General features: G+C 42.1%; 3 protein-coding genes and 1 non-coding gene across 4 annotated transcripts; 1 reads left to right on the top strand and 3 right to left on the bottom strand.

Moving 5' to 3' along the window:
- Window positions 1-35,629: 35,629 nt before the first annotated feature.
- On the bottom strand, window positions 35,630-38,134 carry LOC127321987 (uncharacterized). The gene is made up of 3 exons (XM_051350938.1): window positions 37,102-38,134; window positions 36,716-37,010; window positions 35,630-35,857 (listed from the first exon to the last, which is right to left on the bottom strand). Exons 1-3 carry the CDS (start codon window positions 37,777-37,779, stop codon window positions 35,838-35,840), a joined length of 993 nt encoding a protein of 330 aa, XP_051206898.1. The 5' UTR covers window positions 37,780-38,134; the 3' UTR covers window positions 35,630-35,837.
- On the top strand, window positions 36,336-36,407 carry TRNAC-GCA (transfer RNA cysteine (anticodon GCA)). The gene has a single exon. It is a non-coding gene; the product is annotated as a tRNA-Cys (tRNA).
- Window positions 38,135-41,362: 3,228 nt separating the features above from the next.
- LOC127322079 (IAA-amino acid hydrolase ILR1-like 7) lies at window positions 41,363-44,815 on the bottom strand. Its single transcript, XM_051351029.1, has 5 exons — window positions 44,370-44,815; window positions 43,066-43,191; window positions 42,553-42,867; window positions 42,286-42,414; window positions 41,363-42,138 (listed from the first exon to the last, which is right to left on the bottom strand). The coding sequence occupies exons 1-5, from the start codon at window positions 44,712-44,714 to the stop codon at window positions 41,758-41,760; spliced, it is 1,296 nt and encodes a 431-aa protein (XP_051206989.1). The 5' UTR covers window positions 44,715-44,815; the 3' UTR covers window positions 41,363-41,757.
- Window positions 44,816-45,814: 999 nt separating this feature from the next.
- LOC127321885 (transcription initiation factor TFIID subunit 10) lies at window positions 45,815-49,596 on the bottom strand. The gene is made up of 6 exons (XM_051350842.2): window positions 49,388-49,596; window positions 49,249-49,313; window positions 48,889-48,951; window positions 47,132-47,189; window positions 46,997-47,047; window positions 45,815-46,091 (listed from the first exon to the last, which is right to left on the bottom strand). The coding sequence occupies exons 1-6, from the start codon at window positions 49,559-49,561 to the stop codon at window positions 46,011-46,013; spliced, it is 492 nt and encodes a 163-aa protein (XP_051206802.1). The 5' UTR covers window positions 49,562-49,596; the 3' UTR covers window positions 45,815-46,010.
- Window positions 49,597-72,089: the final 22,493 nt, after the last annotated feature.

Raw genomic sequence — 72,089 nt, forward strand, 5'->3', positions numbered from 1 at the left:
AGTAAAGAGAATTGGACCGGGGTCCACAGTTCACTAGAGGTGTCTCTCCCATAAGACGAACAGCATGTTGGGTGAACAAATTACAGTTGGGCAATTGACAAATAAAGAGAGCATGACCATGCACATACATATCATGATGAGTATAGTGAGATTTAATTGGGCATTACGACAAAGTACATAGACCGTCATCCAACTGCATCTATGCCTAAAAAGTCCACCTTCAGGTTATCATCCGAACCCCTTCCAGTATTAAGTTGCAAACAACAGACAATTGCATTAAGTATGGTGCGTAATGTAACTAGTGACTACATCCTTGAACATAGCACTAATGTTTTATCCCTAGTGGCAACAGCACAACACAACCTTAGAACTTTACATCCTTTGTCCCAGGTGTCAGTGCAGGCATGAACCCACTATCGAGCATAAGTACTCCCTCTTGGAGTTAATAGCAAAAACTTGGCCAGAGTATCTACTAGTAACGGAGAGCATGCAAGATCATAAACAGCACATAGATATAACTTTGATAATCAACATAACAAGTATTCTCTATTCATCGGATCCCAACAAACGCAACATATAGAATTACAGATAGATGATCTTGATCATGTTAGGCATCTCACAAGATCCGACAATGATAGCACAATGGGGAGAAGACAACCATCTAGCTACTGCTATGGACCCATAGTCCAGGGGTAGACTACTCACACATCACACCGGAGGCGATCATGGCGGCGTAGAGTCCTCCGGGAGATGATTCCCCTCTCCGGCAGGGTGCCGGAGGCGATCTCCTGGATCCCCCGAGATGGGATCGGCGGCGGCGGCGTCTCTGGAAGGTTTTCCGTATCGTGGTTCTCGGTACTGGGGTTTCGTCACGGAGACTTTTTATAGGCGGAAGGGCAGGTCAAGAGGCGGCACGGGGCCCCACACCACGTGGCCGCGCGGCCAAGGGGGCCGCGCCGCCTAGGGTGTGGCCCTCCGTGGCCCCTCTTCGTCTCTCCTTCGGACTTCCGGAAGCTTCGTGAGAAAATAGGCCCTGGGCTTTGATTTCGTCCAATTCCGAGAATATTTCCTTACTAGGATTTCTGAAACCAAAAAGCAATGACAAAGAATCGGCACTTCGGCATCTTGTTAATAGGTTAGTTCCAGAAAATGCACGAATATGACATAAAGTGTGCATAAAACATGTAGATAACATCAATAATGTGGCATGGAACATAAGAAATTATCGATACGTCGGAGACGTATCAGCATCCCCAAGCTTAGTTCTGCTCGTCCGAGCGGTAAAACGATAACACGTATAATTTCTGAGTGACATGCCATCATAATCTTGATCATACTATTTGTAAAGCATATGTAGTGAATGCAGCGATCGAAACAATGTATATGACATGAGTAAACAAGTGAATCATATAGCAAAGACTTTTCATGAATAGCACTTCAAGACAAGCATCAATAAGTCTTGCATAAGAGTTAACTCATAAAGCAATAATTCAAAGTAGAGATATTGAAACAACACAAAAGAAGATTAAGTTTCAGCGGTTGCTTTCAACTTGTAACATGTATATCTCATGGATATTGTCAACATAGAGTAATATAATAAGTGCAATAAGCAAGTATGTAGGAATCAATGCACAATTCACACAAGTGTTTGCTTCTTGAGGTGGAGAGAAATAGGTGAACTGACTCAACATTGAAAGTAAAAGAATGGTCCTCCATAGAGGAAAAGCATCGATTGCTATATTTGTGCTAGAGCTTTGATTTTGAAAACATGAAACAATTTTGTCAACGGTAGTAATAAAGCATATGCGTCATGTAAATTATATCTTATAAGTTGCAAGCCTCATGCATAGTGTACTAATAGTGCCCGCACCTTGTCCTAATTAGCTTGGACTACCGGGTCATCACAATGCATTGTTTTTACCAAGTGTCACAAAGGGGTACCTCTATGCCGCCTGTACAAAGGTCTAAGGAGAAAGCTCGCATTGGATTTCTCGCTATTGATTATTCTTCAACTTAGACATCCATACCGGGACAACATAGACAACAGATAATGGACTCCTCTTTTATGCATAAGCATATAACAACAATTAATAATTTTCTCATTTGAGATTTGAGGAATGTTGTCCAAAACTGAAACTTCCACCATGGATCATGGCTTTAGTTAGCGGCCCAATGTTCTTCTCTAACATATGCATGCTTAACCATATGGTGGTAGATCTCTCTTACTTCAGACAAGACGGACATGCATAGCAACTCACATGAAATTCAACAATGAATAGTTGATGGCGTCCCCAGTGAACATGGTTATCGCACAACAAGCAACTTAATAAGAGATAAAGTGCATAATTACATATTCAATACCACAATAGTTTTTAAGCTATTTGTCCCATGAGCTATATATTGCAAAGGTGAATGATGGAATTTTAAAGGTAGCACTCAAGCAATTTACTTTGGAATGGCGGAGAAATACCATGTAGTGGGTAGGTATGGTGGACACAAATGGCATAGTGGTTGGCTCAAGTATTTTGGATGCATGAGAAGTATTCCCTCTCGATACAAGGTTTAGGCTAGCAAGGCTTATTTGAAACAAACACAAGGATGAACCGGTGCAGCAAAACTCACATAAAAGACATATTGAAAACATTATAAGACTCTACACCGTCTTCCTTGTTGTTCAAACTCAATACTAGAAATTATCTAGACCTTAGAGAAACCAAATATGCAAACCAAATTTTAGCATGCTCTATGTATTTCTTCATTAATGGGTGCAAAGCATATGATGCAAGAGCTTAAACATGAGCACAACAATTGCCAAGTATCACATTACCCAAGACATTTATAGCAATTACTACATGTATCATTTTCCAATTCCAACCATATAACAATTTAACGAAGGAGAAACTTCGCCATGAATACTATGAGTAGAAACCAAGGACATACTTGTCCATATGCTACAGCGGAGCGTGTCTCTCTCCCATAAAGTGAATGCTAGGATCCATTTTATTCAAACAAAACAAAAAACAAAAACAAACCGACGCTCCAAGAAAAAGCACATAAGATGTGATGGAATAAAAATATAGTTTCAGGGGAGGAACCTGATAATGTTGTCGATGAAGAAGGGGATGCCTTGGGCATCCCCAAGCTTAGACGCTTGAGTCTTCTTGATATATGCAGGGGTGAACCACCGGGTGCATCCCCAAGCTTAGAGCTTTCACTCTCCTTGATCATGTTGCATCATACTCCTCTCTTGATCCTTGAAAACTTCCTCCACATCAAACTCGAAACAACTCATTAGAGGGTTAGTGCACAATATAAATTGATATATTCAGAGGTGACACAATCATTCTTAACACTTCTGGACATTGCATAATGCTACTGGACATTAGTGGATCAAAGAAATTCATCCAACATAGCGAAAGAGGCAATGCGAAATAAAAGGCAGAATCTGTCAAAACAGAACAGTTCGTATTGACGAATTTTAAAATGGCACCAAACTTGCTCAAATGAAAATGCTCAAATTGAATGAAAGTTGCGTACATATCTGAGGATCATGCACGTAAATTGGCTTAATTTTCTGAGCTACCTACAGGGAGGTGGACTCAGATTCGTGACAGCAAAGAAATCTGGAACTGTGCAGTAATCCAAATCTAGTACTTACTTTTCTATCAACGGCTTAACTTGGCACAACAAAACACAAAACTAAGATAAGGAGAGGTTGCTACAGTAGTAAACAACTTCCAAGACACAAAATAAAAACAAAGTACTGTAGGTAAAAACATGGGTTGTCTCCCATAAGCGCTTTTCTTTAACGCCTTTCAGCTAGGCGCAGAAAGTGTGTATCAAGTATTATCGAAGGGTGATGCATTCTCAGCGGGGTGTGGAGTTTTCTCAACTAGGCATAGTATATTGGATACATAAGTTTCAGCATCTCCCTTTTCATTAGTCTTAGGCGTGCTACTCTCATCAAACAAATTTTCAGGAACTAGCCAAGCATAGTTATTTTCTAATGCATCATTCATAGCTAAGAGCTTACATGGTATTGGTGCTTTTATCTCCCCTCCATCATCAATATTATTAGTGTATCTTATTCTATCCATATCCATCCTTTCAAGGAGACTAACAAAATTAGTAGGAGAACCAAGCATATTAAATTTAGCAAACACCTTTCTAGCTTCTCTTGCTAGACCACCAAATTCTCTAAGAAGGGTTTCTAATACAAAATCTTTCTTTTCCCCCTCTTCCATATCACCAAGTGTGAAAAACATGTGTTGGATTATAGGATTAAGATTAACAAATTTAGTTTCCAACAGGCGAACTAAATGCGCAGCAGCAATTTCATAAGTAGGCGCAAGGTCTACCAAGTGTCTATCTTCAAAATTTTCAATAGTACTAACATGATTGAAAAATTCTTCTATATTATTTCTCCCAACTATAGACCCACGTCCTACCGGTATGTTTTTTGTGGTAAAATTAAAAGGAAACATGATGAATAAAGTAAATGCAAGTAAACTAATTTTTTTGTGTTTTTGATATAGCAAACAAGATAGCAAATAAAGTAAAACTAGCAACTAATTTTTTTGTATTTTGATTTAGTGCAGCAAACAAAGTAATAAATAAAACTAAGCAAGACAAAAACAAAGTAAAGAGATTGAGAAGTGGAGACTCCCCTTGCAGCGTGTCTTGATCTCCCGGCAACGGCGCCAGAAATTTGCTTGATGCGTGTGGTTGGCACGTCCGTTGGGAACCCCAAGAGGAAGGTGTGATGCGCACAGCGGCAAGTTTCCTCGCAAGAAACCAAGGTTTAATCGGACCAGTAGGAGTCAAGAAGCATGTTGAAGGTTGATGGCGGCGAGATGTAGTGCGGCGCAACACCAGTGATTCCGGCGCCAACGTGGAACCTGCACAACACAACCAAAGTACTTTGCCCCAACGAAACAGTGAGGTTGTCAATCTCACCGGCTTGCTGTAACAAAGAGTTAACCGTATTGTGTGGAAGATGATTGTTTGCAGAAAGCAGTAGAACAAGTATTGCAGTAGATTGTATTTCAAGAAAGAGAATTGGACCGGGGTCCACAGTTCACTAGAGGTGTCTCTCCCATAAGACGAACAGCATGTTGGGTGAACAAATTACAGTTGGGCAATTGACAAATAAAGAGAGCATGACCATGCACATACATATCATGATGAGTATAGTGAGATTTAATTGGGCATTACGACAAAGTACATAGACCGTCATCCAACTGCATCTATGCCTAAAAAGTCCACCTTCAGGTTATCATCCGAACCCCTTCCAGTATTAAGTTGCAAACAACAGACAATTGCATTAAGTATGGTGCGTAATGTAACTAGTGACTACATCCTTGAACATAGCACTAATGTTTTATCCCTAGTGGCAACAGCACAACACAACCTTAGAACTTTCTGTCACTGTCCCAGGTGTCAATGCAGGCATGAACCCACTATCGAGCATAAGTACTCCCTCTTGGAGTTAATAGCAAAAACTTGGCCAGAGTATCTACTAGTAACGGAGAGCATGCAAGATCATAAACAACACATAGATATAACTTTGATAATCAACATAACAAGTATTCTCTATTCATCGGATCCCAACAAACGCAACATATAGAATTACAGATAGATGATCTTGATCATGTTAGGCAGCTCACAAGATCCGACAATGATAGCACAATGGGGAGAAGACAACCATCTAGCTACTGCTATGGACCCATAGTCCAGGGGTAGACTACTCACACATCACACCGGAGGCGACCATGGCGGCGTAGAGTCCTCCGGGAGATGATTCCCCTCTCCGGCAGGGTGCCGGAGGCGATCTCCTGGATCCCCCGAGATGGGATCGGCGTTGGCGGCGTCTCTGGAAGGTTTTCCGTATCGTGGTTCTCGGTACTGGGGGTTTCGTCACGGAGACTTTTTATAGGCGGAAGGGCAGGTCAAGAGGCGGCACGGGGGCCCCACACCACAGGGCCGCGCGGCCAAGGGGGGCCGCGCCGCCCTAGGGTGTGGCCCCTCCGTGGCCCCTCTTCGTCTCTCCTTCGGACTTCTGGAAGCTTCGTGAGAAAATAGGCCCCTGGGCTTTGATTTCGTCCAATTCCGAGAATATTTCCTTACTAGGATTTCTGAAACCAAAAACAGCAGAAACAAAGAATCGGCACTTCGGCATCTTGTTAATAGGTTAGTTCCAGAAAATGCACGAATATGACATAAAGTGTGCATAAAACATGTAGATAACATCAATAATGTGGCATGGAACATAAGAAATTATCGATACGTCGGAGACGTATCACTGGGCTGCGTCGGCCAGGTGAGCCTGGTAAGTCCTTATCTCCTCTTTTCTTTTTCTGTTTTATTTTCTGTTTTCAATTCTGGTTTTATAATTCTGTTTTGAATTTCATATTTGAATTCCATAATGCTTTCAGGTGTTTGATAATTTTGCTTTCATGAGGACTAATAAGAAGATTATTGTATTACTGCATTGTTTTTGCATAAACATAATTATATGTGAGCATTGTTGCAACTTTAATTAGATAAGAATTTAAGTATTCATTTTAATTTCCTTTTCCATTTGGAATACCACTCCCTTTTGGAATGGGTAGAGTTAATAATTATACTCCAAGTATTTTAGAAGGTAACATTAGGATTTGACTTCCATTTGGGGAATTGGTCACTTGCACATGATTTTATGTGAGCTCAAATGTATTAGGGTTTTATAGTTTCTATCATAACCTCCCTTATTAAGGTTAATACTATCATTATTTTTGAAAGTATCTAAATAGGTATTGTTTCCATCATGGTTTATCTGGTTACAAAGATAATTGGTTGATCACTACACATATGGTTTAATTATAGGACTTAGCATTAGGTGGCTCTTATGTTTTATAATTGAAACATAAGATTTAATTAATGAACCATTAGGGTTCAATTGCTATTTACCTAATGACACATGAGTTGGATCTCAAATATGGTTTAGGGTTTTTAGTTATGATTACTTAAGTGATACACAAACTAGGGTTGAGATTTAATTCTAGGTTGTAGAGATGAGATGACACCATATTTCATGTGCTAGGGTTTAATCTTCCCTAACCATGATAAGGTGGTTGTGTACTTAACATTTTATGTTCTCCTCTAGTTACTATGATATTGAGAATTAGTTTTATCTTCTACCAATTGGCTTCTATTATTAACCTCAATTTATCATTTAAGTAACTGCATTGGTTATAGTTCTTTTTATAGTTAACTTTGGTCATATGGATATATGGTTTCTCACCATATAAAGTATAGGGTTTTACTCTAAGGTTTTCTTATGTTTCTTAAATGAAGAATAGGTGGAATGTAGATATGGTAGAATTCTACTTATGATCACCGATTGAATCACAAGTTAGGGTTGGAATATAAGCCTAGGGTTGCCTACTAGTTACCTCCCTATGATATCATGTTGTGAATGAGATCTACTTATCCTATTAGGGTTTATTCTCCATACCTCAAGTTCTTAGGGTTTATGATCATCACTTAATTAATAATGATCAAGGTTTGGCTTCCTAAGGTATCTCTCCTTGACTGGGTTTCTCACTCCCAAGATCAAGTGTTATCTTGATCAATTAAATATTTACTTTATTTTATAGTTTCTTGAGAGGGCATGGTTATGGTTGTCTCAATTATCTTGAGTATAACACCATAGGTTGAGCTTTCTCATTTAGGAATAGTTATTCTAGGGTGTTTGGTGTACTCATTATACTCCTTAGGTATCTAGGCTCAGGTTCCACTTGTCTAGCTTAATTGGGTTAGTCTCTTCCTCACCTTATCAATTCATGGGTATGGTATTATTCCATGTGATAATAGGTTGTTTCACCACTCCAAGATGAGATGGTTATTCTCCTAATACTTTAGTTCAAAGGTTGTCCTTTATTCTTAAATAGGTAAATCTTGGATTAGTATGAATGGTCTCACTCATTTGGGAAGGACTTTAATACTAACTTAAGGTTAGGCTCCATAGAGGTTGATGTGATCATCAATATCTATGTTTAACATAAATGGTTTCTCTCTCTAGGAAATATCTTGGATAAGATCCTAGGGTTCCTCTTAAAGATGATGATTTGAATACTTGGATGTATATCCAGGGTTTAACTCAAGGTTTGTTAATGCTTCTTTAATTATTAATATAGAACTCTCACCTCTCTAGGTTTGATGTATAATAACATGGAATAGAGAAGGATATATATTTCTAGAGTTGATCTCCTTATTATGTTCCCAAGATTGAAATAGAATGAATACCATGAGGTTCATGGTAGGATCATGGATTAGTTTAAGACATGGAAAAGATAAGTCAAGAATGGTTTCTCCAATTATTGTTACTTGATTTGCAATTAAATGGATGTTCATATGTTATGGCAAGGTTTACCATGTTGTGATCTTTTGTATGATCAAACAATTGATCATTGAGTAAAGTGTTGTTGTGTTGAATATCAGTTCCATTTGATCTAAACCCTTAGATCAAATCCTCTCTACCCAAAACAAGGTTTTAACAAAGTCACATTGAGGTTTATAGCGCTTGACTTGATGAGCTACTTCAATTCCACCAAAGTCAAGTGAAACTTCAGTTACTGTGACTGTTTACTTTAAAGCGCGAAAATTCCCCAGATTTTCTATGCATGAATGCAATGCACACATCTATTTCCTCTATTTTTGTAACCCCATTACCTGGGATATTACAGTCTCTACCCCTTAAACTAAACTTCATCCTCGAAGTTTGATCTCTCTCACGTTTCCGAAGTATGGATCTGACTTGTGCAGACTACATCTTTTCTCAAACTCCTTGGTGATCTCACTGGATATAATTGAATATATCCCTTGTCCAGATTCTTCCTGGAATCCATTAGGGTTTATCTTTGAACATTAGTTTCTTACTTCAGTTCTATGATTTTACTCTGGAATCTGATAATACCTATCTCTGAGCCATGGCTTCTAACTTTAATTATTTGATTTCTTTCAACTCTATAAGCTTGTTTCCTTTCTCATTGAAGATTCAATGATTGGGACTGATTCTGATGCTGCTAGTCTTAACTGAAGACAGATTTGGTAATACACTCCTAATTGATAAATAGGTCTTTGTTTTCCCTTACTTCCAAAACTGCAATAATGGTACTTAGTAAGGTACTTAGCATGGAGTGGTCGTGATGGTTTATTTTCCTAAGAATGGATTAGATTCATGTAGTCCAGTTCTTACTTCCTCGAGGTATAAACCTCGGCTTCTGGTCTGACATACTTCTGAAAGTAGTGTTCAACAATCTTATGAAAATAAGATTGAACTTCCTTTCAGTTCAGACCTTCATCATCTATTTTGCTCAAAATATTGAGTTTTTGTACTTCCAACTCAATCTTTACTCTACCCCTTTAGAGTTTTCTTATGGTCTTCAACTCCTTTTCTTCCACCCATTGTACTTATGGTTAGAATACTGGTCTAGGTGTAGCTTATGGTTTATATTCTTCTAAGGTCTTGTGAAGAATGTTTGTGGTATATCCACTCAATTGTGGACATCCAATGTGAATCCTTCGACTAAATAATTATAGGTCATTGTTATTTGGCTAACAAAGTTTTATTTGTTCACAATTTCTTGGTACAGATAATCCAATTATGGACTACTTAATACCAATTGTAGCTATTTGCTATCTAAAAATGGATTCTAATATAGGTTCTGATCAACTGGACGAGACATCTTCTACTTTATCTCGCAGTTCTGATCCTATACCACAACTGTGGTCTTCTGATACCAATTATGGTCTTCTTATACCTACTACGGTTTCATAGGTCATCTTCCTTCGTTCAGGGTTTATTTTGCAAGAGAACCACTAGCTGACACTATGATTATAGTATCCTAAGTGATTTCCCATGCATTCCCTCTTCTATGTTGACTATGGATCTGCTTCAGCTTCACCATAATCACCAGATTTCTCACCTTCATGCTTATTCCGTACTAAAGTACTCCTCTGTTGAGGTAAAGCATGAGTTTTGATTGGTACTATCTTCAGAGTATTGTGGTTACTTTCCACAACTTTGCTTCCTTTCTCTGATGAACCTTCATCTTGTCTTCGGAATCTTCCAGAATTCGTCGCTTCCTCACATGAATACTATTACCCTCTATATCTATAACATCAAGTAAGGACTTGATATTGCAACATGCATTTGCATATCAAGGTCAAACTTCATGTATGGATCTAGTCAAACAATGAAAATCCAATAAAATCCAAGAAGATTCAGCTTTGTGTTTATAATACACATCTTCATAAGCCTGAATATAATAGTTGAGTAAGACATTTCTAAACATCAGGCTCTGATGTGTAGTATATAACACCACATAATATAGGTTTATATTGTGATACTTAGCACGAATATATTGGATTCTATGATTTGTCTCAACTTTTACCTTAATTGCACAATTGCAATGAGATAAACTTGAAACAAAGTGGTCTAGGCTAGTTAGGGTTAACTTAGTTTTGTTCAGAAGTACTACTTAACTTTGTATTATACCATATATAAGTGCTATTGAGGACTACTTTGTATGATACCTCTAGTTCTAATATGGTTACCCTGAAGACATATTTATTGGGATATAGTTCCTATACTTCTAAGTGTTTCTACCATAAGCATATGGTCATGATGTGCTTGGCACACTTCCCATTGTTTTGAAGCACAATTCTTACACTATTGTTTTGCACTTGGCTTCTTATTGTACCCCTCTTAATTAACTATGAGGTTCTAGCCCATCACATAATGATTCTCAGGTGAATCATATATGATTTCTATCTCTACCATGTAAGTAGGCATATTTTATTCCTATCTCTCCTCCTTACCTCCCATGATTGACTCATCATGGTCTATACCACCTCATATAACTCATAGTTATCACTTACTAGCAACTGTTTCACAAGTTTGGATAGATTTTACTTACCCATTACTTGTCTGATCTACATCTTCTATTAGGATATCTTAATGATTTTCATCACTTGATATTACTTCTAGTACAGGTTTGAGTAATTCTTATTTAACTATAACATGTGTTGGTACACATCTTCCAATAGGATATCTTCCTTATGGTTGTATCCTCTCTTTGGACTACCATGTATTGTATACCAACTGTGATCTACTCATCTATTGTTTTAAGGACTTAATGGTATACTACATATTTGGGATTAGCTGACTAAATTTACTTTATCTTGGTAAGCTAGGTAAGAAATGTTGACTCAAGTGTGTCAGGATTATTCTCAAGTGAATATCCATCTCAAGTCAAAAGAAGTATTTGGTTTATCTAAAACCACTTCCTATAGACACTACCAATCCTATAGGTCTCATTTAAAGGGTTTTAATCCTAGGTCAAAGCATTTGCTCTGATACCAACTGTGGTGACCCGGCATACCACTGCATGGTGTAGTATGCAAGTCTGATATAACACCAATGAAACACAGTTCCACTCGTATTATATCGCTCAGAGTGGTACAACAGAAACATATGCGGGTCCAAGGCATGTCTATAGAATTACAACATCGACTTTATTACATAAGATCAGCACAGCCTCCTACTTTACAATGAGGTAAATCTGCAATAAACTTCAGAAGAACGACCCGTAGTCTAATTCTATCACGAACTCTATTTGTAGAGTATTTGACTAACTATAGAGGCTAAGAATAGATTCTAGCTAAATAGGAGCTAGGTTGAGGAAGCTAGTTCCTTTCTACTGCTAATCTAGGTTTTCTCCTTGTTGGATGACGTATCTGACTCCGCTGACAGGGTCCTGTATCTTGAAGTAGTTGTTGACTCCTCGGCCTTCGAGTTGCACTGTAGATCCTCCTTCGATGCCTCCAAATCTAAGCAGGGGATTTAAGAGTGGGATGAGTACGAGCGTACTCAACAAGTTCATTATAGGAAAGAGGTGTTTAATGCACTAGCTACGGCATTAGACCAGAAAGTCTAATACCAATGCAAGTTTTCATAACCATTTCTTCAAAAGGTTGCTTTTATTCAGAAGAACTATGTCCGTCAGCCTTCACCGGTTTACTAGAACTTCATGGAGCTCCTTTCCGGCCGCGTTCGCAGTTCCATATCCCGGAACAGGGAGTGACAGGTCACGGTTCTTTACACTCTGCAGAGGTGTGTTGCTTTACCCATAAGAGATCTTAACCTTGGTGCCAACCGGGCGCGCAACCCGTCCACACTTCCTATGGTGTGAGGCCCGGTATAAGGTCTAGCCAATCATGTTCCTCCGCTACCTCGAACAACCACCCTTTGTTGCATGCGCCGACCCTGGGTCCACGTCGGTCCCATTATTCCTGTAGATTTCAAGGTGGACCCCGACCACGACAACAGTGCTGGGCTCTACCATACACTCCTACGCCGGTGGCTGCAACCCATCATAGACCGCAATACCGTGGGGACTTAGGACTCCCCAGCCTCACCATCTTGCTCCTTCGGGCGACAAGTGTACTATGGACTATGCCGTGGGGACTTAGGACTCCCCAGCCTCACCAGCTTGCCCCCTTGGATTACAAGTGTACTACGGTAAAGCGCATCCGTTGATGAACGAGAGGTGGAAACACTTTTGACTACTCCGTCCCACTCCGGATCTTATGGTTAACACGGGTATTACGGCACAAGAATCACTGGCGACATTTGTTGTTTAATCCTAGATGGATATAAACCCGTGCAATGGAACCTCCACCATATCAACACATTCCATGGTTCCATTGCCCACCACATAGTCATATTCATAGTAATGAAAGTAGTGGTTTTGATTTTTATGCAATAGTGATAACCATAATACTTTGCAAGTAATTTGATAGAAATACTCAAATGACATGAGCAAGTGATGAACTTGCCTTTCTTGACTGCAAGATTATGCAGACAAGGTCTTCGATACGCAATAACTCCAAATTCTGAAATAGCATCATCGTCCGGTAAGGACGATGTTTAAAAGATTGGCATGGATGCAATAATGCATAAGAATGAGATGCAATCGCTCTAAGCGTGACCTAACCCCGATGATTTAGGATCAGTGAGTTGAAATGATTGGTTTAGGGTGTGTTGCACTTTTAGAGTGATTCACATACAAGGTTCTTATTCAGGTGTGATTTACTTGGTATTATGAACAGGTAGATAATAAAGTATAATAATCAATTGAGCATACAAAGAATGATAATTGGCATAATGTTAACAAGTAAAGAACAGTGGTCAGTTTTAGTACTATATGGCATGGTTAATGATTAATTATCATATACTTTAAAGAATAACTTTTGAAGAACATGTTCTTTAATGAAGAACAAGTATGATAATTAGGTTTGTGGGGTTCTATGGTTTTCTATGGTTTTAATTGGTTTCTGGAGTAAGTAGTAGATGGATCACAACCTAGTTGGATTCATCAGCAACTAGGCTTGATTGGTTTTACTTAAGTATGAGCAACTTAAGCAATTAGTTATACATGGTTGTTATCATGGTTGGTTCATCTTGCTAGTGATAGCTAGGTAGGGTTTATAGGTTCTTATAAGCAGGGTTGATGATGGTTCTCGGTTTACTTCAAAAGAATAACTTTTGAAGAACATACTTCTTAAGTAATAAGAAGTATATCAGGTAGGGTTGAGGTTGTCTAGGTTTTGCTATTTGATCCACTAAGTAAGGAATGTTGGTTTCCTAAATAGGATGATTAATAATTATCTCACACTGATAGGGTTTAGTGGAGTATGGTTATGTAATGGTAATTATTGGGCATAGATGCTAGTGGAGTTCATCACAATGGTGTGATGCTAATCATGGATAGTTAAGGATGATGGTGTTGGTAATAATAACTAGGGTTTGCACTTGTTTGACCCTACATTAACATTAAGGTTTTCTTAGGATGTGTTCATGGTATATACACTTATAGGTACTATGGCTTCTATTATTTTATGGGAATAAGAACAAATACTTAGCTGCTAATTGTGGGTCTATAATCCAAAAGGAAATAACATGATCACAAATTATAACCTAGGTTTAGGTTTATTAGCAATTTAAGGTTCACATAAAATAATAGGGCTAGGGTTCCTAATGGAATTAGGATTTTAGATTTCACATGTAATGATGGTTTGTAATATCATTCAATATGGAATTGGGGTTTGCTATTTACCATATAGTACTATGGTTAATAACTTCAATTTAAGGTTGAAGTTTTTAGTAACTTGTAAATAAAATAATATTGAATTTGACATTTTATTCTTTTTTTTAGAATCAATTAATAATTAGGACAATTAGGGTTTAAATCCTTTTAATAAGGATTTAATAAAATAACAAATAAAGAAAATTAGTTTTTAAGTTTTCTTTATTTATTTACTGGTTTTTATTTAATTTGTAAAGTTTTCCTAATTATTTAATTTTAATTCAATCAAGTATAAAAGAAAAGACTTAATTAATGAGTTTAAAATAATTAAATTTTTATTAAAAATAAAAATTTCATATTATATTTTTATTGGATAGAGTTTACTTTTTTTAAGAATTTTGATGTCTCATTTATATTTTTCTGAGCTATTTTGAATTTTACAATTTGTTGCAAAGTTTCTGGTAATTTCTGGAATTAAATTAAAATGACCAATACTAACTACACCCGGACTGATCCTACCCAGCTACTGACTAGTGGGCCACAGGCCATGTCACGCGCCACGGTGGCATCGACGTGGCATGGTTCACGGTGGTCTGCGAGGTGATCAGCGACGGCGCCGGCGTTCCCGGGTTCCCGCGGACGCGTGTGTGTGCTTGTTGAAAAGAGGACAACGAGGTGAGTCTACTGGTGGCCGCGCCGCTCGGGAATGGTCATCGGAGCACGGCGGACGGTGAGGTTCAGCGGCGGCGGATGATGGTCGACGGTGACAGAGGTGCTACGGCATGATTTAGAGCTTAATAAGATGCTAACGAGATGCGCAAGGTCACCTGGAGGCTTCCTGTAGTGTCGCCGGTGTCGATTGGAGACGGAATCAATGCGGCGGTCGCCATTTTCTCCGCAGAACCACGGAAGGGAACGGTCGAATTCGCTCTCCTCCGAGCTCCCTTTGACGCGCCAATTTACCAGATGGAAGAGGACATCGAGGCGCTCCTCCTGAGCTCTACGGCGGACCCTGGGGTGGTCGGAATCGCCGGGGCGAGATTGTCACCGGCGAGCTAGGGTTTCGGTGTTTTGGTCGATTGAGACGAAAGGAGGGAAAATGGTGGGCTTCGGCGCGTTTTATAGCTTCCTCCTCGTGTGCTGGCGGTCGATATTGGCGGCGACGACGCGGGACGTGGCCTCTCCATCGCGGTGTCGAGCTGCCGTGCGTCGACGCGAGCGAAGACGAAGACAGCGTCTCTGTTCTTATCCAGCGAAACGGTACGTGGACGGTTGTTGGGCTGAAATGCCGGGTTCCTGGGCTGGTTCGTGGGCTGCGGTGTTGGGCTGCTTTGCTGGGCTGCGTCGGCCAGGTGAGCCTGGTAAGTCCTTATCTCCTCTTTTCTTTTTCTGTTTTATTTTCTGTTTTCAATTCTGGTTTTATAATTCTGTTTTGAATTTCATATTTGAATTCCATAATGCTTTCAGGTGTTTGATAATTTTGCTTTCATGAGGACTAATAAGAAGATTATTGTATTACTGCATTGTTTTTGCATAAACATAATTATATGTGAGCATTGTTGCAACTTTAATTAGATAAGAATTTAAGTATTCATTTTAATTTCCTTTTCCATTTGGAATACCACTCCCTTTTGGAATGGGTAGAGTTAATAATTATACTCCAAGTATTTTAGAAGGTAACATTAGGATTTGACTTCCATTTGGGGAATTGGTCACTTGCACATGATTTTATGTGAGCTCAAATGTATTAGGGTTTTATAGTTTCTATCATAACCTCCCTTATTAAGGTTAATACTATCATTATTTTTGAAAGTATCTAAATAGGTATTGTTTCCATCATGGTTTATCTGGTTACAAAGATAATTGGTTGATCACTACACATATGGTTTAATTATAGGACTTAGCATTAGGTGGCTCTTATGTTTTATAATTGAAACATAAGATTTAATTAATGAACCATTAGGGTTCAATTGCTATTTACCTAATGACACATGAGTTGGATCTCAAATATGGTTTAGGGTTTTTAGTTATGATTACTTAAGTGATACACAAACTAGGGTTGAGATTTAATTCTAGGTTGTAGAGATGAGATGACACCATATTTCATGTGCTAGGGTTTAATCTTCCCTAACCATGATAAGGTGGTTGTGTACTTAACATTTTATGTTCTCCTCTAGTTACTATGATATTGAGAATTAGTTTTATCTTCTACCAATTGGCTTCTATTGTTAACCTCAATTTATCATTTAAGTAACTGCATTGGTTATAGTTCTTTTTATAGTTAACTTTGGTCATATGGATATATGGTTTCTCACCATATAAAGTATAGGGTTTTACTCTAAGGTTTTCTTATGTTTCTTAAATGAAGAATAGGTGGAATGTAGATATGGTAGAATTCTACTTATGATCACCGATTGAATCACAAGTTAGGGTTGGAATATAAGCCTAGGGTTGCCTACTAGTTACCTCCCTATGATATCATGTTGTGAATGAGATCTACTTATCCTATTAGGGTTTATTCTCCATACCTCAAGTTCTTAGGGTTTATGATCATCACTTAATTAATAATGATCAAGGTTTGGCTTCCTAAGGTATCTCTCCTTGACTGGGTTTCTCACTCCCAAGATCAAGTGTTATCTTGATCAATTAAATATTTACTTTATTTTATAGTTTCTTGAGTGGGCATGGTTATGGTTGTCTCAATTATCTTGAGTATAACACCATAGGTTGAGCTTTCTCATTTAGGAATAGTTATTCTAGGGTGTTTGGTGTACTCATTATACTCCTTAGGTATCTAGGCTCAGGTTCCACTTGTCTAGCTTAATTGGGCTAGTCTCTTCCTCACCTTATCAATTCATGGGTATGGTATTATTCCATGTGATAATAGGTTGTTTCACCACTCCAAGATGAGATGGTTATTCTCCTAATACTTTAGTTCAAAGGTTGTCCTTTATTCTTAAATAGGTAAATCTTGGATTAGTATGAATGGTCTCACTCATTTGGGAAGGACTTTAATACTAACTTAAGGTTAGGCTCCATAGAGGTTGATGTGATCATCAATATCTATGTTTAACATAAATGGTTTCTCTCTCTAGGAAATATCTTGGATAAGATCCTAGGGTTCCTCTTAAAGATGATGATTTGAATACTTGGATGTATATCCAGGGTTTAACTCAAGGTTTGTTAATGCTTCTTTAATTATTAATATAGAACTCTCACCTCTCTAGGTTTGATGTATAATAACATGGAATAGAGAAGGATATATATTTCTAGAGTTGATCTCCTTATTATGTTCCCAAGATTGAAATAGAATGAATACCATGAGGTTCATGGTAGGATCATGGATTAGTTTAAGACATGGAAAAGATAAGTCAAGAATGGTTTCTCCAATTATTGTTACTTGATTTGCAATTAAATGGATGTTCATATGTTATGGCAAGGTTTACCATGTTGTGATCTTTTGTATGATCAAACAATTGATCATTGAGTAAAGTGTTGTTGTGTTGAATATCAGTTCCATTTGATCTAAACCCTTAGATCAAATCCTCTCTACCCAAAACAAGGTTTTAACAAAGTCACATTGAGGTTTATAGCGCTTGACTTGATGAGCTACTTCAATTCCACCAAAGTCAAGTGAAACTTCAGTTACTGTGACTGTTTACTTTAAAGCGCGAAAATTCCCCAGATTTTCTATGCATGAATGCAATGCACACATCTATTTCCTCTATTTTTGTAACCCCATTACCTGGGATATTACAGTTCTCTCTCAATCATGGTAGGAAGGTTAAGTGGGTGCATATGTTGATTTGTGTACGCGATTGATTTCACCCACCTTCCAATGTGCAACCCCTTTGATAGTACAAATTTCCTACGACTCAAGTAAATATAAAAATTTGGAGACCGTCTTCTCTCTTTTCGCTTTTGAGGGGTCGACGACCGTCTTATGCAATTCATTGAATGTACCTAAAACTTTCAGCACACAGTGATAACATGATTATTTTGTCATTTAAACACCCAAAACTAGTTAGGGAGGGAAATGCCTTTTTAACACCCAAGTCTCATCATTTGACACTTTCCAAAAGGATCTTGAGATATATTAGAATTACTGTACTTGTTGGACTAGCCTTTCAGTGCTCAAGTTCGACGTTGGCCAATCCCTTTTTAGATAATGGTTGTGTTAGCGTCAAGATGATAGAAGATCTATCGGTGCATTCACATTGTTATTTAGACCCAATCTTCATGTTGTTCGAGAAAACATACCACGATTTCTAGATAAAGTACTAACACATGATATAAATCTATTGGAAATGTTACGGTTCAAATTTATTTCGGTTGAATCATGGCTTGCAGAGAATAGGATCAAATCACATCGACCACCATGTCTATGTGTGATAATTTGGGTGCAAATTATTTATCAGCTAACTTCGTCTTCCATGCTAGAACCAAGTACATAGAAATTGAATTTCACTCTATAAGAGAAATTGCAAACAAGAATATGGTTCTCCTTCATTCTTTCTCGGTTAGGTCGATAATGGCTGCACCCAAACTTTTCCAGTCTGACCATTTGAAGAATTCGCGTAATCTCAACCTGCCCGCGTTGTGATTTATGAGATGATTTTAAAAATAATTAACGTGAGGCTACGATGTTGTAACCAAACGTGATGTGAAATTAAGGATTGTAATCCATGTGCACATGCCAATGTTCCGTATAGCGGTATAGCACATTTATATAAGAGCATCTTCAACAGATGCCCTAAAAATCGGCGTGCTAAATCTCGCTTCCGTCGCGCTGTAAACGATAGCGCGCTGCGCTGAAATTTGCTCCGTCGGATGCTCCAGTTTGCAGCGCGCGTTGGCGCGGTAAAAAAGCTCCTCCGCCGGCCGCTCCATTTTGCAGCGCAGCGCGGCGCAACAACAAACACACACAAGTATGCATCAAAGAAGATCAAACAAACATATAAATTTACAAATAAAATGTACCATACAAATACAACAAATTATTCACAACAAATACAACAAGTACATGAAATTGTTCACACCAAGTACAACAAGTTTACGGACCAACATACAACAATACAACATAGTTTTTAGACAATACAACACATAGTTTTCAAACAAATACAACAAGTATGCAACTATTGTTGTTCATGCGGTCATGCCAATTCCACCATTCTTCCAAGCGATCTTTTTGGAGCTCATCACGTGTGTCGTTGGAGCGAATGGCATGGTACGAAGCAATGAACCGGGCAATCCTATGCGCTTCACACACAAGATAGAAGTGCTCTCTCCCATGGTCAAATGATCATCAACTAGATCCACCGGTATACCATATGCCAACATACGTAAGGCGGCGATCATCTTTTGATATGTGCTATGACCAAGTTCTCCGGCGGTATTTATCCTTTGCTCAAAGAACCGATCATACTTGGTTACCTCCGTTGCGATGTGCATGAACAAGTTGATGCTCATCCGAAAACGTCGCCGAAAATAGCTTTTGGGAAATTTCCAGTCGTTGGGCATTCGCGCGTGCGCCGAGCGATGCCGCGCGTTGTAGACGACATGTCACATTTGGCGCTCGGGATTGTGCAAAACGCCGCACTAAAAAAAATAGCGCCACGCCGTTTGCCGCGCCTACTGGAAGAGCGATTCCGCCTCCGCGTGTGATACATCTCCAACGTATCGATAATTTTTTATGTTCCATGCTTGTTTTATGATGATACACACATGTTTTATACACACTTTATGTCATATTTATGCATTTTCCGGCACTAACCTATTAACGAGATGCCGAAGAGCCAGTTGCTGTTTTCTGCTGTTTTTGGTTTCAGAAATCCTAGTAAGGAAATATTCTCGGAATTGGACGAAATCAACGCCCAGGGTCTTATTTTTCCACGAAGCTTCCAGAAGTCCGAAAGGGAAACGAAGTGGGGAGACGAGGCGGCGACACGCCAGGGCCGCGCGGCCAGGCCTGGGGCCGCGCCGCCCTGTTGTGTGGGTCCCTCGTGTCGCCCCTAAACCTACCCTTCCGCCTATAAGAAGCCTTCATCGATAATAACCCCAGTACCGAGAGCCACGATACGGAAAACCTTTCAGAGACGCCGCCGCCGCCAATCCCATCTCGGGGGATTCAGGAGATCGCCTCCGGCACCCTGCCGGAGAGGGGAATCATCTCCCGGAGGACTATTCACCGCCATGGTCGCCTCCGGAGTGATGTGTGAGTAGTTCACCCCTGGACTATGGGTCCATAGCAGTAGCTAGATGGTTGTCTTCTCCTCATTGTGCTATCATTGTTTGATCTTGTGAGCTGCCTAACATGATCAAGATCATCTATTTGTAATGCTACATGTTGCGTTTGTTGGGATCCGATGAATATGGAATACTATGTTATGTTGATTATCAATCTATCATCTATGTGTTGTTTATGATCTTGCATGCTCTCCGTTATTAGTAGAGGCTCTGGCCAAGTCGTTACTTGTAACTCCAAGAGGGAGTATTTATGCTCGATAATGGGTTCATGCCTCCATTAAATCTGGGACAGTGACAGAAAGTTCTAAGGTTGTGGATGTGCTGTTACCACTAGGGTCTATGTCTAAGGATATTTGTGTTGATTACATTACGCACCATACTTAATGCAATTGTCTGTTGTTTGCAACTTAATACTGGAAGGGGTGCGGACGCTAACCCGAAGGTGGACTTTTTAGGCATAGATGCATGCTGGATAGCGGTCTATGTACTTTGTCGTAATGCCCAATTGAATTTCACACTACTTATCATAATATGTATGTGCATTGTCATGCCATCTTTATTTGTCAATTGCCCAACTGTAACTTGTTCACCCAACATGCTATTTCTTATTGGAGAGACACCACTAGTGAACTGTGGACCCCGGTCCATTCTTTACATCGAATACAATCTACTGCAATACTCGTTCTTACTGTTCTCTGCAAACATCATCATCCACACTATACATCTAATCCTTTGTTACAGCAAGCCGGTGAGATTGACAACCTCACTGTTACGTTAGGGCAAAGTATCTTGGTTGTGTTGTGCAGGTTCGACGTTGGCGCCGGAATCCCTGGTGTTGCGCCGCACTACACTCCGCCACCATCAACCTTCAACGTGCTTCTTGGCTCCTACTGGTTCGATAAACCTTGGTTTCTTACTGAGGGAAAACTTGCTGCTGTACGCATCACACCTTCCTCTTGGGGTTCCCAACGGACGCGTGCTGTACGCGTATCAAGCACATTTTCTAGCGCCGTTGCCGGGGAGATCAAGACACGCTGCAAGGAGAGTCTCCACATCCAATCTCTTTACTTTGTTTTTGTCTTGCTTTACTTTATTTTATTTACTGCTTTGTTTGCTTTCTTATATCAAAAATACAAAAAAAAATAGTTACTTGTTTTACTTAATTCCATGCATGCTTTTATTTCACTAGTTAGGCTTAATGGAAAACAACAAAAATATTAGAGATCTTTATAGTATTTATCTTGAGTTAGGACATGAGGTGTTTGAAGAGAAAATTTAAAAACCTATGGAACTTTATATGCGTGCTAATGGCAATGATATTAGTATGAATGCTTTGAACACCATTGTTGCTAATGCTATGGAAAATTCTAAGCTTGGGGAAGCTGGTTTTGATGAGCATGATATTTCTAGTCCCCCAAGCATGGAGGAGAAAATTTATTTTGATGATACTTTACCTCCTATATATGATGATTATGGTGATGAGAATAATAATGATAGCTATTGTATTGAATTTGCTCCCACTACAATTAATAATAATGACTATGCTTATGTTGAGAGTAATAATTTTATGCATGTAGCTCATAATAAGAATGTTTCATGTGATAGTTATATTGTTGAGTTTGTTCATGATGCTACTGAAAATCTTTATGAGAGAGGACAATATGGTTGTAGGGATTTCCATGTTACTAAAACACCTCTCTTTTTGCCAAAAATTTTGAAGTTGCGCTTGTCTAGTTTTCCTATGCTTATTGCATTATGCTTACATGACTTGTTTATTTACAAGATTCCTTTTCATAGGAAGTGGGTTAGATTTAAAAGTGTTTCTTATTTGCTTTTGATGCTCTCTTTTGCTTCAACTCTTATTTTTTGCGAGAGCATCATTAAAATTACTGAGCCCATCTTAATGGCTATAAAGAAAGCACTTCTTGGGAGATAACCCATGTGTTTATTTTGCTACTGTTTTATTGAGTCTTGGAAGTTGTTACTACTGTAGCAACCTCTCCTTATCTTTATTTTGCTGCATTGTTGTGCCAAGTAAAGTCTTTGATAGTAAGGTTCATACTAGATTTGGATTACTACGCAGAAACAGATTTCTTGCTGTCACGAATTTGAGTAGTATTCTCTGTAGGTAACTCAGAAAAATCTGCCAATTTACGTGAGTAATTCTCAGATATGTACGCAACTTTCATTCAATTTGAGCATTTTTATCTGAGCAAGTCTGGTGCCCCTAAAAAATTCGTCTTTACGGACTGTTCTGTTTTGATAGATTCTGCCTTTTATTTCGCATTGCATGTTTTACTATGTTTGATGGGTTTCTTTATTCCATTAACTTTCAGTAGCTTTGTGCAATGTCCAGAAGTGTTAAGAATGATTATGTCACCTCTGAACATGTGAATTTTGATTATGCACTGATGGCGTGTACAGCACACGTCCGTTGGGAACCCCAAGAGGAAGGTGTGATGCGTACAGCGGCAAGTTTTCCCTCAGTATGAAACCAAGGTTTATCGAACCAGTAGGAGCCAAGAAGCACGTTGAAGGTTGATGGTGGCGAGATGTAGTGCGGCGCAACACCAGGGATTTCGGCGCCAACGTGGAACCTGCACAACACAACCAAAGTACTTTGCCCCAACGTAACAGCGAGGTTGTCAATCTCACCGGCTTGCTGTAACAAAGGATTAGATGTATAGTGTGGAAGATGATTGTTTGCAGAAAACAGTAGAACAAGTATTGCAGTAGATTGTATTTCAGTATAGAGAATTGGACCGGGGTCCACAGTTCACTAGAGGTGTCTCTCCCATAAGATAAACAGCATGTTGGGTGAACAAATTACAGTTGGGCAATTGACAAATAGAGAGGGCATGACCATGCACATACATATTATGATGAGTATTGTGAGATTTAATTGGGCATTATGACAAAGTACATAGACCGCTATCCAGCATGCATCTATGCCTAAAAAGTCCACCTTCAGGTTATCATCCGAACCCCCTCCAGTATTAAGTTGCTAACAACAGACAATTGCATTAAGTATTGCGCGTAATGTAATCAGTAACTACATCCTCGAACATAGCACCAATATTTTATCCCTAGTGGCAACAACACATCCATAATCTTAGAGATTTCTGTCACTTCCCCAGATTCACGGAGACATGAACCCACTATCGAGCATAAATACTCCCTCTTGGAGTTACAAGCATCTACTTGGCCAGAGCATCTACTAGTAACGGAGAGCATGCAAGATCATAAACAACACATAGATATAAATTGATAATCAACATAACAAGTATTCTCTATTCATCGGATCCCAACAAACACAACATATAGAATTACAGATAGATGATCTTGATCATGTTCGGCAGCTCACAAGACCCGACAATTAAGCACAATGAGGAGAAGACAACCATCTAGCTACTTCTATGGACCCATAGTCCAGGGGTAGACTACTCACTCATCACTCCGGAGGCGACCATGGCGGCGTAGAGTCCTCCGGGAGATGATTCCCCTCTCCGGCAGGGTGCCGGAGGCGATCTCCTGAATCCCCCGAGATGGGATTGGCGGCGGCGGCATCTCTGGAAGGTTTTCCGTATCGTGGCTCTCGGTACTGGGGGTTTCGCGACGAAGGCTATTTGTAGGCGGAAGGGCAGGTCGAGGGGCGTCACGAGGGGCCCACACTATAGGTCAGCTCGGCCAGGGCTTGGGCCGCGCCGCCCTATGGTGTCGCCACCTCGTGGCCCCACTTCGTCTCCTCTTCGGTCTTCTGGAAGTTTCGTGGCAAAATAGGACCCTGGGCGTTGATTTCGTCCAATTCCGAGAATATTTCCTTACTAGGATTTCTGAAACCAAAAACAGCAGAAAACAACAACTGGCACTTCGGCATCTTGTTAATAGGTTAGTTCCAGAAAATGCACGAATATGACATAAAGTGTGCATAAAACATGTAGATATCATCAATAATGTGGCATGGAACATAAGAAATTATCGATACGTCGGAGACGTATCAGCATCCCCAAGCTTAGTTCCTGCTCGTCCCGAGCAGGTAAACGATAAACAAAGATAATTTCTGGAGTGACATGCCATCATAACCTTGATCATACTATTTGTAAAGCATATGTAGTGAATGCAGCGATCAAAACAATATAAATGACATGAGTAAACAAGTGAATCATATAGCAAAGACTTTTCATGAATAGTACTTCAAGACAAGCATCAATAAGTCTTGCATAAGAGTTAACTCATAAAGCAATAATTCAAAGTAAAAGCATTGAAACAACACAAAAGAAGATTAAGTTCCAGCGGTTGCTTTCAACTTGTAACATGTATATCTCATGGATATTGTCAACATAGAGTAATATAATAAGTGCAATATGCAAATATGTAGGAATCAGTGCACACTTCACACAAGTGTTTGCTTCTTGAGGTGGAGAGAAATAGGTGAACTGACTCAACAATAAAAGTAAAAGAAAGGTCCTTCAAAGAGGAAAGCATCGATTGCTATATTTGTGCTAGAGCTTTGATTTTGAAAACAAGAAACAATTTTGTCAACGGTAGTAATAAAGCATATGTATCATGTAAATTATATCTTACAAGTTGCAAGCCTCATGCATAGTATACTAATAGTGCCCGCACCTTGTCCTAATTAGCTTGGACTACCGGGATCATCGCAATGCACATGTTTTAACCAAGTGTCACAAAGGGGTACCTCTATGCCGCCTGTACAAAGGTCTAAGGAGAAAGCTCGCATCGGATTTCTCGCTATTGATTATTCTCAACTTAGACATCCATACCGGGACAACATAGACAACAGATAATGGACTCCTCTTTTATGCATAAGCATGTAGCAACAGTTATTTTTCTCATATGAGATTGAGGATATATGTCCAAAACTGAAACTTCCACCATGGATCATGGCTTTAGTTAGCGGCCCAATGTTCTTCTCTAACAATATGCATGCTCTAACCATAAGGTGATAGATCGCTCTTACTTCAGACAAGACGAACATGCATAGCAACTCACATGATATTCAACAAAAGGTAGTTGATGGCGTCCCCAGGAACATGGTTATCGCACAACGAGCAACTTAATAAGAGATAAAGTGCATAAGTACATATTCAATACCACGATAGTTTTTAGGCTATTTGTCCCATGAGCTATATATTGTAAAGGTGAAGAATGGAAATTTAAAGGTAGCACTCAAGCAATTTACTTTGGAATGGCGGAGAAATACCATGTAGTAGGTAGGTATGGTGGACACAAATGGCATAGTGGTTGGCTCAAGTATTTTGGATGCATGAGAAGTATTCCCTCTCGATACAAGGTTTAGGCTAGCAAGGCTATTTGAAACAAACACAAGGATGAACCGGTGCAGCAAAACTCACATAAAAGACATATTTTAAACATTATAAGACTCTACACCTTCTTCCTTGTTGTTCAAACTCAATACTAGAAATTATCTAGACCTTAGAGAGACCAAATATGCAAACCAAATTTTAGCAAGCTCTACGTATTTCTTCATTAATAGGTGCAAAGTATATGATGCAAGAGCTTAAACATGAGCACAACAATTACCAAGTATCACATTATCCAAGACATTTTAGCAATTACTACATGTATCATTTTCCAATTCCAACCATATAACAAATTAACGAAGAAGAAACTTCGCCATGAACATTAAAAGCTAAGAACACATGTGTTCATACGAACCAGTGGAGCGTGTCTCTCTCCCACACAAGCATTTATTCAAACAAAAACAAAAACAAGAAACATACAGACGCTCCAAGTAAGGCACATATGATGTGGCCGAATAAAAATATAGTTTCAAGAGAAGGAACCTGATAATTTGTCGATGAAGAAGGGGATGCCTTGGGCATCCCCAAGCTTAGATGCTTGAGTCTTCTTGAAATATGAAGGGATGAACCACCGGGGCATCCCCAAGCTTAGAGCTTTCACTCTCCTTGATCATGTTGTATCATCTCCCTCTCTTGATCCTTGAAAACTTCCTCCACACCAAACTTAGAACAACTCATTAGAGGGTTAGTGCACAATCAAAATATACATGTTCAGAGGTGACATAATCATTCTTAACACTTCTGTACATTGCACAAAGCTACTGAAAGTCAATGGAATCAAAATATCCATCGAACATATCAAAACAGGCAATGCAAAATAAAAGGCAGAATCTGTCAAAACAGAACAGTTCGTATTGACGAATTTTATTGAGGCACCAGACTTGCTCAAATGAAAATGCTCAAATTGAATGAAAGTTGCGTACATATCTGAGGATCACTCACGTAAATTGGCATAATTTTCTGAGTTACCTACAGAGAATTTTGCCCAGATTTGTGACAGCAAAGAAATCTGTTTCTGCGCAGTAATCCAAATTTAGTATGAACTTTTCTATCAACGACTTTACTTGGCACAACAAAACACTAAACTAAGATAAGGAGAGGTTGCTACAGTAGTAAACAACTTCCAAGACACAAAATAAAAACAAAGTACTGTAGCAAAATAACACATGGGTTATCTCCCAAGAAGTTCTTTCTTTATAGCCATTAAGATGGGCTCAGCAGTTTTAATGATACACTCACAAGAAATAGTAGTTGAAGCAAAAGAGAGCATCAAGAAGCAAGTATGAAACAAATTTAAGCCTAACATGCTTCCTATGAAAAGGAATCTTGTAAATAAACAAGTTCATGAAGAGCAAAGTGACAAGCATAGGAAGATAAAACAAGTATAGCTTCAAAAATTTCAGCACATAGAGAGGCATTTTAGTAACATGAAAATTTCTACAACCATATTTTCCTCTCTCATAATAACTTTCAGTAGCAACATGAGAAAACTCAACAATATAACTATCACATAAAGCATTCTTATCATGAGTCTCATGCATAAAATTATTACTCTCCACATAAGCATAATCAATTTTATTAGTAATAGTGGGAGCAAATTCAACGAAGTAGCTATCATTATTATTCTCATCAAGTGTAGGAGGTATATTATAATCATCATAAAATGTACTCTCCATAGTGGGTGGCACCAAAAGGCTACTATCATTATAATCATCATAAATAGGAGGCAAAGTATCATCAAAGTAAATTTTCTCCTCCATGCTTGGGGGACTAAAAAGATCATGCTCATCAAAACCAGCTTCCCCAAGCTTAGAATTTTCCATAGCATTAGCAACAATAGTGTTCAAAGCATTCATATTAATAACATTCCCATTAGCATGCATATAAAGTTCCATGGGTTTTTTAATTCTCTCTTCAAACACATCATGTCCTAATTCAAGATAAAGTTCATAAAGATCTCTCATATTTTTGTTGTTTTCCATTATACCTAACTAGTGTAAACAAGAAACAAAAAGATGCAATTGCAGGATCTAAAGGAAATAGCTTCGAGTACAAACACAATGGCGCCAGAAAAGTACTGTTACCTGGAACCAGAGTATGAGTGCCTTTTACCTTTCCTCCCCGGCAACGGCGCCAGAAAAATTGCTTGATGGCGTGTACAGCACACGTCCGTTGGGAACCTCAAGAGGAAGGTGTGATGCGTACAGCGGCAAGTTTTCCCTCAGTATGAAACCAAGGTTTATCGAACCAGTAGGAGCCAAGAAGCACGTTGAAAGGTTGATGGCGGCGAGATGTAGTGCGGCGCAACACCAGGGATTCCGGCGACAACGTGGAACCTGCACAACACAACCAAAGTACTTTGCCCCAACGTAACAGCGAGGTTGTCAATCTCACCGGCTTGCTGTAACAAAGGATTAGATGTATAGTGTGGAAGATGATTGTTTGCAGAAAACAGTAGAACAAGTATTGCAGTAGATTGTATTTCAGTATAGAGAATTGGACCGGGGTCCACAGTTCACTAGAGGTGTCTCTCCCATAAGATAAACATCATGTTGGGTGAACAAATTACAGTTGGGCAATTGACAAATAGAGAGGGCATGACCATGCACATACATATTATGATGAGTGTTGTGAGATTTAATTGGGCATTACGACAAAGTACATAGACCGCTATCCAGCATGCATCTATGCCTAAAAAGTACACCTTCAGGTTATCATCCGAACCCCCTCCAGTATTAAGTTGCTAACAACAGACAATTGCATTAAGTATTGCGCGTAATGTAATCAGTAACTACATCCTCGAACATAGCACCAATGTTTTATCCCTAGTGGCAACAGCACATCCATAATCTTAGAGATTTCTGTCACTTCCCCAGATTCACGGAGACATGAACCCACTATCGAGCATAAATACTCCCTCTTGGAGTTACAAGCATCTACTTGGCCAGAGCATCTACTAGTAACGGAGAGCATGCAAGATCATAAACAACACATAGATATAAATTGATAATCAACATAACAAGTATTCTCTATTCATCGGATCCCAACAAACACAACATATAGAATTACAGATAGATGATCTTGATCATGTTCGGCAGCTCACAAGACCCGACAATTAAGCACAATGAGGAGAAGACAACTATCTAGCCACTTCTATGGACCCATAGTCCAGGGGTAGACTACTCACTCATCACTCCGGAGGTGACCATGGCGGCGTAGAGTCCTCCGGGAGATGATTCCCCTCTCCGGCAGGGTGCCGGAGGCGATCTCCTGAATCCCCCGAGATGGGATTGGCGGCGGCGGCGTCTCTGGAAGGTTTTCCGTATCGTGGCTCTCGGTACTGGGGGTTTCGCGACGGAGGCTTTAAGTAGGCGGAAGGGCAGGTCAGGGGGCGTCACGAGGGGCCCACACTACAGGCCGGCGCGGCCAGGGCTTGGGCCGCGCCGCCCTGTAGTCTGGCCACCTCGTGGCCCCACTTCGTCTCCTCTTCGGTCTTCTGGAAGCTTCGTGGCAAAATAGGACCCTGGGCGTTGATTTCATCCAATTCCGAGAATATTTCCTTACTAGGATTTCTGAAACCAAAAACAGCGTAAACAAGAATCGGCACTTTGGCATCTTGTTAATAGGTTAGTTCCAGAAAATGCACGAATATGACATAAAGTGTGCATAAAACATGTAGATATCATCAATAATGTGGCATGGAACATAAGAAATTATCGATACGTCGGAGACGTATCATGCACTAACTCTATAATGAGTTGTTTTGAGTTTGGTGTGGAGGAAGTTTTCAAGGATCAAGAGAGGAGGATGATACAATATGATCAAGGAGAGTGAAAGCTCTAAGCTTGGGGATGCCCCCGTGGTTCATCCCTGCATATTTCAAGAAGACTCAAGCATCTAAGCTTTGGGATGCCCAAGGCATCCCCTTCTTCATCGACAACATTATCAGGTTCCTCTAGTGAAACTATATTTTTATTCCATCACATCTTATGTGCTTTACTTGGAGCGTCTGTATGTTTTTATTTTGTTTTGTTTGAATAAAATTGGATCCTAGCATTCATTGTGTGGGAGAGAGACACGCTCCGCTGTTGCATATGAACACATGTGTTCGTAGCTTTATTCTTAATGTTCATGGCGAAGGTTGAAACTGCTTCATTAATTGTTATATGGTTGGAAACGGGAAATGCTACATGTGGTAATTGGTATAATGTCTTGAATAATTTGATACTTGGCAATTGTTGTGCTCATGTTTAAGCTCTTGCATCATATACTTTGCACCTATTAGTGAAGAAATACATAGAGCTTGCTAAAATTTGGTTTGCATGATTGGTCTCTCTAAGGTCTAGATATTTTCTAGTAAGGGTTTGAACAACAAGGAAGACAGTGTAGAGTCTTATAATGCTTGCAATATGTACTTATGTGAGTTTTGCTATACCGGTTCATACTTGTGTTTGCTTCGAACAACCTTGCTAGCCTAAGCCTTGTATTGAGAGGGATTACTTCTCGTGCATCCAAAATCCTTGAGCCAAAAACTATGTCATTTGTGTCCACCATACCTACCTACTACATGGTATTTCTCTGCCATTCTAAAGTAAATTGCTTGAGTGCTACCTTTAAAATTCCATTCTTTGTCTTTGCAATATATAGCTCATGGGAAAAATAGCTTAAAAACTATTGTGGTATTGAATATGTACTTATGTATCTTATTTCCTAATAAGTTGCTTGTTGAGCGATAACCATGTTCCTGGGGACGCCATCAACTATCTTTGTTGAATATCATGTGAGTTGCTATGCATGTTCGTCTTGTCTGAAGTAAGGGTGATTTATCATGAGTTGAATGGTTTGAGTATGCATATTGTTAGAGAAGAACATTGGGCCGCTAACTAAAGCCATGATCCATGGTGGAAGTTTCAGTTTGGACAAAAATCCTCAATCTCTTATGAGAATATTATTTGTTGTTGAATGCTTATGCATTAAAGAGGAGTCCATTATCTGTTGTCTATGTTGTCCCGGTATGGATGTCTAAGTTGAGAATAATCAAAAGCGAGAAATCCAATGCGAGCTTTCTCCTTAGACCTTTGTACAGGCGGCATAGAGGTAGCCCTTTGTGACACTTGGTTAAAACATATGCTATGCAATGATAATCCATGTAAATCCAAGCTAATTAGGACAAGGTGCGGGCACTATTGGTAATCTATGCATGAGGCTTGCAACTTGTAGGATATCTTATACATAACACATATGCTTTATTACTACCGTTGACAAAATTGTTTCTTGTTTTCAAAATAAAAGCTCTAGCACAAATATAGCAATCCATGCTTCCCTCTGTGAAGGGCCATTCTTCTGCTTTTATGTTGAGTCAGTTTACCTATTTCCTTCCATCTTAGAAGCAAACACTTGTGTTAACTGTGCATTGATTCCTACATACTTGCATATTTGCATTCATCATATTACTTTATATTGACAACTATCCATGAGATATACATGTTACAAGTTGAAAGCAACCGCTGAAACTTATATCTTCCTTTGTGTTGCTTCAATGCCTTTACTTTGAATCTATTGCTTTATGAGCTAACTCTTATGCAAGACTTATTGATGCTTGTCTTGAAAGTACTATTCATGAAAAGTCTTTGCTATATGATTCAGTTGTTTAACCATTGTCTTTACCATTGCTTCGAATCGCTGCATTCATCTCATGTGCTTACAATAGTATTGATCAAGATTATGATAGCATGTCACTTCAGAAATTATCTTTGTTATCGTTTACCTACTCGGGGACGAGTAGGAACTAAGCTTGGGGATGCTGATACGTCTCCAATGTATCGATAATTTCTTATGTTTCATGCTTGTTTTATGATGATACACACATGTTTTATACATACTTTATGTCATATTTATCCATTTTCCGGCACTAACCTATTAACGAGATGTCAAGAGCCGATTCTTTGTCTGCTGTTTTTGGTTTCAGAAATCCTAGTAAGGAAATATTCTCGGAATTGGACGAAATCAACGCCCAGGGTCTTATTTTTCCACGAAGCTTCCAGAAGTCCGAAAGGGAAACGAAGTGGGGCGACGAGGCGGCGACACGCCAGGGCCGCGCGGCCAGGCCTGGGGCCGCGCTGCCCTGTTGTGTGGGCCCCTCGCGTCGCCCCTAAATCTACCCTTCCGCCTATAAGAAGCCTTCGTCGATAATAACCCCAGTACCGAGAGCCACGATACAGAAAACCTTCCAGAGACGCCGCCACCGCCAATCCCATCTCGGAGGATTCAGGAGATCGCCTCCGGCACCCTGCCGGAGAGGGGAATCATCTCCCGGAGGACTCTTCACCGCCATGGTCGCCTCCGGAGTGATGTGTGAGTAGTTCACCCCTGGACTATGGGTCCATAGTAGTAGCTAGATGGTTGTCTTCTCCTCATTGTGCTATCATTGTTCGATCTTGTGAGCTGCCTAACATGATCAAGATCATCTATTTGTAATGCTACATGTTGCGCTTGTTGGGATCCGATGAATATGGAATACTATGTTATGTTGATTATCAATCTATCATCTATGTGTTGTTTATGATCTTGCATGCTCTCCGTTATTAGTAGAGGCTCTGGCCAAGTCGTTACTTGTAACTCCAAGAGGGAGTATTTATGCTCGATAGTTGGTTCATGCCTCCATTAAATCTGGGACAGTGACAGAAAGTTCTAAGGTTGTGGATGTGCTGTTGCCACTAGGGTCTATGTCTAAGGATATTTGTGTTGATTACATTACGCACCATACTTAATGCAATTGTCTGTTGTTTACAACTTAATACTGGAAGGGGTGCGGACGCTAACCCGAAGGTGGACTTTTTAGGCATAGATGCATGCTGGATAGAGGTCTATGTACTTTGTCGTAATGCCCAATTGAATTTCACACAACTCATCATAATATGTATGTGCATTGTCATGACATCTTTATTTGTCAATTGCCCAACTGTAATTTATTCACCCAACATGCTATTTCTTATTGGAGAGACACCACTAGTGAACTGTGGACCCCGGTCCATTCTTTACATCGAATTACAATCTAATGCAATACTCGTTCTTACTGTTCTCTGCAAACATCATCATCCACACTATACATCTAATCCTTTGTTACAGCAAGCTGGTGAGATTGACAACCTCACTGTTACGTTGGGGCAAAGTATCTTGGTTGTGTTGTGCAGGTTCCACGTTGGCGCCGGAATCCCTGGTGTTGCACCGCACTACACTCCGCCACCATCAACCTTCAACGTGCTTCTTAGCTCCTACTGGTTCGATAAACCTTGGTTTCTTACTGAGGGAAAACTTGCTGCTGTACGCATCACACCTTCCTCTTGGGGTTCCCAACGGACGCGTGCTGTACGCGTATCAGCGTGCTGCAAATCGGCAGTTAATATGGCGCGCGACCTATATAGCGCACCTGTTGGAGATGCTCTAAGTAAACAGGCGCGTCTCACCTGCGACAGGAGTAGGACCACTTTAAATACGTTTTACACCTACAACTCCACTTTACTAATATAAGCATTCGAGTTTTTTTTTTTGACAAACAGTACAGTAGGGCAAAGACCCTACTGTTTGTCGATTTTTATATTATAATGGATGGAAAAAATTTACAAGAGGGGTGGAGCCATAGTTCTAGCTGTTGACAAAGTATCAATCCAGGAGGTCATTCCTTCCTTCAAACTAGGTCTAGCCCTATGAAGATTGGTGGAACAGAAAGATTTAAAAGAGGAAATACATGATGTGAGCGAAGGTGCAATATCTCTAAATATGTAGCCATTTCTCTGGTCCTAGATAGCCCAATATCCAGAGATGAATATTTCCATGATGAAGTCCATTTTGTATCTCTGGCATGCGTCATAAATCATGTTTATGAGCTGAAGATTTGTATTCCATTCTATGCCCAAAGCCCACCAGAAACTTTGGCTGAAAGAACATTCGAAGAATAGGTGCATAAGAGTCTCCTCCGGGCATGTATCACATAATACACAATCTTTGAACTGAACATAGAAATTCTTTCTGCACATGAGATCTTAGTATTGAGTTTGTTGTTCATGAGCAACCATGCAAAAAAATTCTATCTCGGAATATTGCATGTCTTCCATGTATCAAGAATTGGTTTGGCCACTTTATTATTACCAATAAGGGCTCAGTAAACTTTCTTTGTGGAGAAATATGCCTCACTCCCGCTGAAATTACATGTATCATTTAGATCCAAGCTGGTAATTCCATTTAAGTCCACTTGTAAATCCCGGAATTCTTGGTGAGATCAGTAGAGAGTGGTAAATGAAAGAGATCATATATATCATTTAAGCTAGTAGCCTCATGCATATTTATTCTATCATTCTTAGCAAATGATAGCAGTCGCGAGTATTGTATCTCTTTTTTACTGTCATTATCCCATTTGTCATACCACAGAGATATAGAATTTCCTTTATGTACTGAACATGAAGTCATACCTCTGAAATCATCTACCATTGTGAGACAGTCTTTCCACCAGAAAGAACCTTTCATGTTGCATAAGTGGGGGTATTGTTGTTGCAATAATAAGCTTGCCATATAAGGTTCACCCATGGGATGTCATGGTGGTTATAAAATTTGTATAGATTCTTCATGAGTAGGGCTTTGTTTTGAGTTCTTATATTAAGAACTCCCAGACCACCTTGGTCCTTTGGTTTACATATCATATCCCAGCTCGCTAGACATTTACCTTATGTGTGTTCATCCTTTTTTGCCCATAAGAATTACCGTCCACTCTTCTCAAAATGTACAAAGATAGTGATTGGAATCTTGATTGTACACATAGCATACATGGGAATAGCATTCAGTGTGGTATTGAGTAAGGTCAATCTTCCAGTATATGAGAGCATAGAGGAGATACCCGACAATCTTTTATCCAATCTTGAAACCAGGGGATCATCAACAGATGGTTTAGTGGTACCTAGAGGGAGGCCTAAATATGTAAATGGAAGACACTCCACTCTGCAACCAAAAGATGTAGCCATATTTTGTGCCTCTTCCTTTGTGATATAGATAGGCACCAGAGATGTTTTGTTAAAATTAACTTTCAGCCCGGTAGCATCACTAAATAGACTGAGAATTTCCTTCAAATTTGCCAATTGGTTTATACAAGCTGGCATGATGAGAAGCGTATCATCCGCGTATTGAATAATAGGGAATTTATGTCCAAAGTCATTATCAATAGGAAGGCTAATCACTCCCCTTTGCCATGCATCATTGTTGACATACTACAAGATTTCAGCTGTGGATACAAATAGAAGCGGTGAAAGTGGGTCACCCTGTCTAACACCACGTTTGCATATGATTTTTTTCTTCCCTGGGACTCCATTTAGCAAAACCGAGGTGGAGGCAGAGTAAAGGATGTTTTTGATCCATGAGAGAAATTTGGGCCCAAAACCAAGAGCAGAGCACATTGCAATAATAGCACTATATTCAACTTTGTCAAAAGCCTTTTCAAAGTCGATTTTCAGAATAATGATGGGTTTCTTTGATAGGTGACATATATGAAGATATTCATATGTCCATGCCAAACAATCATGTATAGTCTTGCCTTTGATGAAACCATATTGGTTCTGATGGAGCATTGGAATAATTTCCTTTTGTAGTCTGTTGGCTAAAAGCTTGGTAAGAAACTTGATAGGCAGACTAACCAGGGATATCGGCCGGAAATCATCCATAAGCATTCGAGTTTAAAGTTTCATGGATTTACATACCCTATAACACGCGAATTGCAAATGTTTATCTGAAAGATATCCTTATCTCTTATACTTCTGCCAACCAGCTGCGAAAACAAAATATATGATATGCATGGGGCTAACGGTTTTTCAACTGCGTGGATTTTTGTTTTTGTTTTTGCGGAGGATTCAACTGCGTAGGTGTATCTGGACCGTGAGAGAAAAATTGTCAACATTCACAAACAAAGCAAATACTTTACAGTACTTAGCAATCTGGATGTGAAAAATAACAGTGAATTATATGTTAGCTAGCAGAAACAAACAAAGCTACACACTACACACAACGGATGCACAGTCCTGCACTTTACTCCAACTGGTGCACCATCTCCAAATTTTATAGACCGTAAAGGTCACGGAAAAGATTTTGCCACTGAAACAAATTCAGAATGGAAAGAAAATTGTATTAGAGACTGTCAGTCGAGATAAAGATCATAGTGTAATCAATAACGAGAAGGATGATATATTTCCATAAAACGAATAGAGTTTATGTTCCATTTCCTCCAAGTGTTTTGAAGTAAAGATCAGAAAGTGCACAATATCAAAGATAATAAGGTCATGGCATGTCAGATTGTGACTACAAAGAAAGAAAATATCAAATATAAGTGTGAGGATCAACTTTTCGATCCTTTATGCAGAAGAGATTAGTTTCAAAAGATTGCATTATGCTAGCATCCATGCTTGTTCGTGTAAAGAGATTCATCAGATTTATTTCAAGCATGAGGATGTGGCATGTATAGTAGCGGAAATAACTCTGAAATCTTCGTCCTGGGAAGGCTATGTGTAAAACGAGACTCCTGGCTGTATTGACTTTTGTTTATATAGGTGATTATCTGACAATTAACAAAACAGGGTCCATAGCTCAGTGGTAGAGCAATTGACTGCAGATCAATAGGTCACCGGTTCGAACCCGGTTGGGCCCTCTTAATGTTGTTTTTATATTTTTGTGTCATTTGTCATCATTCTTATACAGTTATACCCAAGAATCACCCTATTTCATTCAGTTAATGTCTTTAGATTTTGTTACGGTGGATAAAGCATTCAAGTTTTGCACTAGTAATGCATTCATTTTACTTAATACGAAGCTGATCTCCTGTCGTTCTTCTGATAGTGAAAGGAAGGCATATACTGTGTGTGTACATATCACAAGAAGCCCCTCAATGCATGCAACATCACAAACAGCAGGAACAAGCAAGAATCGATGGATAACACAGATGCTAGTAGTAGGTACCTTTGGAGGACTCCTGCACGAGCACGATATGCATGGCGTTGTTGTTTGGTGGCAGCTGCAGGCGGAGCGGCATGAGCTTCCTGTTGATGGGGCTGCGCGAGCAGATGATCACGTCGTTGAGCCCCGTCTCGTCCTGCAGCCTCTCCAGCAGCTCCTGGAGGCTGGTCCCGTTGAACGTGAAGGAGTGGCCCTCGTCGTCATCGTCCACGTCGCCATTGCCATCCCCAATGTGGTAGTGGATGAGGCGGCCCTCCACCTTGTGCATCGTCACCGGCACCGAGAAAGAGTCCGTCGACTGCATCGGCAAACATGCATGCGCGATGGAGCCAACAATTTAGTTAGTGATCGGCCATTTGGGGTCGTTGGAATCGTGGTGGCGTACGGACCTCGAGCCTGAAGAGGCCGGTGGGTGGCACCAGGGAGCCCGGGGGCGGCGGCGGAGGTTGCGCTACGAACGGGGTCGCCGTACGGTGGTGCGGCGGTAGGTGCGGCCGGAGCGCCGCCGTGGGCAAGGGAGAAGGAGAGGGCGAGGGCGAGCGAGAAGGCGGCTTGTAATGCGGGGGAGAGGAGGGGGCGGAGCTGCTGGAGTCGGAGGATTCAACCGGGTGGGGGTACGGGAGGACCTGGACGATCTCGACGCACCAGAGGATCCACCCGGTATGGCGGTGGTGGGTGACGTCGTGCGTGATGGAGTTGCGCAGCGGCGGGAGGCCGCCGTTGGCTCGGAGGTAGTTGCCGTAGCGCGTCTGGAGGCGGGCGTGCTTGCCGTCGCGGACGGGGACCCACTCGACGGAGGAGTCGAGGCGGTGCGGCAGCGTCTGGAGCACCTTGCGGCCGGTGAGGCCGAGGAGGAAGGGCTCGTTGGAGGCGGTGAGGTAGCGGCCGTAGCGGCTGCGGAGGCGGATGACGCCGGGGGCGTGCGGGACGGGCTCGACGGTCCAGCGCGCGTTGGGGGAGGCGGCGTTGCGGTCCTGCTGGACGTGGGACTCGTCGTCGTCGGCGTACATGTACTTGTCGTGGTGGCCACGCAGCCGCACCGTCTTGGCGCGCTCGAACAGCTCCATCCGCCCGCCCGCCGACCCCGGCAGCCTCGCGCTCGCGCCTGCGTTTCCGCTGTCTCGGAGCTGTCGTGGAGAGATGCCGACGGAGGACACGTCCGACGGCTGCCGCGGCGGTGGTGAGCTCCGGGAGTTGCGCTGCGCCGCGAGGACCGGGTATTCTCGGACACGCCACGGGCGCGCCGGAGTTGGTGCGTCGTGACGGACTAACGGTCAGCAGCAGTTGGCCTGCTGGGTCGATCCGTTTGCGTTAAGACACGTTCCGCTATTTCCACGAAGCATATCGACTAGGTTTGATCCTTGACACTTCTCCGGCACACGAACCTCGCAGAGGCAGACCATATCCCCCTCTTCCTCCTTCGTCCGCGGCCCCGTCTTTGCCTCGCTGCCATTACTTCCTCAAGACCTCAACCTCGCATATATACCACGTGCGTGCTACTGGCGACAATAAGGGTAATCCTATATGCCACACCTGATTTTGCCAAATTTTCCATGTAGCTAAGCAGTTTCAACAAATTATAAAATTACTGAAGTGCAGCACAATTCAGCAACCACGTACAAACTACGAACTGAGCGTTAGCCTAAGAACTTACCGCGATGCAAGGTGCTTAGAGCATCTTCAATCGCGTCCCCAAATCGATTTAGTGTGCGTCGGACGTTTCATCGTCCACAACCATGCGTTCCAAAGCCCTATTTGATCCGACGCGTGCTAATACGATGTACGGCGTCCGAACCCGTCGCCGCTACACACGGGACACTGCGGGGGCGCCAGGCGGAACCAAAATCCGCGTCGTGAGTGGCGGGCTAGTTACATCAGCGACACAGATCAATTTCGCTTCTCCCGCCACTCCCTCCCGATGGTGATAAACAGGAGCTAGAAGGCAAAGTCGACGTGTTGAGCCATCATACATGCACAGTTGAACATCTTTCATGGCTACCATGTCAAACTTGAAAACAGAGCGGATAGCGATAATACCCCGTTGACAAAGTTTGTATGCCGCTGCCCCTTCTCTTGTTTCTTTCTATGTGGCTATCAGGGACGGAGCCAAGAATGAAGTATAAGGGGGGCAATCTTAGTATGACGGGGACATAACTAACTAAAATTACACAAATAATGAGCTGTCATGCCTTGTGTTCAAAGGAAAATCATGAACATAGGAGGGTTGCGCCCCCCTCCCCTCGTCCCCCTTGTCTCTCCATCCCTGGTGGCTATACATGATAGTTTTTTCACTTCCTTTGATTAGTTGACTAACCCTAACCCTAACTCTATGCATGTATCGGGCGCATTCGGAAGTCAATAAAGAATTCACCTTGCTACATTGCCATGACAAGCTCAAAACTTACGAGGAGTGGAGGTTGACGCGTCTCTCATTGGCGAAGGGCAAAGATGCCCTCATTGATCTGGCTCGCAGCATCGACATGGTGACCTATCGGCAATAAGGCATCCAAAGTCGCCGCACTTGAAGCAGCACCGACCGACAAGATCCAGTCGTCGATCAACAAGTTCATCGCCGATGTCTCGGCAAACCTGCTCATCCGCGACAAGAAGGCCGACGAGAGGTGAGTGACACTACCCAAAAAGCAAAAAAGAGAAGATACAGATCGAGAAGAAGCGTGTCGCCGTGAAGAAACGTAAAGAGGACTTCATGTTCTTGACAGCGTCGACATCGGGAATGGATCCCCGGGTGCTGGCGGCGCACAACTTCTACAAGTAAGTCCTTAGACCATACATCGACGGTGCTGGCGGCGCACAACTTCTACAAGTAAGTCCTTAGACCATACATCGACGACTACAAACACTGGTTAATTATGTGCCATCCATCCTATCTTGGTATCTCTCCACTCCAGGTTCTATCTTTTCTCGGAGGTACTATCATCCTCGTCACATTCACACCTCTAGCACTTGGATTCACTTTGGGAACTTAAATTTAAACGGTCATTTGTGTCAAATTAGACGCCAAATTCGCCATCAATAAGAACAACTAATATGGAATTGGTTGACGGAAATTTAGTTTTAAAGCACAGTTAGCCTTGTAAAAACAATAGAAACTACGATACCATATTTGACTTGTAACAAATTGTAATTCTGAAGCACAATGAAACTTGCACGAAACCATACAAACTATGATAGCATCTTTGACTTGTTTCGTGTCAACTTAGAGCATCTCTAGCAGAGCCCGTATATGTCCGAACCGAAAAAACGGAGTTCAGTCTCCCGAAAAGCGAATTGAGAGCGTATTTGGGCACGACGCAGAACAGAAACTGTAAACTCAAACCGAACTCGCGAAAATCAAACGACGTGGGAAATCTATCGACGGGGATTGCAGTCGATTTCATCCGATCAAGCTTAATTCGATCATAATTCACACTAATAGTGGCAAAATACAATCGCATTGGACCTAAATTACTTACTACTGACCTAATTAGACTAGAAATTAAGGTTCCCGGCGACTATACTGTCACCGGGCGGCGGCGGAGGGTTTTTCGACGCCGCCGGTTGCTAGGCGACGACGAGGGCCACCAGCTTGATGGCCGCCGCGCCGGAGGCACCCTCGCAGAGCAGAGGCGGTCCGTCTGCATCGTCGGCGTCGCCGCTCGGGGGCAACGGCGGCAGCGGCGGGCTGCACCCGCCGGCAGCGGGGGGCTCCTCCGCTTCCCCAGCCGCTGCTGCTGCGGCCGCCGCCTCCGCAGTCGCAGCCGCCTCCGCGCGCGCTTGAAGGTGGCGCACCATTAGGTCCGGCCACTTGCGGCCGGCCCGCTTCCATGCACCGTCGGAGCGCGCCCTCCTGTCGCGCTCCGTCTCCGTCCGTACGCCCGGCGGACGACGACTTGACCTTCCGGCGCCGGATCGGCCGCCGCCCCTACCCACAGCGACTTGACCTTCCGGCGCCGGATCGGCCGCCGCCCCTACCCACGTGTCTAAAAAGCGTCATTTCGCACGGCGGGGTGGTGGCCGTAGCGGCGGAGCAACGGGGATTGCTCGTCGAAGCGGCGGCGGGCTGCGGCGGCGGGAGAGGAGCGGCGGGAGGGGAGTAGGGTTTCCGATCCGAACTCCCCTCCGCAAACCCTTTTAATAGGGGCCGTGCGGGGGATTTCTCGGGCCCCTGAACTTCCAGTTCGGGCCGGCCCATGTTTATGGGCTCTGATCTGCACGCATTTCAGCCCGAACCCGTAAATCCGCCGGAAAAGTTCGGTTCCGACGGGATTTACGGGCTCTGTTAGAGTTGCTCTTACACATATTATTTTGATGCATCCGTGAAAGATCTTGGAATATAGTAGAAACATAATTAAAGCACGTAAAACATCTTTGAAAGTTCATTGAAATTATACGCTTAAACAATCACATGTAGTGTGTCAAAAAATTGAGCGAATGTTGTTAAAACCACAAAGAAACACGTGTCAAGCAAAATGAAGCGAGAGTAGTCAGACCACAAGGATCTTGTTGGAGATAAGCAAGTAGTCAGGGCTTAGGACTCAAGACTATGGAAGACAAGTACGGAAGGCTAGATAATAAAGATTTTTCAAGCAGCTAACTCGGGCAGAACACAAACGGATAGTGGAGGCCATTGCTCATGAAAACCACGTCACAGATGATAAACCAGAGAGGTTTCACTAAGTTCCAAAAAATGGAATTTCAACTTTACAAAATGTATCCAATATTGGTCTTCTTTGCAAGATCTTGCCACCATGAATCAGACCTCCAGGTCAAACATAAAGATGCCTCAAATTTCAAAATCAAATTTGAATGCATTGGTCAGTGTAAGTGATACGAGGGACAAGCTGGGATGGGTTGTCACCCACATGGAAATAAACTACAAATGTGGGAGAAAAAATAAAATAAGGGAGATAATCTGGATGCGCTTATCTTTATTCTGCAATTGCATCCCCGAAAGAAATACATATCTCTCAACTAGACCTCTTCGCTAGCTTCTGGACAGCTTGGAGGATTTCTAAAATTTCAGAACGAATATCAGTATTTCTAGATTACATTGATGTGGTTGTGCGCTTGTTCAAGTACTCCATTGCCACGGCAGCATGGAAGGCTGCTCCTACCGGGAGCACACCCTCATCGATCACAAAGTTAGGAGAGTGAAGCGGATGCACCCCGGTCGTCATTGCCTCGTCGTGGATTCCGATCATGAAGAATGCAGCAGGGAACCTTTGCGCGTAGTACGAGAAATCCTCTGCGGCCATGATTGGATCAGTTACCTTGACGTTGTCTTCTCCAAGCATTGCCCCTGCCACTGCTCTGGCATGATCATACATCCCTTTGTCGTTGACGGTGGCTGGGTATGGCCGGCGCTCCTCTTCCATGAAGTCGACGGTCACTATACATCGGTTCATGATGGCGTGTGATTCGATGATCTTCCAAAGAAACAGAACGTTACCAGTGATAGAATTTTAGTTACTTGGATATAAAATGCAGGCTTTTTACTGGGCAGTCTACGATTGAATAGGCCTTTGGAATTTAAGATGGGTTGGGGATGCAAAGCGTTTATTTGATCAATTTACCTCCTTTATCCTCTTTTTAAGATAGGATAGACCTTCTGTTGTCAAGCTCCTGAAGGTGCCACCGAACGATACCGTCTCTGGAATCACATTGTAAGCATCACCTCCATTTACGAATGTTACAGAGATTACCTGAAAGTACGGAAACAAGATCATATCATTTGCAAAGGAACGCATCTGAATATGCATAAATTTGGACATAATGTATATAGGTTGGATATTTAGGGCACACAATGCAGCTGGTGTAAGCATTCAATGCTAATCACATACTGCAGCCTGGAGGGGATCGATCTCGCGGGCTACAATTGTCTGGAGGCTGATGATGGCAGAGGATGCCATAACGATGGGATCTACAGCATGATGCGGGCTCGCTGCATGTCCACCTTTTCCGATGACCGTTACAAAAAACCGGCCCGATGCTGCCATGAAGGGCCCTGGCCTGGAGGCGACTGTACCCACTGGAAGGCTTGGGTCGACATGCAGACCGAAAATGGCTGACACATCGTCTAGAACACCTTCTTCTAGAACATGGTACGCCCCGGCATACCCTTCTTCTGCTGGCTGGAAGACAAGCTTCACAGTACCCTGATCAAAACAAGAAACAACTGTGAGTTACCAAATTAGAGGGATTAAGAACCAGTGTTAGAGAGATTACATGAATCAGATTAATGTTGTTTGAGCTTAAGTAGGACAGTAGATATATACAAATTTAAGTGAATACACATGATTTCCAGTTGTCATGTAAGCATCAGATTCTCTAATCTGGTCACACAATGCTAATACCTTGATGTCATCCTTCCGAGACTGAAGTAGCTTAGCAGCTCCAAGAAGCATTGACGTGTGAGCATCATGTCCGCAAGCATGCATTTTTCCACTTTCCTGGCTTTTGTATTCCCAATCTACCAATTCCTGTGAAGTGGCAAGAAAAGTATAGTTATTCATAAAGCTTGTAATGGTGAGTCCTCACAAAGGTGTATAAACAGCTAGCGAAACACAATGGCTCATTGTCGGACGGAAATACATAATAGTAGTGCTTCACTCCAAGGTTTTACGACTCTTACCTGAAATAGCACCAAAAGTAGAATACTGTTCGGTCTGTTCGTAACGATTATGTTCTGTAGATGGACACAATCTGATGCTTAAATTTGGTTGTTACTTTTCTCCAGCAATCATAAAGTGAGTGTTACTTTTCATATAGATATGTTCATAAAGACAAGGTAAATTCTTATTCGCAACAAAAAAAAAAGTCAAGGTAAATTCTGACACTAACAAAATTCTCATGATATAAGTCTAATGCTATTTTCATTTGTCCAATCTTATATACAACTCAAAGTTAGAGAATTATGACTACACACTTTCCCTCATCTATCTAGGAATGAAGGTGAAATTTTCTCACTGTCCTCTGTTTCTTGCATGCAGTTGGGTTTACAAAATAGCCTCGCTTGTAGATTAGTTAACATCCATTCGGTTCTGTGATGAGATGATGAAAATGATGTTTGATTGGTTCCCTGATTGGTGTTACAAGTTTTAAACTTAAACGGTGTTACAAGTTTCACCACCGAACAGAACAATAATGAAAATATAGAACTACTATTGGATACATGTTGGAATTGGCAAATAAATAACCAACCCCCACTCCGCGATCTGAGTATCCGACCAACTGCATGTCCACATCCCCACATTGAGAAGAAAAATTAGAAGCAGGCGACATGGACAAGTGCAAGCAAGAGGTAAAATTGAAAAGATCATGCCTACCAGCAAATGGCGTTGTGCCTTGTCCTGCTACTGAACTGATGCAACAATATTTTCCCTAGTGTTTTAGAAAACGGTACTACTGATAATCGATTTGCTCAACCACATCTCAGTGAATATTACTTTGAGTGATGGAGTGAGTATAACCTTGTACCATCTCGATTGTATGAATCACTTTGAAATATCAATGTTCCGATGAAGTTCCAAAACAAATGGTTGAAGTCAACGGCTTGTATTCCAGTCTGCGGTCGATGGAATTGCTCCGCAAAGAACTCGCCTAGCCTAATTACAGTACTGCATACGAAAAATGCCTCGGAATCGGGTAGCCTGAGTACCTGCAAGGGGAGCGCGTCCATGTCGGCCCGGAGCGCAACGACGGGCCCAGCGCCGCCCCCGCCAACAATCTTGGCCACCACGCCCGTCTTGGCGACGGGCCACGAGTAGGGCACGCCGATTGCGTCCAGCTCGGCGCGGACGAGCTCGCTGGTGCGGTACTCCTCGAAGGCCAGCTCGGGGTGCTGGTGGATGCGCCGCCGCACGCCTCGCAGCCATGTGGCGAACCCGGGCTCGCGCGCCGCGCCCAGGAGGTCACTGGCCGGCACCGGCGTGGCCGCGTGCGGCGAGATGAGTGCCAAGAGGAGGAGGAGGAGAGGGAGGAGAGAGGAGGAGGAGGATGCCATTGGAGGAGTGGCTCAGCTTCCTCTCGCGGATTCTGTTGAGGGCGTCTAGCAAAGAGGAAAATGAGAGCACCAGTGTCATATCTCGTCGCCTTAGACCAACTCCACACTTCTTCTTTTTTTACAACGGAATTTTATGTCAGGCGCTCTGATTCCTTTGTGCTCAGCTCTCTTTCGCGAATTCTGTTGAGGAATCACGCACAGTTACATGTGCAATCGAATCAAACTTTCAAACACTGTATTTGTGACATCGCTGATGCATGAAAAGGAGAGATTTTAAACTTGAACACATCCCGTTCCTCAGAAACCGTCTAGTCTCCCGAGGTAGAGTCAAGGCTTTTCAACGTGTGACTTCAACACTTTTTTTGAATAGTTTTTAGCTCCTAGTACTATATAAATCCCCTCTTAACTCAGCTCTAGGGTTAGAAGATCACAAAATTGAGATTAAACTTAATTAGCATGTGCGCCTTCCTCCTATGTGGGAATCCATATCCGTAAACACAATGAAGATGCAAGAATGGCACCACCAAACTGCCACCACCGCAATCAGGAAGAAACCAATCCACAACCTCATCTTCAACACAACAAAATGAGGATCAAGGCAATGCAAGACCTCCTCCTCGCAGCAACAATCATGATGATGCACATAGATTTGGGAAGCTAAAATATACTATGCCCAACCTCAAGGGAGAAGATGTCGAGGCATGCCTATCATGGGAACTTGAGGTTGACCAAGTCTTGCGCACCCACAACCAATCTGATGAGAAGAAAGTGACTATGACACCACTTGAGTTTGAGGACTATGCTAATGTGTGGTGGAAACAAGTGACCTAAGGCGTGAAGAGAACCTTCAAAAACCCATTGCAGCATGGGAAGAGATGAAATGGAAATGCATGCTCACTTTGTTCCATCACACTCAAGCAGAACACAAACAGATAGTGGAGGCCATTTTCAATGGAAGAGTAAGTTCTACCTTATACTAATCCAGATCATATCTGAACATGATACAAAGTCAACCTGATTCAATCAAAACTTTGAGAGTGTCTTATTAAGCCATCATTAGGATATCAATACATATTATCATAAGTACAGACGCAAAGGTAGAAATTAAGTCCATAATATATGAAGTAGATACTTAATGTTTTGTGAGTATAACGTTGCATAGAGCTATCCTCGCAAAAAAGATCGTTGATTTGGGCAAGGACACATGCATGACAGTTCATTTGATATGTACTGCATTACACTTGGTACGGGCTGGTCTCAATGGATTCTGGTCCTATTTTGAACAAGCAATCGACTCTACTCTTCTCTTGTTGAAGGAGCCATCCCTGCTGAAGGGCTGTCCGCAAAGTACTCAGGGTGCTTCAAGTTCACACCATGCTGAAAAAAATCACAGAAGCGCAAATCAGAAATGAAGGATGCATCATCTGCTGCATTTCTTAACCAAAAAAACACAGCATATATTGCATTGTCAGTATAAGCTGGTTCGTAAATGTATATTGTACATGAATGTGCTGGAATGGTGTCCAGCAGCTATAATCTAGAGTTAACATCACGATAAGTAGGATTTTAATCTGACATGACCATATTTTCAAGATAGATATTGTCATGCGAGTCACAAATGCTAGCTTCTGATGTGATTTGTTGCTGTCCTGATGATAAAGTCCAGACCGAGGTGTGTCACAGAAAAGCACATACAATGAAAACTCAGAGATTTATTTTGAAGATATGTGGCTAGTGACTACATGGCTCTGCAAGGTAAAGGATGCCTTTTCGGTGAATTTTGGCTAGAAGTTTGGGGCAGAAGGTAAATTGATTCTGAACTTCGAGGAGCATAATCGTTGCCATCCTGACCAGTGACATGTAACTAAAGATGATTAGGATACTACCATGCTGCCAACACCCATCGATAAAAGAGCCACGTTTCAAGCTTTGATGAATGCCATCATCCACCCCTTTCTTCGGAATTTTTTTAGTTTGTATTTGTGAATTTATAGGGTTGTGAGAATTTTGGAGCATAAATGAATCAATATGATATATTTGGACCAACATCAAGCAATCTTCTTAGTCTAAAACGGTTAACTAAAGCCAGTCTATGCTAGTGAACTTTTGCAGGTTTACAAGTGCAGGGATTCAAGTCCTGATAAAAAGTAACTGGCTATATTGTTATCCTGTGTCCAAACCAGATAATCTGCACCGTCAGATATGGGAGGAAGCAGTGAATGGCGCACTACTGCATAAGGAAAAAATATTCAGAGATCGGATATTGTCGGAAAATGGCTTACCTCAAGCAAGGCTTTAGAAATATCATCCATTGTCAATACAAGACGTCTATCCTGAAGTATCATAAAACTTATCATCACAGTGCTTGATGTCATGCTAGGAATAACATAAAGCATTCAGCTGTCAAGTACATTCACCTTCGGTTGTTTGCTCTTGTTGTCTTTGATAGGTGCTGCTACCCTGGCTTTGCAGTGCCTAGTTTATAGGAAAGAATCACGGAACAGCAAATTAGTATCCATGCTATACTGCATATGAGTTGTGACTTAGGACATAATAGACCAAAAATAGTTTTGCCTTTAAAATAGTCGAGACTCGAGAATAAATACAAGGTTCAAAATAGTTTATCCTAATCATCAGTACAATACATATGTTTTAGACCAGTACATTAATGCATAGTAGCAAAGGTACACATGCAAATAGCTTTGCCTTTAAAATAGTCGAGACTCGAGAATAAATACAAGGTTCAAAATAGTTTATCCTAATCATCAGTACAATACATATGTTTTAGACCAGTACATTAATGCATAGTAGCAAAGGTACACATGCAATGCACGTTTTGTCTATTATAACGTCTTCCAGTACATAATGCTGCTACACTTGAAACTCCTCTGGGTTTTTGATATAAATAACAAATTAGGTGGCCATGACTAAGAAATAAAATTATGTTGTACAATCCTTCATACATTAAAAGAGGGATAGTAAAGGATAATTAGTAGGGTTTTATTTAGTACAATTTCAATAATATGAACCATAATATGGTAACCATATGAGAATTATTTTATAACAATACATCCTATAGAGACACAAATAAGGTCATCAACCATACAGTCATGACTACAACAACAACAACAACAACAACAACCAAGCCTTTCAGTCCCAAACAAGTTGGGGTAGGCTAGAGTTGAAACCCATAAGATCTTGAAGCCAAGAAATAAAAATATACCATGCAATTCTTCATAATTTAAAAAGAGAGGTTGTAAAGGATACTTAGTAGGGTGTTATTTAGGGATCAAATGCTCATCTAAAGCATAAATTCCGAATATTCAACTTAGTTGAGCTACTTTCTATTACAGTTAAGAATTGAGATGCCATGTTCTGTTAAATGACTTGATCAGGAGAAACTGACGGAGGAACTTGATAGTGGGATGCAACTGAACTGGTCATTTCTCAGATTCAGTAGGACATTACAACAAGTTTTGGACCATTCAGCCTTACCAAGAACTCGAGGAGGAGGGGAGCAGTAATGGAGCATTGGAGTGGCTTGAGTAACAGGGGAGGGCCTCAGAACTGAGTTGATTGGCATATCGGCAGTCTAATAAAAAAAACTAACCTTGGAAGGAAATCGAAAGATATCGTATTTTAAAGGTTCTAACAGAATATAATGGAGTACTAATACAACATGAGAAACTCCTCTTTTTGTACCACTCAATATGGAAAGAACCAAAAATTCATCATCACTGTCCACTGTGGCATGGTAATTTGCAAGAGCAGTGTTATTACATAGTTAATATATTGTTGTATGATTGTATATCCAGCGATTCTTAGTTTTAGTGACTTGTCTTGAAAGTTAAGGAAGGAACATTAGTAATAATATCTAGCAGTTGGAAAGGGTAGAAAATTGCTGTTATCAGAAACAGAACATAGTTGATAACACAGGGGCTCAGATTGTTAAGAACAGATCAACAGATAACTAGCAGCATAAAATGTTCTGCCAAAGGATGAATTTATATTTCATCACTGTCCATGAGTAAGTCTGCTAGGGTACTATATGGCATATGCTATGTTGCATACTATATAAGAAAAAAGTTACAGGAAAAGAAAGTACTTGTAAAGTATGCACAACATACAACTGCATTGGCAAACGAACAAAAGAATGACCAGAAGATTCACATACTGGAGAGAATCGCTTGCAATGTCTGAGACAAACTTTTGAGCGGCTACAGCAACCAGCCTCGTTCTGTAGAACAACACCACAACATCACAACAACATCAAATCTGTGTAACTGTGTAACTCATGTGGGCCAATAAGGCGATAATCACCAATACAAGTCAACGGGAGGATGAATGGCAATTTTATTTCTGACTAAAGCCAGTTGCTAAAATAACCACCCAATGTGGCTTCATTGTTAACATGCATCGCGAATTTCAGTTAGATTTTCCTCAAATTCCTAGAGCAGCAAACGAGTCTCAGCTGAATTACCGATTCAGCCATTAGATCTTCTTGGAGATTGAAGGTGTAGCGATCAGTACTTACAGGCGTAGGTCGGGGGAGTGGAAGCCGCTGCGGCCAAGGTAGTGCTCCACCAACTCGTCCGGAATCTGCCGCGCCACCGAATCAAACGCAGAATTCGGTGAAATGAGCGGGTATAAAGGGCACGAGAGCGCCACCGTACCGTGGGAGAGTAGTCCATGAGGGAGGAGAGGAACTCCGTGAGTATGGCCTCGTCGTCGTGCCGCCCGTCTCCGCTTCCGCCGGCGGCACCCATGGACGAGGGGGCACCCGGGACCATCCCGCCGCCGCCGCCACCGCCACCGCCACCGCCACCGCCATTGTTGCTTCCCATCATCCCTCAATCCTCCCGTCCGCCGCGTCGCTGCCTTCCTCCAGAGCAGGCCTAGCAAAGGGCAATAAAGGGCCAGCACAAATGAGCCCATTCTGCGCATATCAGTATCAAAAGATATCAGGCCCAAAAGTATTGCAAGCGCAGAAGACTTACCAATTTTATGGAAATAGCTAAATACACTAAAATCTATCAAAAAAATATAATCTAAATACAGTAAAATCAAATCATATACTTCCTCCATCTATAAATAGATGTCTCAGGTTTGTCTGAATCTAGATGTATCTATACACTAGATAAGTCTAGATACATCTAGATTTAAACAAATCTCAGGCATCTATTTATAGACAGAGGTAGTACTAGTCTTTAAGTGGTATCTATTTGTTTTTTTTGAAACAAAATATATTAAGCTAGCAAGCCGCCTCATTAAAAACCTTCCAGTCCCCTTCGGTACCCTGGTAAGGAAAATAGTGCGTCTGGAACTTGCTGCTACCAATTCATATCACCGTTACATCGTTTAAGAGAGGTTGAAGAATAAAGCTAGGGGGTTCATCGACCCAGTTACAATCTAACTGAATTTTAAAACACTCCCGAGCTAGACTATGAGCTACCATATCTGCCTCTCTTAAGCAGTGCCGAAACGAGACCTCGCCTATAGAGACAGCCAAATCAACACAATCCTCATAAACCGCCGTCGCCTCCGAGCTCCATTAGTATACCCCTGTACATGATTCGATCGTCTCCATAGAGTCTGATTCCGCCACAATTACATTGCATCCCCTATCTCGAGCCAATCTCAGTCCTTCCTTCATAGCGTAGGCCTCCGCCATCGTCGCCGAGCCAATATGTGGTAAGTAATACGAGCTCGCTGCTATAAAATTTCCCTTGTAGTCTCGCAGAACGGCGCCAATAGCACCTGCATGCAAATCTTGAAAGTAAGAGGCGCCTACATTTAATTTCACTTCTCTAGGTTTCGGCTTCTCCCATTTTATGCCCGAGACCCTGTTCTTCTTTGTAAGTACCGCAGCATTGGCCGTGATCGCCAGTATAGACATCCTACATCTGTTTAAGGGAGGCACATCTTCAGCTCGTGTGCGCCTTCTCCGAAGCCACCACAAGTACCAACATGTGATCATCACAAGCTCCTTGAGGTTTATTAAGTCGAGACCCAGCACCTCATTCGTGTCTTGGCGCAAAAAATGTTCAAGGACTGCCGACCCCGATCTGTCAACTATAGTAGCCTCCTCAATAAGATGTTGGATGTTCAGGCTATGCCAAACTTCTCTGGCCGCTGGACACTCAAACAGGAGGTGCTTAATATCTTCCACATGCGTAGTACAGATAGGGCATGCTGCAGTATCTCCTATGTGCCTGTTTGCCAAGATACATTTCAATGGTATAATACCATGTAATGCCATCAAAATAAAGATTTTCACTTTGCTTGGGACTTGCAGTTTCCACAGAATACTCCAGACATGGTTTTGAGCTGAACCGCCTGGGAGAGCTAATTGCCCAGCTCTCGGTGCAAATTGGTGCTTCCACTGAATATAATAACCCGATTTCACCGTATACCTTCCATGCCTTGTTCCTTTCCAAGCAATAAAATCATCAAATCCATAATTATTGATAGGTATTTGGAGAATTCTCTCAACATCCATTGGATTAAAAATATCCTGTAGCAAATCTTCATCCCAAGTGGCTGTGATTGGACTTATAAGTTCATGTACTTTTGTGTATAACACCCCACTGAAAGGACACGGATGTCGCCTAGAGGGGGGTGAATAGGCGATTTAAACTTTTACGAGATGGGCTTAACAAATGCGGAATAAAACTAGCGTTTACTTTGTCAAGCCCAAAGCCTATATACTATAGTTCACCTATGTGCACCAACAACTTATTCTAAGCAATGGTTCATCTATGTGCACCAACAACTTATGCTAATCAATGAAAGCAAATTATGTGATAGCAAGATATATATATAACTTCAAGCACGATGGCTATCACAAGGTAAAGTGCATAAGTAAAGAGCTCGGGTATAGAGATAACCGAGGCACGCGGAAGACGAAGATTTATCCCGAAGTTCACACTCTTGCTAGTGCTAATCTCCGTTGGAGAGGTGCGGTGGCTGATACGTCTCCAACGTATCTATAATTTCCGATGTTCCATGCTTGTTTTATGACAATACCAACATGTTTTGTTCACACTTTATATCATTTTCATGCATTTTCCGGAACTAACCTATTAACAAGATGCCACAGTGCCAGTTCCTGTTTTCTGCTGTTTTTGGTTCCAGAAAGGCTGTTCGGGCAATATTCTCGGAATTGGACGAAATCAACGCCAAACCTCCTATTTTTCCCGGAAGCATCCAGAACACCGAAGAAGAGTCGGAGAGGGGCCAGGGGGCCACCACACCACATGGCGGCGCGGGCCAGGCCTAGGCCGCGCCGGCCTAGGGTGTGGCGCCTCCAGGTGCCCCCCTGCGCCGCCTCTTCGCCTATAAAAGCCCTTTCGACCTAAAAACGCAGTACCGATTGACGAAACTCCAGAAAGACTCCAGGGGCGCCGCCACCGTCGCGAAACTCCAATTCGGGGGACAGAACTCTCTGTTCCGGCACCCTGCCGGACGGGGAATTGCCCCCGGAGCCATCTCCACCGCCGTCTTCACCGCCATCTTCACCGCCATCGCTGCTGCTCCCATGAGGAGGGAGTAGTTCTCCATCGAGGCTCGGGGCTGTACCGGTAGCTATGTGGTTAATCTCTCTCCTATGTACCTCAATACAATGATCTCATGAGCTGCTTTACATGATTGAGATTCATATGAGTTTTGTATCACTACTATCTATGTGCTACTCTAGCAATGTTATTAAAGTAGTTCTATTCCTCCTGCACGTGTGTAAAGGTAACAGTGTGTGCACCGTGTTAGTACTTGGTTTATGCTATGATCATGATCTCTTGTAGATTATGAAGTTAATTATTGCTATGATGGTATTGATGTGATCTATTCCTCCTACATATGCATGAAGGTGACAGTGTGCATGCTATGTTAGTACTTGGTTTAGTCTATTGATCTATCTTACACTATAAGGTTACTTAAACATGAGCATTATTGTGGAGCTTGTTAACTCCGGTATTGAGAGTTCGTGTAATCCTACGCAATGTGTTCATCATCCAACAAGAGTGTAGAGTATGCATTTATCTATTCTGTTATGTGATCAATGTTGAGAGTGTCCACTAGTGAAAGTCTAATCCCTAGGCCTTGTTCCTAAATACTGCTGCGTTACTACTGCTTGTTTCTTGTTTCTTTGCGTTACTACTGCTGCAATACTACCACCATCAACTACACGCCAGCAAGCTATTTTCTGGCACCGTTGCTACTGCTCATACTTATTCATACCACCTGTATTTCACTATCTCTTCGCCGAACTAGTGCACCTATTAGGTGTGTTGGGGACACAAGAGACTTCTTGCTTTGTGGTTGCAGGGTTGCATGAGAGGGATATCTTTGACCTCTTCCTCCCTGAGTTCGATAAACCTTGGGTGATCCACTTAAGGGAAAACTTGCTGCTGTTCTACAAACCTCTGCTCTTGGAGGCCCAACACTGTCTACAGGAAAGGAGGGGGAACGTAGACATCAAGCACTTTTCTGGCGCCGTTGCCGGGGAGGAAAGGTAAAAGGTACTCACACTCCGGACCTCGGCTACTAAGCTATTTCCCGCCATTGTAAGTACTCGAAGCTATTACCTTTAGATCCTGCAATTGCAACTTTTTGTTTCTTGTTTACACTAGTTAGGCATAATGGAAAACAACAAAAAAATTGGTGAGCTTTTTAGTCTTTTTCCTGATTTAGAATTGTTTGATGCAAAAATTAAAAAACCTATGGAACCTTATTTGCATGTTAGTAGCGATGTTATTAGTATGAATGCAATTACTGCTAATGCTATGAAAAAGTCTAAGCTTGGGGAAGCTAGTTTTTGTGATCTTTTTAGCTTCCCATCTTTAGGGGAGAAAATTTGTTCTGATAATGCTTTATCTCCCATATGCGATAACTCTAATGATGCTTCTGATATTTTGAATCCACCTGCTGAAAGTATTCCGTATAAAATACCTATGAAAATTATTGAACGTGTTATGGACAATCACTATAAAGGGGATGGAACTGTCCATCCTAGAGATCATTTACTGTTTTTGCACGAATTATGCGGGTTATTCAAGTGTGCAGGTATCTCTATGGATGAAGTGAAGAAGAAGCTATTCTCCGTTTATTTATGCAGTAAAGCGGCGCATTGGTATAAATTGTTGGAGAATAGGCATTCTCTTGGTTGGGAGGAAATTGCATCTCTCTTTTATTCTAAATTTTATCCTCCGCATGAAGTGCATATTGATAGGAATTATATTTATAACTTTTATCCTCGTGATGGAGAGAGTATTTCTCAAGCGTGGGGGAGATTGAAATCTCTAATGCTCAAATGTCCCATTCATGAGCTCCCCCGTAATGTTATTGTTAATAATTTTTATGCGAGGCTTTCAGGACAACACAAGGACTATCTGGACGCGTGTTCGGAAGGATCTTTCACAAGCAAAGAGGTTGAAGCTAGGTGGGATCTTCTTGATCGGATTGAGGACAACGCTGAAGGATGGGAGAACAATGAAGGTAAAGAGTCAGGTATAAATTATGATTATGAATGCATTGAAGCTTTTATGGATACCGATAAATTTCGAAATATGAGTGCTACTTATGGTCTTGACTCTCAAGTTGCTGCAAATCTTTATAAAGCCTTTGCTTCTCATTTTGAATTGCCTAAAAATAATTTTGATAAGTATCATGAACCTTTTAAAGAGGCTTGCATGAAGAATGAAATTGTTGTTAATTATTGCAATAAGCATGCTCAAACTCCTAAGAATGCTATTTCCTATAAGCATGTTAATTTTTGTGGAATACATAGACCTTGTGGAATTAATCAAATCAAAGATGAATATTGTATCCATCATGCTAATGAAAAAACTAGAAAGTGGTTTAGGGCTCTAGATGATCTTGGTAAAAAAGTTTGTGCCCTCTATCCTTTTATTTGTGAAGTTTGCCATGAAGTGGGTCATTTTAATTTTCAATGCTCCTCCAATGATAATTTGAACCCAATGAGTGCTGCAAACTTGTATTGTGATGATGAAATTACTCCTAATCAGCATGATGAACTCACTTTATTTTTGGGGTGTGAAGAATTGTCGAGAAAAATCTCTTTGTTACATATGAGTGATCTTGATATTGATGATGTCCTGCATGGGTGTTTTTCTTATTGCATTGATAATAGCCATACAAATGCTTACATACAAAATATTTTAGAAGATGACACCTTGCCAAAATATGATAGGACCGCTGTGTGTTTTCAACTAATTAATGAAAAGGAGGGATCCTCCCAAGTTTCTTCTATTGTTTCTGAAAGTAAATCAGGTTATGCGGACAAGCTACCCTTCAAGCCTCTTCCTCCTAAAGAAGGAAATGAGGAGAAGGAAGAGAAGAAGAAGAAGAAGAAGGGAACGAAGAAGAAGAAGAAGGAGAATAAAAAGAAAGAGGTAACGGCGTATCCTCGCGTGAATGAGATAACGCTAGGTAACCGTAAGTATGTTGCTCCTAATGATTATTGTGATAATGAATCTGAATACGATGATCTTCCTATGCCCTTTACATACATTAGCAATCATGATTTGAATGAACACACTACTTTTGATATATATTGCAAATCTCTGGGAAACTAATTCTGAAAATGATGATAATAATTGCCATAGTGTCAGTGCTATCCATGCTTCCTCCCATAATAATATAGAAAGCTGTAAGCTTGGGGAAGAGGTGTTTGAAAATCCTTTTGCTACTGATCATTATGTGTTTGATACATCTCCTTCTAATAACAATGATGGTATGGTCATAGATAAACCGACTGTGAAAGATAACTATTCTATTTCTTATGATGACACTGTGCCTCCGATCTTTGATGATTATTATAAAGAATGCTATGATATAGGTTATAATTATCCTTATGAAACTTGTCATAGTCATGATTGGATTACCAAAAACAATTCTTTTAATATGCAACTTGTTTATCATGTTCAAATTCTTGATAATAATCTTGCTCCAATTACTATTAATGAGAATAACTCTTCTTATGTCAAAATTAATGATACTTCTATGCATATGAACCATGATAAGAATGTTTTAAGTGATGGGTATATTGTGGATTTCATTAATGATGCTACTGAAAGTTATTATGAGAGAGGGAAATATGGTTATATGCATCTTAATAATATTAAGTTTCCCCTCTTTATGTTGAGAATCTTGAAGTTACTCGTGTTTTATCCTCTTATTCTTGTCACTTTGTTCTTCATGAATTCATTTGTGTACAAGATTCCTCTTCATAGGAAGCATGTTAGACTTAAATTTGTTTTGAATTTGCCTCTTGAAGCTCTCTTTTGCTTCAAATACTATTTCCCGCGAAGGGATTATTAAAACTGCTGAGCCCATCTTAATGGCTATAAAGAAAGAACTTCTTGGGAGATAACCCATGTGTTATTTTGCTACAGTACTTTATTTTATATTTGTGTTTTGGAAGTTGTTTACTACTGTAGCAACCTCTCCTTATCTTAGTTTTGTGTTTTGTTGTGCCAAGTAAAGCCGTTGATAGAAAAGTAAGTACTAGATTTGGATTACTGCGCAGTTCCAGATTTCTTTGCTGTCACGAATCTGGGTCCACCTCCCTGTAGGTAGCTCAGAAAATTAAGCCAATTTACGTGCATGATCCTAAGATATGTACGCAACTTTCATTCAATTTGAGCATTTTCATTTGAGCAAGTCTGGTGCCATTTTAAAATTCGTCAATACGAACTGTTCTGTTTTGACAGATTCTGCCTTTTATTTCGCATTGCCTCTTTTGCTATGTTGGATGAATTTCTTTGATCCACTAATGTCCAGTAGCATTATGCAATGTCCAGAAGTGTTAAGAATGATTGTGTCACCTCTGAATATGTTAATTTTTATTGTGCACTAACCCTCTAATGAGTTGTTTCGAGTTTGGTGTGGAGGAAGTTTTCAAGGGTCAAGTGTGGCACCCCCGGGATCAGGGTTAGACGAATACCAGATCTTCGTCCGACATAAGCCTAACCTTGAGCTCGAGAGACTACAGTGAGAGAATCGGTAACACAACAGTGACTCTACGACTCAAAAGAATATATTACAACTCTTAACAGAGTAAGATCCAAATTATTACACGCAGAGGTCACTGACCCAACATTCAACAAGCAACGGAAGCAAATTATGTTATTCTAAATAACAAGATAGCAAGGGGCTTAAGAAGCCATAACATAAAGCGACGTCCCAGCCCATAAGTCGCAGGCTGCTGCCTGGGAACTCCAAACTAACCCTCGATGTTAACGTAGAAACCACCTTCGGCTGCAGCAACTTCATCTGAAACAAGAGCATGCAAAGCTGAGTACAGGGACTCAGCAAGACTTAGTACAACCTTTTAGCAAAGCGGGTATGCGGGCTTTCTGGTAGATCTTCTTTTGCGTAAAGCCAATTTTCCTTTGTAAGACCAGAGAGAAGAGAAGCTCGACTACTCAGAACCTTTGAAAGGGGATAAGAGAGCGATATCTCTATCTCTATTGATCATCATATTGTATCCACCAAACTTCATCATCTCGAACCACTATCCTTGGATCACCCCCTCAACACCCGAAGAAGGTGTCCGTAAGCACACATTGTTTGCCAAGTTTTACGATCAGGTTAAAGTTGTCTATGATCACAGAATCCATTCCCAAGTCGTCCATAACCGTGGACACGGCTTTTCGAAAAGATTTAACCCTGCAGGGGTGCACAACTTTACCCACACGTGCCAACCGACTCTTAATGCCAATATATATTAGCTCTCTTCCTTGGAGAGCCGGCAGAGGGTGGTCGACCACGACCTTTACCTTCTTTGTCGCCGAGACCATGAGTCACGCGCTAAGGATTGTTCCGCCGTAACGGGTCAAGTCCCGAAGTCGGTCCTTAACGATGTGAGGCGAGGTGGGTTTCCCCAGAGGCCGCAACCCCCAGCCACCACGGCCACGCTTACCTACCTGTTATGTACCTTGAACCCCAAGCAAAATGCAATGCATATGACCAGGTAACGCGCAAACTATGTGACTCATGGAATCTACTAGGCAAGTTAGTGAGTCGAGAGGGTACCATAATAGGGCCTCGTGTGGTTGTACGCTCGGTCTTGGTTCAAGAGGCGAGAACTCGGTTCCTAGGGTCGGCAGAAACGAAACAACCCACCACATCCCAATGTGGCCTCTCGTCTGAGCCTTTAATCATGTTTATCATCATCTCTATACTTACCACGTCAACCTGTCATGCTAGATTCATTTCATTGTGAGGCTCCAGTCCGAAGACCGGAGTAGTAGCGTAACAAACTAAGCATGGCTAAGCATAAGAGATAAAGGCTCTCGCGACGCACACATGCCAAACCTAGTTATGCTAGGAGCAGTGGATCAGGGTATCGAGGCTACAAAGGTCGGACATGCAACAGATAGGGTAACTCTATCTATCGATAAAAGACAGTTGAATCGTATGAGGTATGTAGGAACCACAGATAAAAGCATTTTGAAAACATAGATGAACCAGGTTAGGGCTTGCCTTGTCCCTCAGCGGATGAGTACTGTTCTTCGGTGGCGTTGACGTCGGTCTCCGGCTCAGATCCTATCGCGAAGAACCAAATACCGGAAAGGGAAACAAACATTCACGACATGGCATAATGCAATGCGCATACAATATGAATGACATGTCATGTGAATGGAATTGAGCAACCCTAGGTGCATCGTCAATTTAATGGGGTTCGGCATCGGACCCCGACATATGAGAGGGGTGTATTAGGGTTTTCTACTAAGGCTCATATTTGATTGGTTCAAAGATGTATGAAACATGGATAAACAATTAGGAAATGTTTTTCTGATCATTTTGATATATAATTTTATATTTTTCTGATTTAAAATGAATTATTTATGAATTTCCCAAGTTTAAATCATTTTAAAACAATTTCTGAAAATTAAATAAAAATAATAAAAGTTGGACCCACATGTCATAATTTTATTCTTTTCTAAATTATTTATGAAATTAATAAAATCCTGACAAGGGACCCCACATGTCATATTAGTTCAATTTAAATAAATACGTAAATTAATTACCTGGAAAAACGAGAAAATAGGAAAAATGATTAATGACGTCACGCCGACGTCATGCGACGTCGGCCGGCGCCATTGCTCCCTGGGAGCTCGGTTGAGGTTGCAATCCGGCGACTCGGGCCACAATCGCAGGCGCGCGGGTGGGGGAAACGCTCCTGGCGACGCGGGCGACCTAAAGGAGGCGGCGCCGCCCACGATTGGCCGCCGGAGCACGGCCGGCGTCGAGCTCGAGCGGCGGCCGGGGTCGGGTGCTCATGGGGGAGAAGCTAGAGGGGGAGAGGGAGCAGACCGAGGGGCCAGAGATGTGCAGCGGCTCACCGTGAGCAAGATGGAGGGGTCGGCGACGGCCGGGGAGCCTCGCCGGCGGCGAATTTGGCCGGAGGCCGGGGCGGCAGTAGGGGTAGGGTTAGGGATTTCTGGGGCTTCGGGGCCGCGGGGAAGGGGAGAAAATGGGGGATTAGGGTTAGGGCGGCGGCCGGCGGAGGTATTTGTAGGCCGCCGGGGGCGGCGGCTCGAATCTTGGCGAGGCCGAGCTCGCCGGGGCTGCCACCGAGGTGCTTGGCCAAACGGAGGTAGGGGATGACCCGGGCAGTTTTGCAAAAACCCCCTTGGGGAGATTCTGGGCTGTTTTGATTGTTTGCCGGGCTGTGTTGGGCCGGGCCAGAGAGAAGAGAATAGGAAAAGGAGATGGGCTGCGCCCAGGTTAGGGAGAGAGAAGGGTTTCTCCCCTTTTTTTTTCTAGTTTCCTTTCTCTTTTCTAATTTTTTTGTTTCTCTTTTCAAAACCAATTTTCAAATCTGTTTTTGAATGAAGTTTGAAACTCAAATTTTCCAGGGAAGTAATAAACACACATGGACTGGTTTAATGAACAATGCCATGTTGTCCATTTTGAAAACTTGAGAGATTTTGAATAAGATTGAATTAGAGGGATTTGCATAATTGAAAATGGAGATGCAAATTTTGTTCAAACTCAAACTACATGCATGAGATGCACATGAACACTCATTTATTTAGATAAACAAGGTTGAGATGTTACAACTCTACCCCCCTTACAAGAATCTCGTCCTCGAGATTCCTAGATTTTAGAAAAGAAGGAAGGGTACCCAGATCGTAAACGATCTTCTCGTTCCCAGGTTGCTTCTTGCTCAGAATGATTAGACCACTGAACTTTCAGGAATTTGATAGTTTGACGCCGAGTTTTACGCTCAGCTTCATCAAGGACACGGATAGGATACTCTCGATAGGTCAGATCCTCTTGGAGATCAAGTGTTTCGTGATCAACACCACGGATGGGATCTTTGAAGCAACGTTTGAGTTGGGAGACATGGAAGACGTCATGAACTTCAGGAAAAGTTGGAGGGAGTTCCAACTTGTAAGCAAGTGCACCTCGTTTAGCAAGGATGCGGAAAGGACCAACATAGCGAGGAGCTAGTTTTCCTTTTATACCGAAACGATGGACACCTCTTAAAGGAGTGACTCGAAGATAAGCTTGCTCGCCAACTTCATAGCGAACTTCTTGATGATGACGATCGTAATTGCTCTTTTGACGAGACTGAGCAGCTTTCAAACGCTCTCGGATAATGCCAACTTGATCTTCTGCTTCCTTGATCATGTCCGGTCCAAAGAACTGTCTTTCACCGGTTTCTGACCAATTCAGAGGGGTTCGACATTTCCGTCCATAAAGAGCTTCAAAAGGCGCCATGCCCAGGCTAGATTGGAAACTGTTGTTATAGGAGAATTCAGCAAATGGAAGGCACTTTTCCCAATTCTTGCCGAAGGATATAACACAGGCCCTGAGCATATCTTCAAGGATTTGATTCACCCTCTCGGTTTGACCACCGGTTTGAGGATGATAGGCCGTGCTGAAGGAAAGACGAGTTCCCATAGCTTGTTGGAAACTGGCCCAGAACTTGGAAGTAAACAAGCTTCCTCGGTCAGAGATAATCTTCTTTGGAACACCATGAAGAGATACTATTCGAGAAACATACAGATCTGCCAACTTGCTAGCAGTAATGTCTTCTCGGATAGGAAGGAAGTGAGCAACCTTGGATAGGCGATCAACAATTACCCATATAGCATTGCTTCCTTTCTGAGTTTTGGGAAGTCCAGTAATGAAATCCATACCAATTTCATCCCATTTCCATTCAGGAGTAGATAGAGGTTGAAGAGTACCAGCCGGTCTTTGATGCTCAGCTTTTACACGATGACAAACGTCGCATTCAGCTACAAAGCGAGCGATTTCTCTTTTCATCCGGGTCCACCAGAACCTTTGGCGAAGATCCTGATACATCTTTGTACTTCCAGGATGAATAGATAGAGGAGACTCATGAGCTTCTCGGAGGATAAGCTCTCTTAGGTTCTTTTTCTTCGGCACCACCAAGCGGTTACCAAAGTAGACAACACCTTGATCGTTGACGGAGAAACATTTAGCATCTCCGCTAGCAATGTTCTCTTTGATCTTAGTGATACCCAAATCACGCTTCTGAGCGTCTTTGATCTGGTCTTCAAGAGAGGATTTCACCTCTAAGTTGGCAAGGAATCCCTGAGGAACAACTTCAAGATTGAGTCTTGCAAATTCCTCATGGAGGGCAGGTTGACATTGCTTGAGCATCAGATTGTTGCAATATGACTTCCGACTTAGGGTGTCAGCAACGACGTTGGCCTTGCCGGGCTGATAGTTAAGACCCAAATCATAGTCCTTGATGAGTTCCAACCATCTTGTCTGCCTGAGATTCAGATCCGGTTGGGTAAAAAGATACTTCAGGCTTTGATGATCCGAGTACAACTCGCAACGATTACCGTAAAGGTAAGGTCGCCATTGCTTAAGAGCATGGACAACAGCTGCAAGCTCTAGATCATGAGTTGGATAATTGAGCTCATGTGGTTTCAACTGTCGAGAGGCATAAGCCACTACATGGCCATCTTGCATCAACACACATCCGAGCCCTTGAAGAGAGGCATCACAGAAGATGACAAAGTCTTTGCTTGTGTCTGGAAGGACAAGTACAGGAGCGGTAGTCAGCTTTATTTTCAGTGTCTGGAAACTTTCTTCAGCCTTTTCTGACCACTCGAACTTCTTATCTTTCTTCAGAAGATCAGTCATTGGTTTGGCAATCTTGGAGAAATTCTCGATGTATCGACGGTAATAACCCGCCAATCCAAGAAAACTCCGGATTTCTTTGGCTGACTTAGGAGTCTTCCAGTCAAGAACGGATTGAACTTTATCTGGAATGACTGCAACACCTTTTGCAGAGACCACATGGCCAAGAAAGATGAGCTCTTGTAGCCAGAACTCACATTTAGAAAACTTGGCATAGAGACGATGTTCACGAAGCTTTGTTAGCACCAAACGCAAGTGTTCAGTGTGTTCTTCTTCGGTTTTGGAGTAGACCAGAATATCATCAATGTAGATAATGACGAATTTGTCAAGATACTCCATAAACACTGAGTTCATGAGTCGCATAAAAGTGGCTGGAGCATTTGTGAGGCCAAAGGACATGACGGTGTACTCGTAAAGACCATAACGAGTCATGAACGCCGTTTTTGGAATGTCCTCCGTTCGGATTTTGATTTGATGGTAGCCTGATCTCAAATCCATCTTAGAAAAGACTGTGGCACCACTCAATTGATCAAAAAGATCATTGATTCGAGGTAGAGGATACTTGTTCTTGATGGTTACTGCGTTGAGCGGCCGGTAATCAACAACCAGACGCGGAACATTGGTATCCCTCTTCTTGACAAAAAGTGCAGGACATCCCCAAGAAGAAGTACTAGGTTGGATGTACCTTTTCCCTTCTAACTCTTCCAACTGCTTCTTCAGTTCAACCAACTCTTCTCGAGGCATACGATAAGGTCGTCGAGAAACAGGAGCAGTTCCAGGAACCAGCTCGATGACAAACTCCACGCTTCGATCAGGTGGCATGCCAGGTAATTCTTCCGGAAAGACATCAGGGAAGTCACAAACCACCGGAACATCAGAAATTTCAAGCGGAGGTAAGACATCAAGGGCATACAACTCAGCATCAGGAATGTGTACTGCTGATGGAGATGTTGCTGCCGAAGACCAATACGAGAATGGAGCTTAGGAAAGATCGGTCAGAGTAAGAGACCTGGCTCCACAATCAATGACAGCCTGATATTTAGCTAGCCAATCCATGCCCAAAATGATATCAATGTCGGTTGACTTGAGGGCAATGAGGGGAATTGGAAAAAGAAGATATCCAATCTCGATTTTATTCCCATGACTAACCATATTGGTTCGCCAAGTGGAACCCGGAGACTGAACCATTAGAGTAGTAGGAAACTTCACAAAGGTTATCCCATGCAATCGAGCAAACTCTTGGGATATGAATGAATGCGATGCTCCAATCAAACAATCGTAGCTATAATGGAGTTGATTCGAAGCGTACCCATTATGACGCTTGGATCTGCTTCAGCTTCTTCAGCAGTGACATGGGTCAGACGACCCTGACCAACAACTTGAGGCTTGGTAAACTTCTTTGGTGGTGGAGCACCACGAACAGAAGTATTGTGGGGGCACTCCTTCATGTAGTGACCAGGTTGACCACAAGTGAAGCACGCACCACTGCCTGGAGTACCCATAGCGGGACGATAGTTTGTTCCGCCGGCATTGTTTGGAGCTTGTGGGCGAGGAGCATAACCAGAAGACTTCGGTGCATTAGGAGCACGAGGCACGGCCTTTGTATGGAATGAAAACACGACGACGCTGATTGCCTGATCCAGAAGACTGAGAATTATCTCGAGGGCGCTTGCGACTTTCCTCATACTCCACCTTTCCTCTTTCTGCCTTCATAGCCTTGTTGACAAGATCTTGGCAGGTTGGGAAGTCCAGGAGATGAAGATCTCGACGAAGATCAGGATCAAGTCCCTTGCGGAACAAGGCTTGCTTCTTGGCATCAGTGGAAGTTTCTTCAGGAGCATAGCAGGCAAGACGATAGAAATTACCTTGATAATCACAGATAGAACCACTGCCCTGCGTCAGCTTCAGAAACTCTTCTCTTTTCTCATCCATCAGACCCTCTGGGATATGATATGCACGGAAAGCAGCTTTGAACTCTGGCCAAGTTACGACATGACCAGCAGGCTGGATCAACAGGAAATTTTCCCACCATGAACCAGCAGCTCCTTCAAGATGGTAGGTGGCAAAGTTCACCCAATCTGCTTGAGCAGCGTGGGCAACCTCAAGCTTGCGCTCGATGGTGCGGAGCCAGTAGTCAGCATCAAGTGGCTCAGTGGAATAACTGAACACTGGTGGGGTGAGGCGGATGAAGCTTCGGATCCCCACTTGTTCCTCATGACGCTGAGCTGTGTTACGCTCAATCCTTTCAAGGAGCCTAATGTTGTCTGCGCGATTGGCTTCATACATGGCCATAAGTTGGACCATAGAAGGAGGAGGAGGAAGGTCAGGATTCTCCTCGTGGCCATCTCCACGACCATTGCCACGGCCATGACCACGACCACGGCCAGCACCACTTCTAGTACCGCCTGACATCCTGAGGAGGAAACAAAAACCATGAGACATGGATTCACCAGAAGGATTTAACAAAAGGATAGCATGTACCGAATGCAATGTGCATGCTGAAGGACAAGACATGTGATATGAGGATATATCATCGTATCGATCATAGTAGTTGAACAAGCATACAAAATGTACACACTACTAACCGACTCACAAACCATGAAGATGGAATGCAAAGATGACATACAATCACCATGTCACACAAAGGCAAACAATTGGATGCTAAGCACCCGAAACAAGAGTAAAGGAACAATGCTTCAGATTAACTTAGGCATTCTGGAAACTCTGAGACAAGCAACCAGATACGGAGTACTGGAGAAAAATAACCCAAACCCGTGTATCCTAGAGATTTGAATTGAGAGGAAAGAAGTGAAATCTTTTTCCAATCAAAACCAGGTAAGATGACTCAGCATTAGAGTGACACCAGGTAAGGAGTAAAAAGAATCCTATTCAGAGTTTTGCAAGTAAACTTTAGCTTTCAAATAGTTTTCGCAACCACTAGACTCAACATCGACCAGTTACCAAGGGTTTCCTACAGTCAGTGCTGCTCTGATACCAAAACCTGTGGCACCCCCGGGATCAGGGTTAGACGAATACCAGATCTTCGTCCGACATAAGCCTAACCTTGCGCTCGAGAGACTACAGTGAGAGAATCGGTAACACAACAGTGACTCTACGACTCAAAAGAATATATTACAACTCTTAACAGAGTAAGATCCAAATTATTACACGCAGAGGTCACTGACCCAACATTCAACAAGCAACGGAAGCAAATTATGTTATTCTAAATAACAAGATAGCAAGGGGCTTAAGAAGCCATAACATAAAGCGACGTCCCAGCCCATAAGTCGCAGGCTGCTGCCTGGGAACTCCAAACTAACCCTCGATGTTAACGTAGAAACCACCTTCGGCTGCAGCAACTTCATCTGAAACAAGAGCATGCAAAGCTGAGTACAGGGACTCAGCAAGACTTAGTACAACCTTTTAGCAAAGCGGGTATGCGGGCTTTCTGGTAGATCTTCTTTTGCGTAAAGCCAATTTTCCTTTGTAAGACCAGAGAGAAGAGAAGCTCGACTACTCAGAACCTTTGAAAGGGGATAAGAGAGCGATATCTCTATCTCTATTGATCATCATATTGTATCCACCAAACTTCATCATCTCGAACCACTATCCTTGGATCACCCCCTCAACACCCGAAGAAGGTGTCCGTAAGCACACATTGTTTGCCAAGTTTTACGATCAGGTTAAAGTTGTCTATGATCACAGAATCCATTCCCAAGTCGTCCATAACCGTGGACACGGCTTTTCGAAAAGATTTAACCCTGCAGGGGTGCACAACTTTACCCACACGTGCCAACCGACTCTTAATGCCAATATATATTAGCTCTCTTCCTTGGAGAGCCGGCAGAGGGTGGTCGACCACGACCTTTACCTTGCTGTCGCCGAGACCATGAGTCACGCGCTAAGGATTGTTCCGCCGTAACGGGTCAAGTCCCGAAGTCGGTCCTTAACGATGTGAGGCGAGGTGGGTTTCCCCAGAGGCCGCAACCCCCAGCCACCACGGCCACGCTTACCTACCTGTTATGTACCTTGAACCCCAAGCAAAATGCAATGCATATGACCAGGTAACGCGCAAACTATGTGACTCATGGAATCTACTAGGCAAGTTAGTGAGTCGAGAGGGTACCATAATAGGGCCTCGTGTGGTTGTACGCTCGGTCTTGGTTCAAGAGGCGAGAACTCGGTTCCTAGGGTCGGCAGAAACGAAACAACCCACCACATCCCAATGTGGCCTCTCGTCTGAGCCTTTAATCATGTTTATCATCATCTCTATACTTACCACGTCAACCTGTCATGCTAGATTCATTTCATTGTGAGGCTCCAGTCCGAAGACCGGAGTAGTAGCGTAACAAACTAAGCATGGCTAAGCATAAGAGATAAAGGCTCTCGCGACGCACACATGCCAAACCTAGTTATGCTAGGAGCAGTGGATCAGGGTATCGAGGCTACAAAGGTCGGACATGCAACAGATAGGGTAACTCTATCTATCGATAAAAGACAGTTGAATCGTATGAGGTATGTAGGAACCACAGATAAAAGCATTTTGAAAACATAGATGAACCAGGTTAGGGCTTGCCTTGTCCCTCAGCGGATGAGTACTGTTCTTCGGTGGCGTTGACGTCGGTCTCCGGCTCAGATCCTATCGCGAAGAACCAAATACCGGAAAGGGAAACAAACATTCACGACATGGCATAATGCAATGCGCATACAATATGAATGACATGTCATGTGAATGGAATTGAGCAACCCTAGGTGCATCGTCAATTTAATGGGGTTCCGGCATCGGACCCCGACATATGAGAGGGGTGTATTAGGGTTTTCTACTAAGGCTCATATTTGATTGGTTCAAAGATGTATGAAACATGGATAAACAATTAGGAAATGTTTTTCTGATCATTTTGATATATAATTTTATATTTTTCTGATTTAAAATGAATTATTTATGAATTTCCCAAGTTTAAATCATTTTAAAACAATTTCTGAAAATTAAATAAAAATAATAAAAGTTGGACCCACATGTCATAATTTTATTCTTTTCTAAATTATTTATGAAATTAATAAAATCCTGACAAGGGACCCCACATGTCATATTATTTCTATTTAAATAAATACAGAAATTAATTACTGGAAAAACAGAAAATAGGAAAAATGATTAATGACGTCACGCTGACGTCATGCTGACGTTAGCGGCGCCATTGCTCCCTGGGAGCTCGGTTGAGGTTGCAATCCGGCGACTCGGGCCACAATCGCAGGCGCGCGGGTGGGGGAAACGCTCCTGGCGACGCGGGCGACCTAAAGGAGGCGGCGCCGCCCACGATTGGCCGCCGGAGCACGGCCGGCGTCGAGCTCGAGCGGCGGCCGGGGTCGGGTGCTCATGGGGGAGAAGCTAGAGGGGGAGAGGGAGCAGACCGAGGGGCCAGAGATGTGCAGCGGCTCACCGTGAGCAAGATGGAGGGGTCGGCGACGGCCGGGGAGCCTCGCCGGTGGCGAATTTGGCCGGAGGCCGGGGCGGCAGTAGGGGTAGGGTTAGGGATTTCTGGGGCTTCGGGGCCGCGGGGAAGGGGAGAAAATGGGGGATTAGGGTTAGGGCGGCGGCCGGCGGAGGTATTTGTAGGCCGCCGGGGGCGGCGGCTCGAATCTTGGCGAGGCCGAGCTCGCCGGGGCTGCCACCGAGGTGCTTGGCCAAACGGAGGTAGGGGATGACCCGGGCAGTTTTGCAAAAACCCCCTTGGGGAGATTCTGGGCTGTTTTGATTGTTTGCCGGGCTGTGTTGGGCCGGGCCAGAGAGAAGAGAATAGGAAAAGGAGATGGGCTGCGCCCAGGTTAGGGAGAGAGAAGGGTTTCTCCCCTTTTTTTTTCTAGTTTCCTTTCTCTTTTCTAATTTTTTTGTTTCTCTTTTCAAAACCAATTTTCAAATCTGTTTTTGAATGAAGTTTGAAACTCAAATTTTCCAGGGAAGTAATAAACACACATGGACTGGTTTAATGAACAATGCCATGTTGTCCATTTTGAAAACTTGAGAGATTTTGAATAAGATTGAATTAGAGGGATTTGCATAATTGAAAATGGAGATGCAAATTTTGTTCAAACTCAAACTACATGCATGAGATGCACATGAACACTCATTTATTTAGATAAACAAGGTTGAGATGTTACATCAAGAAAGGAGGATGATATACTATGATCAAGAAGAGTGAAAGCTCTAAGCTTGGGGATGCCCCGGTGGTTCATCCCTGCATATTTCAAGAAGACTCAAGCGTCTAAGCTTGGGGATGCCCAAGGCATCCCCTTCTTCATCGACAAATTATCAGGTTCCTTCTCTTGAAACTATATTTTTATTCGGTCACATCTTATGTGCTTTACTTGGAGCGTCTGTATGCTTTTGTTTTTGTTTGTGTTTGAATAAATGCTTGTGTGGGAGAGAGACACGCTCCGCTGGTTCGTATGAACACATGTGTTCTTAGCTCATAATATTCATGGCGAAGGTTGAAACTGCTTCGTTAAATTATTATATGGTTGGAATTGGAAAATGCTACATGTAGAAATTGGTGTGATGTCTTGAATAATGTGATACTTGGCAATTGTTGTGCTCTTGTTTAAGCTCTTGCATCATATACCTTGCACCCATTAGTGAGGAAATACATAGAGCTTGTTAAAATTTGGGTTTGCATGAGTGGTTTCTCTAGAGTCTAGATATTTTCTAGTAAGATGTTTGAACAACAAGGAAGACGATGTATAGTTTTATAATGCTTGTAATATGTCTTTTATGTGAGTTTTGCTGTACTAGTTCGTGCTTGTGTTTGCTTCAAACAACCTTGCTAGCCTAAACCTTGTATCGAGAGGGAATACTTCTCATGCATCCAAATCCTTGAGCCAAACAACACTATGCCATTTGTGTCCACCATACCTACCTACTACATGGTATTTTCCGCCATTCCAAAGTAAATTGCTCGAGTGCTACCTTTAAAAATTCCATCATTCACCTTTGCAATATATAGCTCATGGGACAAATAGCTTAAAAACTATTGTGGTATTGAATATGTAATTATGCAGTTTATCTCTTATTAAGTTGCTTGTTGTGCGATAACCATGTTCACTGGGGACGCCATCAACTATTCATTGTTGAATTTCATGTGAGTTGCTATGCATGTCCGTCTTGTCTGAAGTAAGAGAGATCTACCACCCTATGGTTAAGCATGCATATTGTTAGAGAAGAACATCGGGCCGCTAACTAAAGCCATGATCCATGGTGGAAGTTTCAGTTTTGGACATATATCCTCAATCTCATATGAGAAAATTATTAATTGTTGTTACATGCTTATGCATAAAAGAGGAGTCCATTATCTGTTGTCTATGTTGTCCCGGTATGGATGTCTAAGTTGAGAATAATCAATAGCGAGAAATCCAATGCGAGCTTTCTCCTTAGACCTTTGTACAGGCGGCATAGAGGTACCCCTTTGTGACACTTGGTTAAAACATGTGCATTGTGATGATCCGGTAGTCCAAGCTAATTAGGACAAGGTGCGGGCACTATTAGTATACTATGCATGAGGCTTGCAACTTGTAAGATATAATTTACATGATACATATGCTTTATTACTACCGTTGACAAAATTGTTTCATGTTTTCAAAATAAAAGCTCTAGCACAAATATAGCAATCGATGCTTTCCTCTTTGAAGGACCATTCTTTTACTTTTATTGTTGAGTCAGTTCACCTATCTTTCTCCACCTCAAGAAGCAAACATTTGTGTGAACTGTGCATTGATTCTTATATACTTGCTTATTGCATTTGTTATATTGCTTTGCATTGACAACTATCCATGAGATATACATATTACAAGTTGAAAGCAACCGCTGAAACTTAATCTTCCATTGTGTTGCTTCAATGTCTCTGCTATGAATTTATTGCTTTATGAGTAACTCTTATGCAAGACTTATTGATGCTTGTCTCGAAAGTACTATTCATGAAAAGTCTTTGCTATATGATTCACTTGTTTACTCATTGCATTTACATTGTTTCGAATCGCTGCATTCATCTCATATGCTTTACAATGGTATGATTAAGATTATGTTGGTAGCATGTCACCTCAGAAATTATCTTTTATCGTTTACCTACTCGAGGACGAGTAGGAACTAAGCTTGGGGATGCTGATACGTCTCCAACGTATCTATAATTTCCGATGTTCCATGCTTGTTTTATGACAATACCAACATGTTTTGTTCACACTTTATATCATTTTCATGCATTTTCCGGAACTAACCTATTAACAAGATGCCACAGTGCCAGTTCCTGTTTTCTGCTGTTTTTGGTTCCAGAAAGGCTGTTCGGGCAATATTCTCGGAATTGGACGAAATCAACGCCAAACCTCCTATTTTTCCCGGAAGCATCCAGAACACCGAAGAAGAGTCGGAGAGGGGCCAGGGGGCCACCACACCACATGGCGGCGCGGGCCAGGCCTAGGCCGCGCCGGCCTAGGGTGTGGCGCCTCCAGGTGCCCCCCTGCGCCGCCTCTTCACCTATAAAAGCCCTTTCGACCTAAAAACGCAGTACCGATTGACGAAACTCCAGAAAGACTCCAGGGGCGCCGCCACCGTCGCGAAACTCCAATTCGGGGGACAGAACTCTCTGTTCCGGCACCCTGTCGGACGGGGAATTGCCCCCGGAGCCATCTCCACCGCCGTCTTCACCGCCATCTTCACCGCCATCGCTGCTGCTCCCATGAGGAGGGAGTAGTTCTCCATCGAGGCTCGGGGCTGTACCGGTAGCTATGTGGTTAATCTCTCTCCTATGTACCTCAATACAATGATCTCATGAGCTGCTTTACATGATTGAGATTCATATGAGTTTTGTATCACTACTATCTATGTGCTACTCTAGCAATGTTATTAAAGTAGTTCTATTCCTCCTGCACGTGTGTAAAGGTGACAGTGTGTGCACCGTGTTAGTACTTGGTTTATGCTATGATCATGATCTCTTGTAGATTATGAAGTTAATTATTGCTATGATGGTATTGATGTGATCTATTCCTCCTACATATGCATGAAGGTGACAGTGTGCATGCTATGTTAGTACTTGGTTTAGTCTATTGATCTATCTTACACTATAAGGTTACTTAAACATGAGCATTATTGTGGAGCTTGTTAACTCCGGTATTGAGGGTTCGTGTAATCCTACGCAATGTGTTCATCATCCAACAAGAGTGTAGAGTATGCATTTATCTATTCTGTTATGTGATCAATGTTGAGAGTGTCCACTAGTGAAAGTCTAATCCCTAGGCCTTGTTCCTAAATACTGCTGCGTTACTACTGCTTGTTTACTGTTTTACTGCGTTACTACTGCTGCAATACTACCACCATCAACTACACGCCAGCAAGCTATTTTCTGGCACCGTTGCTACTGCTCATACTTATTCATACCAACTGTATTTCACTATCTCTTCGCCGAACTAGTGCACCTATTAGGTGTGTTGGGGACACAAGAGACTTCTTGCTTTGTGGTTGCAGGGTTGCATGAGAGGGATATATTTGACCTCTTCCTCCCTGAGTTCGATAAACCTTGGGTGATCCACTTAAGGGAAAACTTGCTGCTGTTCTACAAACCTCTGCTCTTGGAGGCCCAACACTGTCTACAGGAAAGGAGGGGGAACGTAGACATCAGTGGCTTACTGCTCCCGAACGCCACAAGAGGCTCACCTTGAGGTGTGGTTGCTCGATGCACACCAACGCCACAAAGGCCTCACCCCAAGATGCGGTACTCACACCACACACCGAACGCCACGAAGGCGCCTCACCTAAATCTCCGGTGACCCTCGCCACAAAGGCCTAGGTCACGGTTCCACTAAGGGATTTCCTTCGAGCGGAAACCGGGCCTTACACAAAGATTGGGGCACACATCCACAACTTAATTGGAGGCTCCCAACAAATCGCCACAAAGGCCTAGAATCCGTCTAGGGTTCCAACAACCCAAGAGTAACAACCTTCTTGCTTTCACCACCACGAATCACCGTGGAGAACTCAAACCTATGCACCAAATGCAATGGCAAGAACACCACAAAGATGCTCAAATCCTTCTCTCTCAAATTCCAACAAAGCTACAAAAGCTATTGGGGGAATAAGAGAGGAAGAACAAAGAGGAGAACACAAAATTCTCCAAGATCTAGATCCCAAAGATTCACTCACAAAGAGATGATTTGGTTTGGTCAAAGTGTGGATCTAGATCTCCTCTC

The sequence above is a fragment of the Lolium perenne genome, chromosome 2 (genome assembly GCF_019359855.2).
Source record: "Lolium perenne isolate Kyuss_39 chromosome 2, Kyuss_2.0, whole genome shotgun sequence".
NCBI classification, from domain to species: domain Eukaryota; kingdom Viridiplantae; phylum Streptophyta; class Magnoliopsida; order Poales; family Poaceae; genus Lolium; species Lolium perenne.

Coding starts and splice junctions, on each gene's coding strand:
- LOC127321987 (XM_051350938.1), bottom strand. CDS start 37,779: ATGGAGCTGTTCGAGCGCGCCAAGACGGTGCGGCTGCGTGGCCACCAC. Junction 37,011..37,101: donor CCGGCCTCTTCAGGCTCGAG/GTCCGTACGCCA, acceptor TTGCCGATGCAG/TCGACGGACTCTTTCTCGGT. Junction 35,858..36,715: donor CGTGCAGGAGTCCTCCAAAG/GTACCTACTACT, acceptor AATTTGTTTCAG/TGGCAAAATCTTTTCCGTGA.
- LOC127322079 (XM_051351029.1), bottom strand. CDS start 44,714: ATGGCATCCTCCTCCTCCTCTCTCCTCCCTCTCCTCCTCCTCCTCTTG. Junction 42,415..42,552: donor TCGATCCCCTCCAGGCTGCA/GTATGTGATTAG, acceptor CCGTACTTTCAG/GTAATCTCTGTAACATTCGT. Junction 42,139..42,285: donor TTAAAAAGAGGATAAAGGAG/GTAAATTGATCA, acceptor TTTCTTTGGAAG/ATCATCGAATCACACGCCAT.
- LOC127321885 (XM_051350842.2), bottom strand. CDS start 49,561: ATGATGGGAAGCAACAATGGCGGTGGCGGTGGCGGTGGCGGTGGCGGC. Junction 47,048..47,131: donor ACAAGAGCAAACAACCGAAG/GTGAATGTACTT, acceptor ATGATACTTCAG/GATAGACGTCTTGTATTGAC. Junction 46,092..46,996: donor TTTCTAAAGCCTTGCTTGAG/GTAAGCCATTTT, acceptor GATTTTTTTCAG/CATGGTGTGAACTTGAAGCA.